Raw genomic sequence first — 63,807 nt, forward strand, 5'->3', positions numbered from 1 at the left:
CTGACAGCCCGTATCTCCAGTGGACCGTTAGAAATGATATCTCAAAGTGAACTCAAAATGACACACTCCACCCTCATGTGACACAAAACATACAGTCCTGCCTGAATGCAGCCACTACATCATATGCTTATATACATAGATACTGCAGATGTTGATACCCTGACACACAACAGTATGACGCAGCTCGTACTTTGTTGTGACCCGGATGTGAAAATGTTGCTGAGTGAGCCTGTTGAAGTTAAATTAAATCGAGGCCTACCACCTAGCTTCAGTATAAGTTGCTCTCGGAGGAGTTGTTGTTGATGCCATGCTGCTGCTTTAGTCCACACACACACACAGTTATAGTCATATATGTGGACTGTCATATAGAGTAGCGAATGCTGTTTCTGTTGTTGCACAGTCTCCATATAATGTACATCTTAATATCACTGTCATGTGCGATATGAAACAACGTTCAGCATCAGTCGGGTGTGTTTTGCTTCACCATGTGCAATTGAGAGATAAGCGCCCAGGGGTGATGATAGGGGGGGTCCCAACACTGGACTGGAGATGAACTGGAGAAGTGAAGTGGCTGACTGCATCAAATTCATTTTTGCCTTTATTTGATGGGAATAGTTAAAACAGACCGGATGTTTGGGAGAGCGAAGCAAGTGCCAAATGTAACAAAGGTCCGGATGTCCCATGAATGTTGCACTGATGAATTATAAATGAAAACTATAGATGATTATTAAACGTGATCCAACTAATCAATGTTCAGTAGAAGAGTAAAAAACCTCTGAAATGCAGGCCTCTCTGTTAATGACGTCCACTTTGATTCACCAACGGAAGACTTGAGACCTCCTGCTCATCGTTTATTGTTCTGGTTTCGATACAATATTCACTGTTTGTACCATCTGCATTTCAGAAATGGTTCTATAGCCACAACAAAATACTATTTCTCATTAGGAAACAACTGCATACTGAACTCAGAGATGGCACCTGTTCAGATGAATAAAAGTTGCTCATTTAGTAGCATCATGGGTTGGCTGCCCAATCTGCACGAGCGTTTCCCCTGCCGACCCCACGCACACCTTCAGTTACGTCTTTGAAGGCTTTTCTAGGCTCAGGTTATACAAATATCAATCATCCATGGATTCGAAATTCTTAAAAGGCAGAAATCTGATGTTAATTGTGTTTCTCTCTTCCTCCTCTCTGCTCGTCTCTCCTTCCTCATCAGATGGCCATGTTCCGCGGCCTCCTCTTCACCGGAGACGGAGAAGCTCCCTGCTGCATGGTGGACAACTACCGGCCTCCTCAGCCCCTGAAGAGCCGTCAGGTCCGGGCCTCCTTCAAATAGATCAACTTCACCTTCATAGCTTCTGCGCCGCTACGCTTCTCCCTCCTTTCAAGCTTTACTTGTTTCAGCCTTACTGACGCCTACTTAGAAACTGTCACAGCTACCAACAGAGAGACAAGAATTGTGGCCCCTGATCTCATGTTATCTCTAACATGTGGCCGTCTTCCTTGTTTTTAGACATGCTATAACTAATGATCTAAATTATTTTCTCTGTGATAGTGTCTATGGATGTGCACCAAGCCAGTCTGCTTTATTATAGACAATATTCTTCAAAATAGACTCTTGTCATGAATCTCAAATTCTAAAAGTCATATTGTTGTGTTTGAAGTGTTAATACATGAAAAAGTGGTCAGAAACAGCAATAACAGAATGTGGCACAACAGTTGCCATGGTGACAGTCACCACTCAGACAGTTCAGCGGTCAGGCAGCACTTCTATGCAAGTAGATTTTAATTATGATGATGAAGGAAAGATGAAATTGAATGCTACAGTCTGTTGTGAAAGTTTTAGCTATTTGTACAGGTCATATCCACACAAATGCATGTGAGAGTGTTGGCTTCCATTCACTCTGCATTACTGTGGACATGTCTTCAGCCTATCAGTGTCTCTGTAGTATTAGTGTCCCTTGATTGACAACTGAACTACCTATCACCTCTGTGCATTAATCATTGTCTTTTAGACTCATGTAACACACTGTTGTCTTATTGGCAAAAATAGGGTCCATTAATGACACTATTGCCATGTCATAGTTTTGTTTTGTTTTTTTAATGAGATTAATCATATTTTTGGGATATATTTGTAGTAAATTCAGCATTTAATTAAATTGAGATCTTTAGCAGGTATTAAAGGACAGAGCAATGCTGTAGTTTTTATATGAAATGTTTAGCTTTGAGGGTGTGGCTGTAGTAAACAAGTTGAACACCTTTAAGTGCATCACTTAAAACTGCTGTCACATTATGAATGAGTGTGAATCTGTCATGTCATACATGGAAATGAAGTTCATCAATAAAAGCTCATAACTTACAGATGTCTCGAGTGTTCTTTCAGTTTTCTACAGAAATCTGATCCCCTGACTTTTGTTCTCACTCTACCGGGATGTTGATGTTTCTGTTTTATTTATTTAATATTTTCTCTGCATGTTGCCCACAGGATAAATCCTCATCACTTTTCATCTAATTATTTCAACATCTACGTGTACTAAATAAATAAGTGCATCTTATTAGTGCAGTACACATATTAGTTGGTAATGAATTCTACTAACTTTTGTATTACTCTCATATTTCTGGTTGATGTTTATGGTTTTAATTGAAACATGCATGATTATCTTCATACTTTTTTTTTGTGTCATAATCAGGCTACATTTTTTATTTTGTGCAGTAATTTGGCCTCTGACCCAAATCCTTTAAAACTATCTCATCATTACCAGTCTCAAGGCCGCTCTTTGTCTTTAGTGCAAATATCAGCATGATGACACACTGAATTTATCTTAAAAACTCTTTATAAGATTCCTCAATCAGGCTGTAAGTTTTTTTTTTTTAAATCACTTTACGATGTTAAGTGCATTGTGGAATTGAATACTTCATATTTCTACCTTCAATATAATAATTCATTAATAAGATGATCATAATAGTCATTAGCCTTGTAACAAGTGTGTACTGCGACAAAAAAAACATGACGTCAAAACACCTGATATTCCGAACAAGGTGGTGAAAATTCAATTTACTGCTGCTGGTTTATTTAGTAAAGTAGCAGTCAAACAGGAGAACCAACCCGAGACCCGGCCAACCCCCAGAAATACCTCTGGCCAACAACCAGGTTTTTAATGAGGGGAGATTGGATGGTGTGTTGAAGACTTTGGGAAATAATACATTTCACATTCAGACTTTACATAATGTAAACTTTTTAAATGACTAGAAATACCATCAGAGATTAATATACTATTACATATCTGTTATAAAACAGTGAATCTGTAATAAAACAGTTTCATTTAGCGGGGCATTGATGGGTTGGCTGCTGATGGTCTTATGTAACACTGTTTGCTGTTTGTTGTCTCAACCAACGCTCCTTTGTTAGATTCCTCATCATCACAAACCATTAGCTCAATGGTCTTTGTTCCACATTTCACCATTAAATAGCACTCTGTCTCGAACTGTCTCTCTGAGTGTCTGAGAGGGGAATGATGGCTGACAGTTCAAAAAGACAAAATCAGACAACAAGCAGACAGAGAGAAAACTTTACTTTGTTTCACTGATTTACAGTATTTTTGTACAATATGATTATAAACTGAACTGTTCAAAATCACCATTTAAATAAATCAACACCTCTTTCAATCAGATTGAATAACAGAAACATTGGAAATATTTTTTTTATTTTTGATATAATTAAATTAATTTAACTTCACCTGTCAGTAGTTTTAATGTTATTTATTCTCAGTTTGACAATGAGTTTCTAAGGTGTTTAAGGATATATAGAAACCCTGTGTCTTAAAAATATGGACATAAAAACACAATGCAATTAAAACTGCAAGCAGTGATATACGGGCCCTCGCACTCCGGCGCGCCGCGTCCCCGAAGCCGTCTCCCCGAAGCCGTCTCCCCGATGTGCAGCGGGCGAGGGACCGCGTATACCCGCTTAAAGTTGCTATTTTTGTCTCGTTTCCTGTCTCCAGCAGGGGGCGCTGGCGAGCCGTTTGGCCACGCCCACTCGCAAAACACATCAGATGTATGGTCTCACCACGCCGGATGTATGTGACACGTTTCGTGAGGTTTCAAGCATCCGTTGACCTTAAACATCAACTTCCTGTCACGGCGAGACATCCAACTTTGCCGCATCGTCACGGCGACACCCATTGACAAAGTCAAACGAATGTCTCAATATATCATCAACTACATGTTTAGGTTGTTGTGACCCGACTTTACGTTCATGGGATCAACCAGCTCGACGTAGAATGTGAAAGTATGAAAAGTGTCATTTCCAGTGGCCAACAGGGGGCGCTATGACTATGAGCGAATATTCCCCCACAGGGGACTTCAGGGCGGGGCTGTTATCATACCTGTGATGTTTGGAGAAGGTCGGTCCATGTACGTAAGATTTAAAGCAACTCCTAGTTTCATGGTGAGACACTCAAAATGGCCGCCTCTCACAGGCACACACATCGACGAAAACGAATTATTTATTATTTTAATCCCAAACATGTTTTCTATCCAGAGAACCTAAATTCAAGTCGGTCGGACAAAATCCCTCAGAGGAGTTCGACAAACTACAACGTGTCAGAATCGCCCAAAATGGTGACTAAATTCAAAATGGTGGACTTCCTGTTGAGGTGACGTAACGGTGCGATGTAACTTTTTTGTGCGTCCAGGTGTGATACACGTGACCACCGGATTTGGTGAATTTAGGTAAATGTGGCCGCCCGGGCATCTCTGTAGGGGGCGCTCTCGAGCCGTTTGGCCACGCCCACTCACGACTCCACTAGAATACTAAATTTTTCACCGGGAGACAAATGTGTTTCTACTTTCATGAGTTTTAGAACATGATGAAGCCTCCAAAAAAGAAAATCACTTTACGTAAGAATAAGAACGTCGAACGTCCAAGAATAAAATTTTTACGAAAAACAACCAGCGCTTTCGCACCGATGCTCGGTGCTCGGGCCCGAATGATTTGCAAATCAACATATAGATTGATATAGAAACATGATCCAGAAACACCGCCGCCTTCTCTGGACCGAGATCATTGAAGATGGACTGAGGTGAAGTGGAAAACTGTCCTGAGGTCTGATGGATCACAATCTGAGATTCTGTTTGGAAATCATGGACACTGCATCCTCCAGGTTAAAGAGGAGAGGGACCATCCAGCTTGTTATCAGCTCAGTTCTAAAGCCAGCATCTGTGATGGTACAGGATGCATTAGTGCACATGGCATGGGTAGCTTGAACATCTGGAAGGAAGCATTAATGCTGAATGATATATTCAGGTTTTGGAGCAACATATGCTGCCATCCAGACAACGTCTCTTTCAGGGAAGGTCTTGTTTATTTCAGCAGGACAACGTCCAACCACCCAGAATCCAACGTGTTTTTGTGTCCTCTGTTTAACTCAATAAACACACTGATTCTTCTGTCCAGCAGCAGCAGTGGAAAAGAAACACGTTGTGTTCAGGAAGCTGCAACTTCCTCATACGCTTTAATTTGAAAATCCTTTATGTCAGTGGCCCCGCCCCCTTCCTCTACAGAGCCAAGATGGCGACCGTTTAGGGTGGAAAGTGTCCAGAGTTTCACACTTCTTGTTCTGGAGCGTTCTGAGTGATTCATCCTGGAACTGGTAGTGTTCTGATGGTTCTGTACTGACAGAACACACTGATGGACTCAGAGTAGAGAGTTAGTACACAAGTACAACATCTGGAATACAAGAACAACATCTGGAACACAAGAACAACATCTGGAACACAAGTACAACATCTGGAACACTAGTACAACATCTGGAACACATGTACAACATCTGGAACACTAGTACAACATCTGGAACACTAGTACAACATCTGGAACACATGTACAACATCTGGAACACTAGTACAACATCTGGAACACAAGAACAACATCTGGGACACAAGAACAACATCTGGAACACTAGTACATCATCTGCAACACTATTACAACATCTGGAACACTAGTACAACATCTGGAACACTAGTACAACATCTGGAACACATGTACAACATCTGGAACACTAGTACAACATCTGGAACACAAGAACAACATCTGGGACACAAGTACAACATCTGGAACACTAGTACCACATGTGGAACACATGTACAACATCTGGAACACTAGTACATCATCTGCAACACTATTACAACATCTGGAACACTAGTACAACATCTGGAACACAAGTACAACATCTGGAACACTAGTACAACATCTGGAACACTAGTACAACATCTGGAACACCAGTACATCATCTGCAACACTATTACAACATCTGGAACACTAGTACAACATCTGGAACACTAGTACAACATCTGGAACACAAGAACAACATCTGGAACACAAGTACAACATCTGGAACACTAGTACAACGTCTGGAACACAAGAACAACATCTGGAACACTAGTACAACATCTGGAACACAAGGACAACATCTGGAACACATGTACCACCTCTGGAACACAAGTACAACATCTGGAACACAAGAATAACATCTGGAACACAAGAACAACATCTGGAACACAAGAACAACATCTGGAACACGAGTACAACATCTGGAACACTAGTACAACATCTGGAACACAAGTACAATATATGGAACACATGTACAACATCTGGACCACAAGTACAACATCTGGAACACGAGAACAACATCTGGAACACTAGTGCAACATCTGGAACACTAGTACAACATCTGGAACACAAGAACAACATCTGGACCATGAGAACAACATCTGGAACACTAGTACAACATCTGGAACACAAGAACAACATCTGGAACACAAGTACAACATCTGGAACACTAGTACAACGTCTGGAACACAAGAACAACATCTGGAACACTAGTACAACATCTGGAACACAAGGACAACATCTGGAACACATGTACCACCTCTGGAACACAAGTACAACATCTGGAACACAAGAATAACATCTGGAACACAAGAACAACATCTGGAACACAAGAACAACATCTGGAACACTAGTACAACATCTGGAACACGAGTACAACATCTGGAACACTAGTACAACATCTGGAACACAAGTACAATATCTGGAACACATGTACAACATCTGGACCACAAGTACAACATCTGGAACACGAGAACAACATCTGGAACACTAGTGCAACATCTGGAACACTAGTACAACATCTGGAACACAAGAACAACATCTGGACCATGAGAACAACATCTGGAACACTAGTGCAACATCTGGAACACTAGTACAACATCTGGAACACAAGAACAACACCTGGACCACAAGTAGAACATCTGGAACACAGCAGAACCCAGTTTCCCAGTGTAGGTGAATGTCATACTTCATGTGCTCTGTCTTCTTCCTGTCTGCTTCACCTTTGAAGATGATTAAACGTGTCGAGAGTTAAAGTTCCAGTTGAAGTAGTTTTTCAGAGATGACCTTGTGCGACCTTTAAACATGAACCCTTCATGCTGTGATCTGAGGTTAACCAACATACTGCTGGTCTGCTCATGTGTCTCTGTGTCCGTCTTCGTCCACTGGTATGTGAGGTGATGTTCAGGCTGGCTGAGGTCCGCTCTCTGCTTTTATCTTCAGCTGCAGACTTTGTGAAGACAGACGACAGTTTTTCAGAACGTAAAATTGTTATCAGACACAAAGACTCAAACTGTAACATCCAAATCAAACAACCACACACATGCTGATGTGAACATTCAGGATCCATCTCTTCCTCTGACCACGACATGCTGAACCTTAACCAACAATGTGACTGTGTGAACATATTTATGCCACAACATAAGTAATACGCAAACACACACAGACATACACACAAACACAAACTCTCTCGCTTCACCTTGTGCAACAGTAGATTTAATAATAATGTCGTATGCACATGTAAACATTCATGACATTTGACAAGCATGAACACAGTCTAGTTCAAATATACTTTATAAAAACTCTTGACGGCTCTCAGCTCACTAACAGAAGCAAATCATCAACGTATCTCCTTGATACTCTAGAAGTTATGAAAGGATAACAATGGGAACCAAAAGATAAATAATACTATCAGTGAGGAGGAGTTTTAGCTTGGAGCTTCAGTGTGCACGTACTTTACCAAATTGTTGGAATAATTGTCTCATTAACGCTGATCTTCTGTGTGTGGTTTTACATATAATAACAATTAGTCAGAATCTGTTCCTGCACTGGATAACTGCATTAGAAATTGTGAGGTCTGAAAATGAAACCACCGTTGCCAATATGCACACCACCCTGTTGCCTGTCTGATTCCATCTATCCGTTACCCAGAGTCGTTCCTTCCACTTACTCGTGTGTTCCTGTAATTAGCCCTGAAAAACTTTCAACCATGCATTTTATCTTCCATGCCCCTTTAATTATCATGTCTGAACCTTTGTATGATAATATAATAAAAGCAGGGTGCTTCATTTACATATTCATTTAGATATCTTAATGGTTCCATCTGATGCCTCAAATAATCCTCCAAAATGATCTTTCCAACGCTTCAAAAACATATTAAAAAAAACACATTTTTTTATTTGAGTAAAATGTGTTATTGGGTTGGAGGAGGGGAGTTACAAACATCACACAAACACCCTCCAAAAATTATTTGAAGGACTTTTCCTTTAACTTGGTCGTTAACTGTCCATCTGCTCTCCGGTCGTCTTCGGTCTCCAGTCAGATAAATCTGGAAGCGTTGTAGCGAGAAGGCCGATGAGCTACACACAACTACACACAACTACACACACACACACACACATACACACACACACACACACACACACACACACCAACAATACCCTGTCCAGGTTCACTGTGTGTGTGTGTGTGTGTGTGTGTGTGTGTGTGTGTGTGTGTGTGTGTGTGTGTGTGTGTGTGTGTGTGTGTGTGTGTGTGTGTGTGTGTGTGTGTGTGTCTGACAGCATATGAAAGGGCCTTTGATGGATCTGAATGGCTCTCTGCTCCATAGATTCTTCCACGGTCTCAGACGGAGAGACAAACATGGACCGGGAGGAGAAAAGGGAAACAGAAGTGTCTCTGGAGAGGATCTGGAGTCCATGAATATGAAGGTTGTGTTGTGAGTGTAAATATGATTTCTGTTAATCTGCTGCTCTGTGCTGATGGAGAGATGCATGACTAATCTCCTGTGTTAACTCCAAATATTACATAATGAAAGGATTCCCTCATCAACTTCCTCTCTCTGGCACAACAACCGACCCCCCTGCCCCCTAGCTACCCTCCCCCCGCTCCACAGTAACATACAATGCTGCTTTCTCCACGGCTGAGTGACAACAGTAACCATGGCAACTGCATGTTCATATGATAAAATATAGAAAAGGGGGAGTAGAGACATCTTTTCATTGAAATATGTTGCTGTGAATCAGTGCATGGCAATTAGAGCCTTCATGTGCGTACAAATATGCATCAAAGTGACAATGTACTATAGTATACGTAGTATACAGCTGTGTATTAAATGGGATTATTGAAAGTGAAAGAAAACAGGCTGACAAGGTAAATATTTATTTGGGATAAACAAATCCATAAAGATTTGCACACTTGGACCACAGCTTTGCATTTGAAGATGAAGATCTGCTCAGACTGTTCAAAACTACATCGATTTAGGATGATAGATAACTAAAGATCACTATGGAGCAACAGGAGTGCCATAATAAAGAATAAATCTGTACAAGAATAAGAATAAGAACACCAGAAAAGCAATTTGTTATTTGTCTTCTATTTTTGTCTTTTCACCATTGTTTTATTTATTTGTTTATTTTTTCCCCTTTATATTTCCACATTCATTTCCTTATTCTTTTACAGATTTATTCTTTATTATGGCACTCCTATCGCTCCATAGATCACCAGGTCCCATCTGAGGTCTGATGTTTTATCACTCAATAATTCCCAGTTTGGCCATATAGTTAACAGAAGTAACAGAGGTGGAGCTGTGGACGATGTCAGCAACTAAATGTATTCTGGCCACCTAAAAAAAGGCCAACACAAAATATAATATACCAGCACAAGTGTGTATATTAAGAGTATTTTCAGTGCTTTACGTTGCTGTCAGAAGCCTTGTCTGATGGGGAAGCTGTCAATCATCTGTGCTCTCCTCAAAGTCGCCATACTCGCTCAACTAAAACAATAATTTAACCTGGCAGAACACAGGAGCTGAAGGTCCACCGCTAACTCAATCAGTTTGTGTTATTATGTGACTTTAGTGTCAGTTCGGATTCAAATTAACATGTTAAAAAGACCACTGAAGTCACTGAATGACAAAGACTAACCAATAGAAGCAGCAGCAGTCCAACGACTGGAAGAACAATCACCTTGTCTGTTCAGGGAGTGGTGGATCTGAGGAGAGCGATATCATGTTTAGTTCCCTGTTGAAGAGGGCTGTGAGGATATTCTAGTGTACAGTTAAACTGATTACCACTTTTTGTAGGTGGATTTGTTTTATGTGGCTAAAGTATTGTTTTGGTTCTGACAGCATTCACATCGTTTAGCTTCGGTGTCAGTAGAGCTGCCTACTTCTCCATATTCATATATCCATATAATATATTATGGATAAGTGTCTCACACCACCGCTCTTACAAAGACAAGAAGCATCATTTCAAGGTTGAAACTGGACAGTTTGTGAGTGTGGGTAAACAACGACAGACATGTTCAATGTGCTGTCTGACATGCTGGCTGATATTTGCTTTTTTATTGTCCTTTATTCTGGAAATTACACAACAATATAAATATAGCTGATGCACAATGACTGATTTGTTGACATATGAGTCATTTAATTTCGACAGTCACTGGAGTAGAAAGATGAGAAAAAGCCTTTTACCAGGATGAGCTGAAGGTCATTTAAAAATGGTTCCACATAAATATGTATTTTTTAACTTTCATGTTGTAACTTTTCTCTCGTTGTCTACGTATTAATACAACATGCCAGTTCTGTCTTGTCATCCCATGTAGGAAGAACCGGATGTTTGGCATTACATAGAAAAAGAAGGTCAAACGAAGCTAAAACCACAATAACATGCTGACAGTCAGGTGATTCCTGTGGGGAGATCTTCTTTTTAGGATTAATTTGGCTTCTATAAGATAATGAAAGATCCTTTTTATTGTTGGGACACCAAAAATGAATGACTTATTTCTGTGAGCTGCTAATAGCATCTGATTTTGATGGACTTTGGTAACAGTCTGCTACAAATTGCATTGCATGCGCATTCAAATGATTTAGCTCTGAGCACATCTGCTGAGAATGTCTCCTGAATCACTGAAGGATGGCTGCAGAGATTTTATGTTCCAACTCTTCTGCCTTTGGATCCCAAGAAAGAGAAAGCTGAGATGTAGCTGAGGATGACAGCAGCAAATGCACAGATAGAACTGCTGAAAAGATTTGCAGTTAGATCGAGAAGATTTCATTTCCATAAGCCTTTCGTACGTATATAAATGGGCTGGAGGCCTCACCCAGAGAACCCAGGTTGAGTTCATCCTCACTCTGAGCGATGTCTGACACTCGCTGGCTTCACTCAGGATGTAAAGAACTGGACACTGGTTTCAGGCTGAAGTAAACCAAAGTACTTCCAGGATGAGGATCATCATTCATTGTCCATCATGGTCACCTCATCAATCTCAAGCATCAATATCTCGACTGTCACTCCGTCGGTATGTTCTTACTACAGCCGGTGTGTGGATCATTAGTTCCCACTATACCCATCCATTGTTGTTATGTTGTGTCGGGCCTGTGCTGATTTAAATGTAAATAAAGGTCATATCTGACAAGGACCTTTTTATATTCATACAGTATAAGGTCCCACATTGTGCCTCCCTTATTCCTGAACTTCACAGCTTCTCCATCTAAATGTATGTGTTGGTACAAACTGCACTGCTTCACCAGTAGTGAAATAAGATTTGAGCTTCAACCTAAAGCGACACCTGTTTGGTTATATTCTTATATTTGATTACATCGCCAACTCTCTTGTTAACTATGAGCCTTCCAGAACATACAATAAACAATTGTAAACAATTACTTTAACCTTTAACTAGTTACTCTTGAAGCTCTCTTGTACTTCTACACTACCGCAATTTTAAAATGCATATTGCTTTATTTTATATTTCAACTATAATTGTGTTTAATTTGATCAATTTCATGTCTTTTCTATATTTTTAAACATCCCTTTATATGTGAAATACTGCATGGGATTTTCTTGCTATAAAGCACTTTGATCTGCATTTCTTGAATGAAAGGTGCTATATAAGTACATGTTATTAGGGTCCAAACCTACATCCCACTCCGCTCCTACTCCTCCTCCTCCTCCTCCTCTACATCCAGGACATGGTCCAACCCTACATCCCAGCCCACTCCCTCTGCTCCTCCTCCTCCTCCTCCTCTTCCTCCTTCTCTACATCCAGGACATGGTCCAACCCTACATCCCAGCCCCTCCCTCCACTCTGCTTCTACCAATCAGCTTGTTGCTCCTCACTGAGGACACATCATCACTAAACCAGGACTGTTTGCTGTCCTGGCTCCTAAATGGTAGAATGAGCTCCCCACCGACATCAGGACAGCAGAAACTCTGAACATCTTCCACCACAAACTAAAAACACACCTCCTCCTCCTCCTCCTTTATCTTGAACAGTAGAACTTTAGTATCTTCAAATAGAACTTACTGATAGAACTTTGTAGTTTGGCTTTCTGGAAGAAATTATATTTTCTTGATTCTTGTTGTTCTGGTTTTGTACCCTCATGGTTGAAATGAACTTATTGTAAGTCGCTTTGGATAAAAGAGTCAGATAAATGAAATGTAATGTAATGTAATGTGTTATTATTTTTTATCATTATTATATTCTAGTGGAAAAGCTGAGACAAAAAAGAAATCGTAAGTTACTGGGTGCCTAATTCCATTCAAAGTGAGGTTTTTATTATTTGTAGGGGGGTTTGATCATCAGGATGTTTCAGCAGCGCTGCACTGTGAAAGCCATGTGTTTTAATGTTAATGAATGGAATAAATGAGCGCACATTGACCTGTCAGGGCCCCAGAGGGCTGCATGGGTCCATTCATTATGTATCTGCTGGCTTTCCTCAGCCATCATGTCAGTGTGGTATTTGACATTTTATCAACATGCCATGGCCACTTGGTCCCGCTCTGAGAAAGATGTGAAGGTTGAACAAGAGCAGCAGCACACTGTGAGAATCAGTTGGAGAAACATCACTTTGTTTCTTTTCTTTTTTTTCATTGGTTTGGAGGTGCTTGCAGATTATAATCATAACGGTGAAATCCTGGCAACAGTTAATCGATGTTAGAGACCAGTGTGCAAAAGGATATTTAACTGCAGGTAACCATAACAACAATACCTACGCTTCATACCACAAGACTAATCTGAGATTTGTCCATCTGCTCTTGATTTCTTCAAGAGGAAAAGGAGTCACCAGAATTATTAGGTTCATCCTCATTTAAAAGATCCACAACAAAACCCATGAACAGTGTCATACGTTTTTTTTTATATATATATTGTTTGACATCAAACACATTTTGTTCTGATGGCGTCACTCTGGACCAGCTGTTATTCAGATTACTCGACCAAAGGCTTGGACCAACAAATTAACTCTCATCTTTATTTCAGAACGTTTAGCTTCACTGTTCTTTCTGTCTTCTCTTTTTGGTTTCTTATTGTTGTGATTGTGACTCCCTGTTATCTGTTAATGTCTTATTTTATCAATATATAATTCTGAAATAAAGTCAGAGAACCAGTCAGTCCCATATTGGGCAAGATCAATAATGATGTTAGTTAGCTCTGCTTGTCTCCAAATAAGAACCTTTAGTTTGCCTCCCACTTCTACAAATTTAAAGGATCTGAGCTGTCAGCCGAGTTAGTAAATGTGTTATTATGGCATCAAATTAGGCCAATATTGTTTTATTTCAATTGACTGCTACTCGCACGATATAAATTTTCCCACACAAAGGTGACGAGAATTTTACAGGCAGCTGTGAGCAAGAAACAAAATGTCGGGACAACCTGCATGTGTAGAAATCAGCAGCAAGCCACCAAGCAGTCACCAAATATGGAAGACTTTCTGCTGGAGGGAACACATGCTCTCACAGCTTCGCTCTGCTCTCAAAGGTAAGTTCTGCTCACAGGAATCCACCTGATCTTTGACAATTTGGGGGTGAAAAGCAAGAGAGACACTGACCCTCTTATGATTGGTCGCTTTCTACGCACTTCCTTGAACCTTGATTGACAGCTACCATTAGTTGGCTGGTTCGCGACCTTCCCAAAGGTGAGGTCCAGCTGCACCAGCAGAGAGGAGTTAACCTCAGAGTGTGAGCCCTGCAGTGATCGTCAGTTCTCTCATGTTTGTTGGCTGCTTTGTGTTCTTCCTGCTAGTTCTGTACACACAGGTCACATTATTTTCCTCTGAACTCAAGTATAATGCATGTTACAGTCGAAAAGCAAAAATAAGAAAATGAGCCTGAATAACTTGGTTGTTAAATTTATGGCAGTTAATATCGAGCCCGCCTGCAGCGACCGTCGCTCACAGCTCTAGTTTTCTTACAGTCTGGAACCTCAGCTCGTATCAGCGTTGGTACAGACGCTCTGAAGGGTGGACGAGCGCAGCGTTAACATTTTTCAACTCATGCTGACTGGAAAGAATCGCTCACCGTTAAGCGTTCAGTGCAGAATGAACACTCAGCACCTCGTCAAGCTGCTGGCAGCCATTAAAACATTAAAAAGGAGACGTAGTCGCCCTTTGTGGATTGTACTCAGAACAGCAGTGGTGTGGTGCAGCTTCTCTCTGGACATCAACTCGTTATGATAAAGCCACAGAGGATCGAAGAAGACTTTACACAAGATGATTTTACAAACTTTTGTGAGGATATTTATTCTTTGGGCGTTTTTGAGTTGCGGTTGGTGCTTCAGGAGCGGGAGTACTACCTCAGCTGGTGGTGACCATGTGGACTGAGCTGTTTTTTTGTGTGTGAGTAGCACTCAAGGAATTAATTGATCATTTTTCAAGCAAAAACGTTCTAAACATTTGCTGGTTTCAGCTCCTAAAATGTAAAAAAACAAAAACACTTTCAAATTGTCACATTTTGACAGTTTCATAAGCTGAGGTTCATCTTCAATAAACTGATGGGAAAACCCTTTGGTGGACACAGTAGGTTTTGTCAGCAGTGGCAGAGGGTTGACCGGATCCACACGAGCTGATTGGTTAAAATGGTTTACACCCAGTAGGAAGGAAGGACTGCACGCAATTCCCTATGGAGGATGACCAGACCATATTCATGCAGTGAAACTGGTTCTGGGTTGCATCAGGCTGATTAATATGTGCCCATGTGAAATTATGTAATTTGCACATGTTGCTGTACTCGCCGCATATGACTAAATCTGACAGCATGTTGTCATTGTGTTTTCAGTTGACCGACCTCACATGATGGACTACAGAAACAATCCCAGTACCTCTCAAAGCCATAAAGAAATTCTGTGTAAAGAATATGATTTTAAACTTCAACCATGTCTCATTCATTAGGAACACGTTAATCAGCAGAGACCATAGAAACTGTATGATGAGATGCCATCACACATAACTCTCTGACAAAGCTAGAGATTTGTTGTTTTAATGTGATGAAAATGTCACACCTCCATGACATACTTCCAGCTGCACATTCCCAAAGGTCAGACTGAAGCTATGGTTTTTCTTTTTTTACCCTTGTGAATATGTTTACAGTGACAATATTGACACCTAGATAATAAAACAGAAACAAACATGCGAGAGCTCACAAGACTCCTGGACTACTGTAAATGTGAGATCTGCACATGAGATATTCTGAATTACAGTTCATCTTGTGTGGACAACATAAAATAAGAAAGATGACTTTCTGATGCATGAGTAATCCTATTTCAAGGATAAAAGTTTATAATCCATATCTTGTGTGAAAGGTCCTGTCAATACGTGGTTTTAAATTGTTAATGAAAGATTATACAACCAGTAGTTCTGACCCAGAGATCTGATTGGTCAAATCATCATGACATCACACCCTGCTCATCACTAGAAATATAATTCTGCCTATTTAATAAGAATATAGAATTAGAATAGAGTTTCATATAATATGTAATATAATGTAGTTTCTACTTGTTATAGGTCTATTAAATGACCCATTTGGTGAAGTCGGGTCTCTTTTGGTCCTTTTTGGTCGCTCCGAGCACCCGTACCGTAACACCACGGATAGTCACGCACTTACAATCCTAGAGGAGGCTAGCTGGACCGGTTTGGTTTGAACACATGACACGGAGCTAAAATGTTAAAAACACATGAGAACATGGATATCTTTGTTCATCAGATATCTTTGTTCATCAGATATCTTAGTTCATCAGATATCTTTGTTCCTCAGATATCTTTGTTCATCAGATATCTCTGTTCATCAGATATCTCTTCATCAGATATCTCTGTTCATCAGATATCTCTGTTCATCAGATATCTTTGTTCATCAGATATCTTTGTTCCAACCAGACTGAACTAGCTGATCAGTTTAGTGTTTCTATGTTCTATATTTATTCAGTTGGAGACTAGAAATCCTCTCTGTTGCTAGGTGGTTGCTAAGGGTCGCACTACTTCCTGGAGTGGTAAACATTGCATATGTAATTCTTTAGACTAAATTCTTCTTTTTTTTGTTTTATTTATGTGATTACAAAATAATCTATCTCTTCTGATTGTGTTCAGTTAAATATAAAACAATATTCTGACTGCAGAGCACTTCATCCCGATATTCTCCTGTGAGTTTGGTTCCCCCTAAAGTTTGCTCTATTAAAAATCCTTTGGCACGTGGGAGAGGGGCGGTGGGTGAGGGGTGGGGGGGGGAACAGGTGAGTTCACTGACCCTATAATGCTGAAAACCCATTGGACCGTTTTGTCTGACGGGAGTTTGGCTCCATCTAGTGTTATGGTGGCACAAGGACATCCAGTGCTGCTCTGATTGGCTCTCGATGCCCAAATCAGCTGATCCGACACACACCTGTCTGATCAGCAGCTACTTAAACTCAGGTGTGTTTCCCGGGCTTTAAGCCACTTTTCTTTGTTGCTCTGTGATTACTTTTTTTTTTAATATCCAAGTTCTCAACAAGGTAAAGTGATTTTTATACTTTCATCACAATTTACAACATAGAACATACATATAAATTAAAGAAGTATGATTTTGAGGTGAAAAATCTCAGTGATTCAGGGATTGTGTTGAATCATATCATGTAATGTTATTCCTCAATGTAATGTTTCACCACCTCTCCAACTCAAAGTCAGTCTGAACTACTTCCACACTTTGATTACAGAAGTTTTAAATGATATTTTACAATAAAATACCACATTTATCTTGTGAGGAAATGACCTGAGTATTTCTAATATCATGACTGTGTCCTTCTGTGGTTTAATGTGATGATGTTTGTATATGTTTCTGGTAATATTAACATGTTTTTTTTTATCTTGGTAATGTTGTGTAGAGCCAGCGGAGGCTGCAGTTAACATTTTTACTAAACGGTTTAAACTCTGTCATGGAAATGTTTATGATGTGCTTCTGTTTAACATGGTGATCTTGATGTGCAGTATGTTTTTGTACTTTCAGTATTTTATTGTCTTTGCTGTGATGTAAACAAAAGGAAGTGTTGGATATAAAATGATTTCTTCAATGAGAAAACTTCAGCAGATTTCCAGCTGCACTAAAGGTTTCTTTAGTCTGCTCCATCCCCACAACATCGATACCACACTGTTTCTCCTCCTCCTCTGTGTAGGTTGAATATGGCAGCCAGAGCAGCTGTTCACAGAAGTCCACTTCCTGATCCGAGACCAAATGCAGCCAACCAGAACCACCATGCCAACAGTGATGTCCCAAACCCTGTGCAGCCGGATCCAGGACTGCAGCGCACCAGCCAGGACCCGGGACCTGCGGCCCATCCCCAACATCCGGTCTTTACCCGGCCTGTCTTCTATGTTCATGCTGTAAATCCTCCCCCTTTCCTCCACTACCAGATGCCCATGCCCTTCTCTTATAACCAGTTTGCTGGCTTCCCTGGCATGGGTGAGCGATGAATTTTTTTTTATTTTTATAACCATTCAAATAGTGAAATGGCTAAAACAATGTTTCCTGTTGCACAGATTGTCTTTAGTGTTATATAAGGAGTGCATTACACCAAATATCTGTCATCAATACACGGCCTATAAAACATCGATATTAACTCGGGTGTTGAAATTGTACGGTGGCACTAAGGTGGTTGTTGTTGTTGTTGTCATCATCCAAATTATCATCAGTTAATTTGTTGAATATTTTTCCTCCCTCTCAGGCTACAGTATGGTCATGCCCCCTTACCCCCCTCCCTCCTACATGGAGGCTCCAGCCTATCTCCTACCACACCCTTACCTCCAACCAGTGGACTACAGGCGTCTGGTCCACCCCCAGGTCCCCCCCCCAGGTCCCCCCCCCAGGTCCCCCCCCAGGTCCCCCCCCAGGTCCACGTTACCGGTGCAGCCCACCAGAGCTTAAACCCGGCTCTGGGAGTCCGCCTGCCTCACACCATCCCCATCAGAGAAACTGTGAACTCCGAAGTACAAACCGAACCCTCACAGAGGGGCATGGTAGGCTATGGCGATGGATGCCCACTCGCCAGCTCAGATTCTGGACAAGGAACCACCTCAGACTCTCCGGCCTCGTCAAGTTCCAGCTCCGAGAAACGAGGCTCGGCCATGGTGGAGAACTATACGTTACCCTGCAGTCACGCAAAGGGCTCTGAGGTCGACAGTACCTGCACAAGCACTACAGACAAACATGTATTTAATGTCCTGCTTCCTGCTGGGACGAACGCTGTCCAATCAGCGAAGACGCGTAAGGATGGTGTCGGTCAGGAGCTCCCCTTTATCCCCCCTCACAGCAGCGTGTGGTCGGCGAGCTCTCCGGATTGTTTGTTTCCGGTGCGCAGCTCGTCTCAAAGAGAGGACGAGGACGAGGGCGTCACGGAGAGACGCTCTTCTGTTCCGGACATCTTGAGTTGGGGAGGCAACGCGCCACAGATGATGAAGCTGGCAGACAATGAGGTGCTGCTTCACAAGGATCACCAGCAACAAACTGAAGTAGAGCATCAAAGGTCCGTTCAGCAGAGTCCAGCCGAGTCCAGTAATGGTTCGGTGTTGGCTGATGATGATGATGATGATGATGATGGTGATGATGATGATGGTGCTGGTGATGATGATGATGATGATGATGCTGCTGATGATGATGGTGCTGGTGAAATCCACTTTAAGGTGCCAGAGCTACCGTCTGCTGATCTCCAACAGTTCTCGGAGTCGGTCGGGGACGGTGAGCTGCTGGAGTGGGTCGGTGTTGTACGGTACCAAGAGGAACTGCTTCATTCATTTAATGCGTCCCCGAAGCTCCCTGACGAGCAAGAAAATGAGACGAATCTGCATGAGGTCACCCCAGAAATCACTCCTTATCGAATGTCTGTGAGCAGCTGTCAGAGGAAGAGAAGCATGAACGAGTCGGTCTGGTCGGTGGAGTCTCTTGCCCCGTTCATCCCGACTGAAGAGTGGCTGCTACAGAACAACCTGTTTCAGCCCGAGATCACCAAGGAGCCTGAACACGGTGGACAGTCGACCCAAACCGACAACGTCATCGTCAAGTCTAGTGAAGAAAGGAGTCAAACGTGCCGGCTTTCCTCCTCTGACTCCGTTACAATGTCAGAAAGTTGTCTTATTTTCAGCACCCCAACTAGGAAGCAAAGTCCTCCAGAGGAGCCAGAAATGGAGAATGAAAATGTTTTAGAAAACTGGAGACCAGCAAGAAGCCAGTCCACGGATCCTTCAGAAAAGGTTCCCCTAGTTTCCCCTCCTTCCCTGCAGAGTCACATTTTATCCAGCACTGTTGAAGAGAACATTGAAGGAAACGGGTCTTCTGAACCTGAGGCTTCTCAAAGCCCAAACCAGGACTGTCCTATTGCTGATGAGCAGCAGGAGAAAAGCTGTTGCTCTCCTGAGAAGGAGTCGCCGCTCCTTTTGAAGTCTGCAGCAGAGAAAGTCTCCTCCAAACGCCGGCTAATTCTCCAAAAAGAAACGGACATGGAGACGGTGGGGACGGTCGGTCAGCTGAGAAAGGAGGAGCTCTGTGTTCCCGTGGCCGACCAGAAGACGGCTGGACTGTCGGCGTCGAAGGGACATTTAGTGGACTGTGGCGTCCAGTGTACCGAGTTACAGGACTTAAAGTGTTTGTGTGGGAAGTTGAAGGGCAACATGGGACCGAACAGAAGGCGTCCCTCTAAATATCCAGGTAATCCATTTCTTTTTATTCAACCATTTTAATTCTAGTGTCGTGTTGAGCTTTAACTGTAACTTGTGTCATAGACTTCAGGAAGGCAAACGGTGGCAAGGCTGATGTGTTCGTTGTGAACGGCCACGTCCAGAAACAGTCAAAGAGGAACGGTCAGTGGAGGAGCAGAGGTCAAGGTAACACAGACGATACACAACAGCAAACCTTCTTCACGTCGAAAGATATGTTTGGTTTGTGACCAAATACCTGTAAAAACAAGAGTCTGCATGCTGGTGCAAACTTGTGTGTGTGTGTATATATATATATATATTTATTTATTTTATTTTTTTAAACTGAAATACCAGCGAGTGCCACTAGAGGTCGGCTCCAAAAAGCCTCCGGCTCCATAGACTCCCATTCAACTTCTCTCATCAAATCCAAAGTGAATAAAATGTGTCCATCAGTTATCTCGGTGTTGTTAGCTAAAGTCACTCCTTCTTATTAGTTTTCTGGAGGTCCATCTGAAAATAATCCCTCATTCATTAGAAAAGAAGATTCAAGAAGACCTGTTTTTGGGGGCGTGTCTGTTTGATTGACAGGCCTGTGGTGCAGTCAGGTTACAGCTATCGGTGGGCGGGACGTAGTATTGTCAGGTTTCTGATCAGATCGGTCAGATCCACCGCTGGCTCCTCCCCCAGCTCGTCCAAATATGGTCACTTCCTGCTCCAAACCGCTCCGAACTAACAAGATGGTGACGGACAGAATCTGAACTGGAGGATTCATAATGTTCACAAACTAACTGCTTGGTAGTAACACTATTAGGGAAGGGAGGGGCAAAATATGAGGAACCCATCTTAGTGTCGACCTGTGCAGTTACACAGTACCTCATATTGGTTTCCAAAAGGATCAGTGAAGTAAATTAACATCTTTCTAAATCACTGTAACTAGTAGACAAATGAAATCCTCATGAACAAAGTGTTTATTGCTGGGCTGTTGTATTGTTCTTAATACTTCACCTGTCAGTGGCTGATCAGTGTTGCTCATGTCGGAACAAAGTTGACAAAATATTTTAATACCAATTTCTTGTAATTCATCCTCACAGAAAATGTTAACATTTTTGAAAACATCTGCTTTTTGACAAGATGAGCAGATGTGAACGGGAAAGGGCAATTATGTGTGACCTTATCATTCATAGTAAGGGGAGGATAATTGTTCATGGTGTTTTAACAACATCGCCTGTTTGTCTGCAGGAAAACACAGCCAGCAGGAAGACAATGGACATGGTGGGAAACCTGGGAAATAAAAAGGTGAGATCACAGCTTCATGCTATGAGGATGCTGAACATTGATGAAGATTGGTAATGAAACTGCAGTTAGCTGAAGACTTGAGTTGAATCTGTTGATTCATCTTGTGCAGTTTAACAATGATTTTGGCCCAACAGCAAAAAATGATCCAAACTAAACTGGTACTGGAGACATTTGAATTATTGCTTCTTTTGTTTTGTTCATGACCACATTTTGCTACCTGAATGTACCACCAGAGGGCATCACACACTGTCATATCCTAAATGATGTCTTTTATTAAAGTCCGAGAGACATTATGACATTTTTCCAACATTTCTACTGTTCAACACATGGGCATACATAAGATATTGGTGATTGAACAGATGAAAGTAGACTTACTTTGCTGCTTCTTCCAGGTGGAGATGGAGAGACCACAGTACCGAACACTGTCCAAACTCTACGAGCCAACACTAAGTTTTAAATAATCAATTTAATATTAAGACTAAATTAAAATGTCTTTTTTTTTTTTTTTTAATAAATTCTTATTGTCAATAAATTGTTGAGATTTTTGGTTTAAAAACATCTTTATAACAAATTGTGGAGAACAAACTTTTGGTTTTCTAGGTTCCCTTTCTGCCCCTTTTTGCTGAGAACCTGCTTTTGTCATTTGATTAGTTGAATGCAACAGAACCGGCCTCGACTTTGAGTTCTTTGACTTTTCTCTTGCTACTGGAACTTTTATATTACTCTGTGGAAATGTGGTGATTTATTTTGTCCTGAAGCCAGTGTTGGTCGCAGGTTAAAAGTTCAGTATTAAAAGATGTACTTTTTGTCAAAGTCAGTGACGTTCCTCCTCACGGTCTGCTAGCTGTCGGTTCTGAGTGTTGATTTAAAAAAAAAGAAAACCTGCCCGCAAACAAGATGGCTTGGACTGCACTTATAGGAGAAATTAAATTTAGGAGCTGCATGTTATTTATATTTTTATATTAGGTTGGGTTGCTGCTATATTAATGTAGTGCATTTAATATATTGTGTTTGGTTGAGGTCTGTGCATGATCAAGAATACATTTTCAGTTTGTAATATTTGTACGGCTGCAGACGCATAAAAAAAACCTTAACATTAACTTATGGGATGGTTAGTGAGACAAAGTGGAGTTGGATGTTGAGTACGAGCAATGTTTACTGGAAGCACGCAGCACAAAGTTTGAGCTGACAACACAAGATGTTGTCACATTACTTACTGAGAAAAGGAAACTGGGATGCCAACTTTGCATCATCTCTGTTCCGTCCATAGTGTGACACGTTGTTAGGTTCAGAACTATAACATAGCGCTGATAGAATAAGAATCAAACCCACAGTCAGACAAACACAAGGCTTGAGTTTTACTTGCAGCAAGGGAAGTCCGTGCAGGTCTTAGAGTTGTAAGCTCTTCACCTGGCATCAGCCAACTCCAAATCAGACTTCCCTCTTTGCACCTTTTATTGTATGTATGGGGTTACATAACAGCACGTGATTACAGTCATATATAAGCATGTTCACATGTTGTGCAACGTGAGTGTGTAAGAGTTAAATGTTCTTTGCACCCTATATGGGTATGTTTGCTTTTAATTTATGTGCGTGCTAAACTAGATAAGCCAGTTCCTCCTCCTCCGAGGGGATATGTGTTGCAGGAGAGGAATTTGTGATTTGTGCATGCAGTAGTGACCTTTCAACTACAGTTTTATGCATAGACTAACGGAAACTTTACACACATAGCAGTAACTTAATTTACACACTGACAGTGAGTTACTATTTTTCCTAACACGTGGATATGTAAAGTGTTATATTGGGAATACTGTGGAAGCGAGAGCATGATTTAAACACTGAGGAGGAACAAATGATGCAGTTTGTTACTAAAAACAAGTGAAAATGACACGATTGTGGTGGATCAATGAAGTAAACCAGCCCAGCCAAGTATTAAAATGAGGGAGAACAATTTAAGGACAATAATACTGATGTTTGTGGTGTAATTCAAATACTGAGGGTTCATGGTTAATGAGTTGGTAGGTAGGTAGGTAGTTACTTTATTAATCCCCGAGGGGAATTTTTTTTCGCTACAGCAGCATACAGAAGCAATAAGATAATAATAGAAATAACAGAATAAAATAACAGAATAGAATAGAATAGAATAGAATAATAGAAAAGCAATAAAATAAAATAGCAGTAAATAGCAGTAAAAAATATATATATAAAATATAAAATGCACAGTATATACAGTGCATTATATATCTATATATATTATATACAAACAAACCAAGAAACACAGTCAACAGTGTTATTGTTGTGTGATGGATTTTGCCAGAGGTGAGTTATTGTACAGTCTTATTGCAGTGGGCAGGAATGATCTCCCGTATCTGGAAGGATCTCCTGTATCAGGAATGATCTCCTGTATCAGGAAAGATCTCCTGTATCTGGAATGATCTCCCGTATCAGGAATGATCTCCTGTATCTGGAATGATCTCCTGTATCTGGAATGATCTCCTGTATTTGGAATGATCTCCCGTATCAGGAATGATCTCCTGTATCAGGAATGATCTCCCGTATCAGGAATGATCTCCTGTATCTGGAATGATCTCCCGTATCAGGAATGATCTCCTGTATCTGGAATGATCTCCCGTATCAGGAATGATCTCCTGTATCAGGAATGATCTCCTGTATCTGGAATGATCTCCTGTATCTGGAATGATCTCCTGTATTTGGAACGATCTCCTGTATCAGGAATGATCTCCTGTATCAGGAATGATCTCCCGTATCAGGAATGATCTCCCGTATCTGGAATGATCTCCTGTATCTGGAATGATCTCCTGTATCTGTCCTTGTGACAGCAGCTGGAGGAGTCTTTTGGAGAACGTCCTCCTCTGTCCCTGCAGCAGGTGGAGAGGGTGGTCAGGATTATCCAATATGGACAATAGTTTGTTCAGCGTCCTCCTCTCCACCACCTTTTCCAGACTATCCAGATTGTAGCCGATGATGGAGCTGGCCTTCTTCACCAGTTTGTTAAGTCTGTTGGTGTCACCGGCTCCAATGCTGCTCCCCCAGCAGACCACAGTGAAGTACAGTTCACTGGCCACAACAGATGGTAGAACATCTCCAACATCTCGCTGCACACATTGAAGGATCGAAGTTTCCTCAAGAAAAAGAGTCGACTCATCACCTTCTTGTAGACAGCGTTGATGTTGGTCTTCCAGTTCAGTCTGTTGTCATGGAGACACCCAACACACATAAGTTGGAGAGCATTTAGAGAGAAAAATGATTCTCTGAAACGGTTAATGACTGATGAGGAATTTACCAGCTTGATTGATGAGCTTGAAGCACATGAGGCTGCACTGATGCTGATAAATGAAAAATGGATGCAGCTGGCTGAGACGTACGATGCATGAAAAGCTAAGTGATGAAGTCGAGCCTTCAGATATCATCCACGTGATTATCTGATGTCAGTTGGAGTGAAAATGTGAAAGTGAGATTGGAGTCCTGTATCCTCCGAGGTCGTTGGTGTGCTTTTAGGTAGAAGTGTGTAGAGCTGCATTAAACAGGAACAAGTTATAACAGCAGGAAGCTGAATTAGAGGATGAAAGAGATGAGTTGAACAAGCCAGCAGATGCTGAATTAAAATCCTGGAAACCTTTGATAAATAGACTTTACATATCACCTTTTTGACCTTGAAGGTTTCCATTAGTCTCTATAAGTCCCCCTCCCCCTCCTCCCTTCCCGTGTCCCCCTGAAAATCAGAGCGTGGCATTTCCTATTGAAATACTTATGTTTGATTTTGTACGAGGGGAAAGTAAATTATTTAGATCTATAAGAGGAGTCGATGAGCGTGAGGTTTGTGGATATTAAGTAATAAACACGTGTTGATGTAAAGCTTGCACACTGCACCGAGTTTAGAAACCTACAACCCTGTTCAAGACAATCAGAAACAGGAGGTGTTTGTGCTTATATTCGTATTTAAGGCGACCCTTCAATGTTCAATATGAGCTGTAAATTGGAAGAAGACAAAAACAGTTGTCTAAATGAAAACGAGTCCACACTGGCTGTTCATTTTGTACTCCTTTATAGTCGGACAGCGATGCGATAAAAAATATCAAACGTCGTAAAGTAAAGAAAAAGCAGAGAAAAAATAAAAATCATGCAACATTAGAACATACAGTTTACACAGGCTGCATACGATGTACTATAATAGCATAATAAAACAATGATCTCATAATCAGGTTCACTTAAAATATCAGAGGTCATAAGTCGTGACCCAGCCGGGTGATCTCGTCCAGCAGGAAGTCGACGTCCTCCTGCTGTGTGGCAGGATTGGAGAACACACACCTGAAGAAATTCACTTTGGCCCCCAGAGGCTGGTAACCAATCAGAACAGAGCCCTCCTCCATCATCCTGCCTTTGATCCGGGGAGCCACCTGCAGAGATACGAAGACTATGAACCTATGAATCTTCAAACATGTATCTATAGTGTCTGACCATGACTGAACCGCGGTGACGTTGTCCACTGACCTGATGGAGTCGTGTGTCTCTGTCAGGTCCAGGCGGCAGGACGCTCACACTGGGAGGGAGGTACCAGAAACACACGTTACTGTGCTCCGGCTGGGTGGGACAGGATACAGGACACAGGACACAGGACACAGGACCAATGCCCAGAGACAAAACATTTCCAAAGATGAAAAACATCATTTTTACATGTAGTGAGATCACAGAATAAACATCCTCAGATGAGTAAACCAGCCTCACTTTGTTTTTGAAGACCAGTTGGAAGTCCGTCCTCCTCTGCAGCTGATCGTACAGATACTCAGCGTTCTCCAAGCATTTGTTGACCTGCGATCCAAAACCCTCGGAGCCCTGACAGAGTGAAGGACACACGGAGAGACACGGTTAGACTCCAACAGGCCGACAGACATCTCACCTCACAGGAGGGTTTAGACTGAGACTACAATAAAGGAATACCTTCGCCTTCCACATGAGCCACAGTTTAAAGACGTCCACGTGTCGGCCACACTGAATGCTCTTATCTCCGGTGTCATAGCTCACATCGTAGGGTTTGTCTCTCTGGAACAGGTACTCAGCCCCCAACTCATTACAGTCCTGCAGGAGACCCTGCAGACGAGAGAGGCACGAAACATTCACACAGGACACAGCTGGAGATTATTCACCATGAAAACATTCTAAACATCTGCTCGCACACTGTTTGGACCTTTGCATGCTGCGACAACGTCAACTAACAGAAGTCAGGACTCTATAAGAGGTCTAAAGTTGGACTGTGTATCAGGCACCAAGACGTTGGCAGTAGATCCTTTAAGTCCTTTAAGCTGCAGCCGCTGGACCCTGCAGCCTCGTCGTTTCAGAGGCGCTCCCACGTTAAAGATCTTTACTGCTCACGCACTGTCTAACAATGAATATCCCAGAACTTAACATGTGCAATTCTCACGAGACCATTTGTTATTCACCTCATCGGGGAGTGCTCACAATGTTTTGGCTCGTTGTACATGTACAACATTAGAAACAACCTGCAGTGAATTCTAAAGTGGAAAACCCTCTTTTTTCTGCAGTGTGATCCCTGCCTCTGAAAATAAAATTGAAATAATTAACATCTTTGAAATTTGCACATGTAGTTTCCAGGATGTCCAGGTCACTTTGTACAGTGAGCGACAGTCATTAGGAATTATTTTAAAATATTGTGCATTCATTCAGACCTCCAAATAACAGCTCTGTTATGTGGGTATAGGTTGTTAAAAAGTCTGAGTGTCTACTGGACTCATTCTAGATCATGTGACAATTAGACCCAAGTTCTTTCCACACAAGTTGTATCCTCTTCGCAGACATAGGAAGTGTTAGGATGAAAAATCCAGAATCAAAATTTATAAGATAATCTTTAGTTTTCGAAGTTACAACCTCGCTTTTTGTTTTTGTCTATGATAAACAGTGTTCTTGTCATGTAATGCAAATCTAAAGGTACTGAGATTAAGTACCATAAATACAAATGTTTTTAACTTCAGTTTAAACTCGAATGCTCCATTGCAGCTCAAAGCTCTCGGTTCAATTTAGCTAAAAAACATTTAATGTTCACCGCTTTGTTAAGTTTGGAGAAAGATGGTTTAATATAAAGATAAAACCTGAATGACGAATGAGAAACCAATGTTGACTTTTACTTACCGGTAACCTAAACCAAACTGTATGAGTTAACTTTATATGCTAACCAGAAAGTACATTCACTCCAAAATCTATTTTACAAAATCTGTATAAAGCATGTAGTTTATATGATATATATTTTAAAGAAGAAAGGCTTTCAAAAATATTTTGCAAACGTTGGCCATCTGATATTTTGTCTTCAATGATTAACCAACTCACTGCAACACCGAGGAAAAAACTGAATTTTACAGACATAAACACTGTAACTGTTTGTACATATTAAGATTTTAGATGAAAAGTCCGGGGATTACTAAAGTTCCCAAAAACCACAAATATCTCTACAAGATTTCATGACAATCCAACCAACACATGCAGCAACAGTTTCCTCTGAAGAACTCACATGAACGTCACAGTGGTGCTGAAACATTTGGTGAACAGCTGTTAAAGATATAGTCGTGTATTATAATGCACATTTAAAGATCCGTTCTTACTCTGTTCTTGACCAGTATGGCGGAGCACTGCAGAGGGACACCCATCATCTTGTGAGGATTCCAGGTGACAGAACAGGCTCTGAAAAACAAAAATATATAAACATACAGATACATCTAATGGGAATCTCTTCAAGAGTGATCGGACGACTGAGTCATCTCACAGGCTGGGTTTAAAATAAAGTCCTTTCATTAGTTTCACCTACAGATGTGGCAAATCTGTTGTGTTGAACTGCATTAAATTGTAGAGGTGTGCCAGAAAATGGAGAAGGAGTGTCTGCTGAAAGATTTTGACACTGAACAGTGTTTTTGAAAGTAATAAGCATAATGACAATCATTTATTTGATTATATATGATTACTGTCATTTTTCAGTTTCTCTTTTTTTGCAAGACACATGTAGAGTTAGAGGCTCTCTGCACAGCTTCATGCTCAGCTCTTTAAAGATCCCTTCCAGGCATGATCAAAGACATTTAATATGTTGCATTGATTAGAGTCGAGTATGGTTTTTCCATAAAGAACAGTTCAATTACATAGTTATGAAGTCTTGTATGTCTTTTTCATTGTAAAAAAAAATACCAAATATAAATTTATTTTGCATATCATAAGTTTAACTACTGAATTTTAGATGTGGCTTATGTTACTGAAAGTCTATTCTTAGTGTTTGTACAATGTCCGCTTCAAGTAATCACACTAGTGTAAATGACTTATTGGACCAGAACTGGGTCCAAACTAGTTGTGATGCGGGTTAATTTACTAAGTGAGTCTAAGTTAAGGTTTTAAATCAATTTAAGTTACGGTTGACTTTGAGCTTATTTACTGGCACATATTCTGTTGAATATGTTTACTTATAAGGCATCAGCATCACTGATGTGAGTGGATGTGAATAAATACCATGATGAAATATCTTTTGAGAATCCTGCTTTCCTGCTAAGTTATTCAATTTAATTTACTATTTAGTCTGCAATTTTAAGATATTCAGCAATTACTATTATCAATTCAATAATTATCAGGTTGTTCCTGATTCATTTCTCACTAGTAAATACTCTTATTTTTGTGTAAATATTGTAATTATTTCAGTTTCAGCAGTTTCATATTGACTGACGGCTGCTAACATGACAACAAGTAACTGACCAGGACCTTGAACAAAGGACACTTTTCTTTTCTTTCTTGTGTAATGAAAGATGATGTAACACAACCACCCAGAAGTATCACACGGTAAAAAACACACATCATAAGTTTGTTGTATGTTACCTTCTATTCATAAACCAAACAATAGATTCAGTGTTTGCTCGCAGCATCAGCTGAAGCTGCTTCTCTTTATGATTCAAACTGGATTCAGAGTCTTTGAAGTCGTGTCACACTGGAAAATTTCCCAGAGAAGACAAACACATGCTGTGTGAAGTGGTTGTATAGCATGTTGAGACAGTTACCGTTCGACGCCCTGCAGTTTCATCCTGTGTCTGTCTGACATCAGCAGGCCGCCGCCCCACGCTGCCTGCAGCCACACAAAACACACAACACACACAACACACACAAAACACACACAACACACACAACACACACACAACAAACTGGTTTGTTCTATAAAGTACTGCACATTGCCGCTGTATCAGCATATATACCAGATTTACTTCACCTTAGAGCACTTTAAATGCAAATAAAAGAAATGCCTAGAAAACAATGTATGCAATCTATGTATGTAATGATGTATCCAAATGACTTTGAAGAGTTTCTGTATGTCTTCAAGAACAACAAAACAAAATCCTGCGGATGACTGAGATTTTAGAGTTAAAGATTGATCAAATTGTTTTTATTTCTTACAACTATTATTATCAATTCAGCCATTATTATAAAAAAATAATAGTACTTGTAGCAACAGCAGTACGGTCTCAGACGGAGGGAGCGTATAAGTATGCCTTAAGAGTGTTGGCACTTTTTGAAAGGGCTATATGTAAGATATTTAGTTTCAAACATTGTTATTAGTTATTACTCATATTGTGGGGACATGAATTTGATTATTCAGTCACATTATGGTGATTAGAGATTATACTGAAGACAAAAAACAAATCCTTAAAGTTTAGGGTGAAGACTTAGTTCAAGGTTAGTGTAAGGTCAGCTTCAGGCTGTAAATACGTAACGTTCTTTGAATTGATGGAAGGAGTGTGTGTGTGTGTGTGTGTGTGTGTGTGTGTGTGTGTGTGTGTGTGTGTGTGTGTGTGTGTGTGTGTGTGTGTGTGTGTGTGTGTGTCATGGGGCACCTTACATCAACATGCATCCACAGTTTGTGTCTGTGGCAGACGTCTGCGATGGCATTGAGCGGATCGAAGGCTCCGTACACTGTAGTGCCGGCCGTGGCGTTCACATAGAAAGGAACCAAACCCTGGAGAGAGAACAGAGGTTGGCAACATCTGTACATTATGATCCAGCTGCCTGCACACATCTCTGTGTCTGTATCATACATGACAAAACATTTTAATGAAATGTGGTGATTAGCAGCCCTTGTTTAAAAAAAACAATGTGATTATTTACAGATCATGCAAATCAATAATTAATTGAAAATAGAGCAAAGACAACATATCAAATATTGAAACTGAAAATATTTATTGTTTTATAAAAAATTATATGCTAATTTTGAATTTATGGCAGCTACACTTTTCAAAAGAGTTGAGATAGAGGCAACAATAGACTGGAAAAGTTGTGAAAACTAAAAGAAACACCTGGTGGAACATCTGACAACTAATTAGGTTACCATGGCAACAGATCAGTAACATGATTGGGTATAAAAGATGATTTCAGAGAGGCAGAGTCTCTCAACAGTGAAGATGAGGAGAGGTTCACCACTCTGAAAGACTGTGTTGGAAAATAGTTCAACAATCTAAGAATAATGTTCCTCAACGTAAAACTCCAAAGAATTAGTGGATTTCATCGTCTACGGTTCATAATATCATTAAAAGATTCAGAGAATCTGGAGAAATCTCTGAACACAAGGGACAAGGCTGGAAACCAATATTGGATGGTGGTGATCTTCGGGCCCTCAGGCAGCACTGCATTAAAAACACACTATTCTGGAGTGGAAATCACTGCATGGGCTCAGGAACACTTGTGAAAACCATCGTCTGTGAACACAGTTCATCGCTGCGTCCACAAATGATGTTAAAACTCTCCAAAGAAGAAACCAGATAGAAACATGATCCAGAAACACCGCCGCCTTCTCTGGACCGAGATCATTGAAGATGGACTGAGGTGAAGTAGACAACTGTCCTGAGGTCTGATGGATCACAATCTGAGATTCTGTTTGGAAATCATGGACGCTGCATCCTCCAGGTTAAAGAGGAGAGGGACCATCCAGCTTGTTATCAGTGCACAGTTCAAAAGCCAACATCTGTTATAGTATAGAGATGCATTAGTGCACATGGCATGGGTAGCTGACCCATCTAGCAAGGGCCATTAAATGCTGACTGATATAAGACAATGTCTTCTTCAGCAAAGCCCTGCTTATTTCTGAAAAAACAAACTGCATTAATTTTACAACAGCATGGCTCCGTAGTAGAAATGTCCAGGTACTACACTAGCCTACCGGCAATTGAAATATTTTGGTACATTATGAAACAAAAAATATAACAAAGGAGACCCTGAACTGTTGAGCAGCTGAAATCCTCTATCAGGCAAGAATGGGACCACATTTCACTTTCAAAACTCCAGCAATTGGTCTCCTCAGTTCCCAAACATACAGAGGTGATGCAACACAGTGGTAAACATGATCCTATCCCAACTTTTTTGAAACATCAACTTTAAAGTGAGCACATACTTTTCATAGAATAATAACATTTCTCAGTCTCAACATTTAAGATTTTGTCTTGGGTCTGATTTGTTTTCAACTTTTTTTCCTTTTATTCATACCTTTTCTTCAGCTGTAACAATGGAAGACTCAAGTTCTGCAGGAATCATCTTCCCTCTTTAAGAATCAAAGTATACAAAGGTTCAGTCAACAACCCTCTTTTTATAAAGCATATTGTACAAAAGGCAAATCCACTTGACATATTTCTCCTAGACAGAAATTTGCAATTCAACATGTATGTAAGTATGTAAACTTGTAATATACATTGTGTTCAGTGACCCTCTGGAAAAATGTACCCAAAACATGAAAGCTGTGACAGGTGAGCAAATGTTTCTTTTGTCATGCGTGCTGACATGAATATGTGTGCTTAGTGTCTGACTTACCCACCTTTCATCACATTTCACCACCAGCACATTCTCACTCCCCATCCCCAGCACTCCTGCAGATTTCTTCACTGAATAGTGACTCTGAATGGGTGAAAAGACGGCCTTTCATCTTCACTGTCCAACTTCAATCACTTGAAAAACAGGTAGACCTTTCATTCAGCTGAAAGAAAGTGGCTGTGAAAACACTCCCAGGTGCGTATGTCGAGTGAAACTCAATACAGAGAGCACCAGAGCACAATGCACCAGCAGTAGAAGTCATTTATTGATCCCTCAGGGGAAACTGATCCTCTCCATCCTTTTCATATACCCACAATGTAGTGCCAGTTCTTCTGCCACTGCCTTTTGTCAGGGGTACTGACATGAGTAGGATATTATGGTGGGAGATAACAGGAACACCCAGAGTAAACCCATGAAATCATGGGAGATAATACAGACTACACACAGGAAGTACATGGGACAGTCAACAGAGCGAACCGCTCAGTCACCATACTGCTGATGAGTCAGGGTGCAACTTTGAAGAAAAGTGGACCTTGACTGTGCTATTTAAGCATTATGTACAAGTTCAATAACCATTTACAAACCAAAAATCATAACATTGGTATTGATGAAATCATCAACATGTGACATGTTGCACAGGGCACATTTCTGTTCAAAAATCCTTCTTTTTAGTCATTTTGGTTTTAATTACAATGGTTTAGTAACATTATTGAAATTGGATCGACATTTTAGACTAGAAACAGGTGATGTGGAATGACATGTAGAAGAGTTTTCTTTAAAGAATATGCTGTCATTTGCACGGGTGCCACTTACTGACACCACAGATGTCCTCTGTTTCATCCTCGATAAGCAATTAAGATGTTTAGGACAAAGGAGATGACCATTTCCATCATGATCCCCCACAAAGTGTAGTAAATAGTGTGTGATTACATGTTCTGAAGTGAAGAGGGCCAGCCGGGGCAGAGCTCCCATCCCTCTGGTCTTCACCTCTGGGTAGAAGTGATATCTGGCCACCAGGATGCTGTAAAGGTTGGATATCGTGCCTCCTTTAGAGACCAGAACAAACACTTAATGGACTGCATCTCTGTTCATTCATCACTCATTCATCTCTCAGTCACATACTAAAACCTAAAGATACTTTAAAATACACACTCCTGTATGTTAACAATGTACAGTTTTGGAAGTATTAAAATTTTGTGTTAGTATTGTGTTTGTGCAGCACAGACTCTGCTCTGTACTGAAAGATTTCCACAGCTCTATCTAACTCAGACTTTAGACTCCTCAGCCATGCACTGACAATAAAAGTTGTTTTATAAGTGAAACTGTCCTCCTGTAAAAAAACAACACCACAGATCATTTGTGCAAAAAGCTTTTTAAAACCCATCGTTGTTTTTTTTTATGCCAGGTGATGTCTAGCATCGTGTGAGGCGTCTCAGCAAATGTTCCAAAATAACACATTCAAGTGACAGTGCTCTCTATTGGCTGTAGTAATAATGACGGCATCAAAGGAGGAAGTCAGGAGATGTCGTCATGGAGGAGGTCGGAGGTCGGAGTGGAGGGGTCAATAAAACACGGACTTTAACACGGTCGTCAGCTATTCATTGTCTGTTTCAGTGGTGTTTGTTTTAACCATGATCTGAATGCATAACCAAATACTTATTATAGTAACCATGACAACGACTGTCTTTTAACCTTCTAACCTTACCTGGACAGAAGATCCCATCCCCCTCATCGTCACACCATCCCACAATCCTTTGCATTTTCCTCAGCAGAACTTCCTCCATGAGTATGAAAACAGGAGACACTTCATATGTAAACCTGGTCAAGAAATGTATTTTATTAGTTTCATATTGTATAATACAACAGATGTAACATTATAACTATTAGCTATCTCCTATTTCTTTGTTGATCTGCTGAAATTAAAATGAAGGGAGTTAGTTTCTGTCAGTTTTGATAGAAGTCAGCAGCTCTGGATGAATTCCCTGCTCTTCCCGTTTGCCCCTTGGACTGACTTCTTCTCCATCCAGCACCGGAGGATCATGGGTATTTTAGTTCCTCTGCACTGTCCCACACACTTTGTTATCTCCCAGTGTACCTTTAATCTTATACCCTACTACGATGTGCTGACCTGTCTCAGGGACATCCTGTCTGATGTTAGAACTGCTTCTATGGATCTGGTGCTGAGGACCTGTTGTTGTTCTGCCATGATCAGAGTCTGTTCACTTTGTTCACTTTGACATGTAATTAACGATGAAATCTCAAATGAAGTTTTGAGTTAAATTATGCACATTTTGTAGATCAAGATGAAGAGTTTACATGTTGGTGTTGGCTGTAGAGGTCAGCCACTCGCCTGCCACACCAATCACATCCAGACCTGAAGAGAGCTGATTGAAGAAACGGGGATGGCCTGGAAATACAAACAAGTCAGAGGTTGAGAAATCAATAATTTATCACTAACATGCACAGTGATGTTTAAAATGAAATGATATGAAGGAGCTTACAGGTTTAGTTAATAATCTGCCTGCTGAATTCTGGATAAATTGCAGTTTAAGAGTGAATGTGAATTTTAACAGTGAATTACAGTAGTCCAGGTGTAATGAGTTAAAACATTGTCACCTGTCATTAAAATTAAGCATGTGTTTATTCCTGGAAATGTTTGTGGTTTGAAAAAACATTCTTGGATTTATTGATATGCTGCCCAACGGATAAATGACTATGAAATTACTCCATGGTTTTTGGGGTAATTGCTGACTGCTGATTTATCATTGTTGGTAAGTAATCCAAGAGTAGAGTCTATCTGTATGGTGTGATCTTCTAGACCAATGATTAAGACCGCTGTTTTATTGCTATCAAATATATATACAAAATGTCATGAATCCTTAGTGCTTAAACAAGTTGTGTCAAAATGATGTGTAAGTGGTAAATATAATAAACAGCAAAGTAGACATTGGCCAAAAGTTTCGTATGTTTGGTTGTTCTGGCTGGATCGCGGGCCCTTCAGTGACTTGGCACATGCTGTCTTAAAAACTCTCTGTTACACATCCTAAAGAAGGGGAACTATTCAAGTGTTTGAATATAACCATTTCAATAGATTCGAAAGTAACTTTCTTGTCTGCCAACAATAAAAGTCACTTGAAAAAAAGAGGTCAAAGAAAATTTTCATTATTGCATAAAGGTGTAAAGTCTAAGATGTGTGCATCTTGAAAGCAGAGCAAACACTTAGGGCCTGATTTACTGAAGGTCTGCATGTGTAAAATCAGGTGCAAACTTCACATCACCTGCAAAAAAATGTCCAAGATTTACTAAGATCTCAAATAACGGTACTAAATTGCTTGTTTTTTCCAAAAGTTTGCACATTTATTTTGCACCTGTTTTGCGGGTGATTTACTGAGTAATTGCATCATTGAAATCAGGTGCAAATCTCTGTATTTAAATGAGGGTTTGAGTGTTAAAGTGATTCCAGCAATGGAAAAACACAGAACAACCGCAAAAGGAAAAAGAAAATCTGATCCCATTGAAATTAAGAAATATAAATATAACAAGAACAAAACACTTTATAGGAGATCATCAGCAAGAAAGTCAATGTGGGAAAAACAAAAAGGAGAAAAAAAGGCTTCATAATATAACGTCGGCAAATAAACGCGGTTGTTCTGTGTTTTTCCATTGCTGGAATCACTTTAACACTCAAACCCTCATTTAAATACAGAGATTTGCACCTGATTTCAATGATGCAATTACTCAGTAAATCACCCGCAAAATGGGTGCAAAATAAATGGAGTACCTTTATTTAAGATCTTAGTAAATCAGGCCCTCACAGTATAGTGGACCATGACTTAACTGTTTAACTGCCCTCCTTTTACATAAATGCAGAAGTTTGCCAAAATGTTTGAATTTCTTTTTGATTTGACTAAACTGTGTGAAAGAAAAAGAGTGACACACTGAGCACATTTGAATTGCAGGTATAAATGAAGGGTTAGATAGATCAGATACTTCTTCATACCTGCAGCTGTAAAGTTTTGAAAAGGCAAAGCATAAATGTTAATATCTGCATTCTTATAAGTCAATCATGTACAGAATTGGGAAGATTTCAGGAGTTCACACACACACACACACACACACACACACACACACACACACACACACACACACACCTGTATTGACCCCATACTTGAGTGTGTCTCGACAGTCCACCAGAATCTGCTCCAGAGTTTCTGGTTGGTCTGGCAGGTCCAGACTGAAGCCCTCTAGGCCCTCCATCAACTGGTGAGGATGGTGGAAGTCCAGCACCTCAAACACAGGCAGCATTTTTTATATACTTATATTACACATATTATATATACATCTACATGCATTTCATAACATACATAACATTTCAATTACATGAAGCTGGCAGATGTCTGAGATCATTCCTATTTGATAGTTTTAAAGCTTTCTGTTCGGTCCAACTCCTCTGCAGATTAAAAAAAAAACACTGATTTCATGTCGTTAACTTTCCCTGATTTTTCTTGCCCCAAGAGATACACGGCAAAATGTTTTGAAACTTCTTATCCACAATTTTATCTGATTGCTAGTTTAAAAAAATGTGGGACAAAACAAAGTCGAGTTTTAATAAACATATGACAATGTATTAGGTATGCATCTTCATAGTTTTTGAGCTTTTTCTTTCCTTTTTTCTTTTTTTACACCTTTAGAATTGCCTGTGGCGGTATTTTGTGTTTATTATTTCCTATCCAGCAGATTTGCATTGAGCAGAGTATTGAGTTCCTGTAGAGGATTCAGACACATCAGACATCCAGTACAGAAACATGTGAGTACCTTAGAGGTCCTCTGACCCGACTTGCAGATAAAACTCAACAAGATTTTCACCAGCTCCTGCAGAAAGGCTTGGGTCATCTCCTCTCCACCTGAGGCCGGGAGCAGGTCTGTACACACACACACACACACACACACACACACACACACACACACACACACACACACACACACACACACACACATACATACAGACACACACACACACACACACACATACAGACACACACACACACACACACACACACACACACACACACACACACATACACACAACACACACACACACACGCACATACAGACACACACACACACACACACACACACACATACACACAACACACACACACACACACACACACACACATACAGACACACACACACACACACACACACACACACACATACATACAGACACACACACACACACACACACATACAGACACACACACACACACACACACACATACACACAACACACACACACACACACACACACACACACACACACATACAGACACACACACACACACACACACACACACACACACACACACACACACACACACACATACACACACACACACACATACAGACACACACACACACACACACACACACACACACGCACATACAGACACACACACACACACACACACACACACATACACACAACACACACACACACACACACACACACACATACAGACACACACACACACACACACACACACACACACACATACATACAGACACACACACACACACACACACATACAGACACACACACACACACACACACACATACACACAACACACACACACACACACACACACACACACACACACATACAGACACACACACACACACACACACACACACACACACACACACACACACACACACACACACATACACACACACACACACATACAGACACACACACACACACACACACACACACACACACACACACACACACACACACATACAGACACACACACACACACACACACACACACACACACACACACACACACACACACACACATACACACACAAATACAGACAGACACACACACACACACACACACACACACACACACACACGAGTCATCTTACTGACACACTCCAGGAACAGATCAAATAAAGTAACAATTCAAACTTTTGGTTTTAAATAGACCGACTGTGGATTGTTGACAAGTTTCTGACTACAAAGTTTCGAGTGCAAATCTACTTTGTCAGCAGCTCCGTGCCAGCCGGACTGTGTTTTGGTTGGGAAGGTGTGGTCTGTGTAAAATTGTATTGCAACCATCTGCATCTATTTGTAACCTTATCCAACTAAATAAATACCAATTTACAATACAATACAAATCAAAGACTTGTAGTACAAAGTCAGGTACCTGTTGCTGACAGGAATACAGTTCATCAAAGAGGAACAGATTTAAATCACATCTCGTCTTTAACTTTATTCAGTTTCCCATTTAATTATTTTGAATTGCATTATGCCATTCACGTATTTATTGCTGTTTCTATTGTTCTTGTGTAACAGTACAGTTAAATAAACAGATACCAAAAATAAAAATCCACTTTATGTGAATGTTTTCTTCTGCAATGAAGGAACCTTTATGTGGTATGTAGCCTGTGGTCGTTGTATGTTGAGTGCATGTTGTACACAGTGCAGGTTAGAAACTACATTCAACATACTAATTAATATTAATCAATGGCATACAGCAATCTTTATTTAAATGTAATAACAATAGAAACTGTAATATGGTCCTGACTGTCACCTTTCACAGAAGAAGGAGCTCCTGAATCTCTTTCCTACCGTTCTTACATTATACTGTGTAATATGTGTAAACTCACACATGACTGAAGTGGGAACTGAATGTCTGACGCTTACTAAACTTTCACATTTTGTTCTATGTGATAATAGACATGTTTTATCTGTGACTTGTTGAGCCTTAAAGTGCTTTGACTATGGACAGAAATCATAACTTTCACACAGCTGGGGGCCGACGTGCTGCCCATCCAGGGACAGAGGCCTCCTTCCTGACTGATGAACACACCTGCAGGGACCTCACCTGTGCTGTAGATGCTGCTGAAGTCATCAGGTATGGGTCGCCTGTCTTTGGCTGATGCTGAGTCCTGCTGCTGTTTCTCCTTCCCAGCTGATTTATCAATGATTCTGTCTGAGAGTACAAATCACAATAACATGGATCAGGAGGATGATCACCTCTTCACCTTTCAAGCAGCAGGTCATAGGTGGAGTTTCCATGTTCACCCTGTGCCGGTGGGTTTTCTTTGGGGACTCTGGCTTCCTCCCGCAGTCCAAAAACCTTCCTGTTAGATTGACTGGTGATGGTGTGAATATGATTGCGACCTGCAGAGTACTCCACCATCACCCAACGTCACCTGATCAGAGCACACTTCACTGTGTCTGTGGGACACAGTAGGATTCACAAAAATGGAGTCCTTGAACTTTATTCAAGCTCATGCTAAGTAAATAAAGAGATTTGCTTCTAATAGCGTTAAAAATGTTAGAAATCATTTGGTAAAAATATGTAAAAAGAGTGAAACTAATATTGAACTGAATTGTGGAGTTGAACTGTTTCTCATCAGTTTTTGGTTGAGGATTTTTGGGCGGGGCTGAAACGGCAGCTCCATGACGCCACGGAGACACTCCACACGCTGGGTATAAAACCCTGCACGTTAAAATCAGTGGTTTATTTTCATTGAATTATTCATTTGGCCCACGTATAGACAACAGGGAGCTGAGTGAGAATAATAGAAGTTATCAAGTCAGAAAAAGGATAAATTGTCTAAATTGCTGAATGGTTTAATACATGGCTGTCTAACAAATATTATAATAGAGAGTTGAAGCTGAACCAGACCATCCTGGTTCTGTTATAGGAGATTGATATTTATATAAATATCTAAATTCAGCTTTGGAACAACACACTGACAAATATCCCCTTTTACAAACAGTGAAATTTAAACATTTCAAGGAAAAGAAAATGCTTTTAAGTTTTCTTAAACTAAAATCCGGCCACTACCACAAATAAAATGGTCTAACCTTTTTATTTTATCATCTAGTAAAATTACATGAGATTTATACTTGTTTAGCTTCATATAAGAAAATAAATTAAGTTAAATATATTTTAAACTTAATTTTGTCTTTAAAGTCACCGTAGTTTGTGAGTTAATGTTTTGAAACAGGACAATAAGAACGTTGAATGATGATGTATTATGATATAATATGAAACTATTGGATCACAAGATAAGATATTTTGAGTATCCATCCATCCATCATCCATCCATCCATCCATCCATCCATCCATCCATCCATCCATCCATCCATCCATCCATCCATCCATCATCCATCCATCCATCCATCCATCCATCCATCCATCCATCCATCCATCCATCCATCTATCCATCCATCCATCATCCATCCATCCATCCATCATCCATCCATCCATCCATCCATCCATCCATCATCCATCCATCCATCCATCATCCATCCATCCATCCATCCATCCATCCATCCATCCATCCATCCATCCATCCATCCATCCATCCATCCATCCATCATCCATCCATCCATCATCCATCCATCCATCCATCCATCCATCCATCCATCCATCCATCCATCCATCCATCATCCATCTATCCATCCATCCATCCATCCATCCATCCATCCATCATCCATCTATCCATCCATCCATCCATCCATCCATCCATCCATCCATCCATCATCCATCCATCCATCCATCCATCATCCATCTATCCACCTATCTATCCGTCCATTCATCTATCTATCTATCTATCTATCTATCTATCTATCTATCTATCTATCTATCTATCCATCTATTATCTATCTATCTATCTATCTATCTATCTATCTATCTATCTATCTATCTATCTATCTATCTATCTATCTATCTATCTATCTATTATCTATCTATCTATCTATCTATTATCTATCTATCTATCTATCTATCTATCTATCTATCTATCTATCTATCTATCTATTATCTATCTATCTATCTATTATCTATCTATCTATCCATCTATCTATCTATCTTTCTTTCTATCAAGGGCACAACAAGGGCATCAGTGGTCAGGAGATTATCTCTTTAATAGTTTTGCATATTATTCAAATAAACAGAAGTACAGTGATTTAATGAACCCGTGCTGCTAACAGCAACAGATTAAAGTTGAAGGTCATTTGAAAGCAAAATCTTGTGTGGTCCTTAACTGATATTTCAGCTGTAAACTAATTATTCAATAATATATTATGATTTTTCCTATAATGTCTCTTTAGATTGGATTAAATGACAGATTATTTCTTTAGCGTGTGAATTTCTCTCATCTGACGTGGTCTGTTTGACTGGAGGTTTACTCAGAGGGTCTCCCAGCTGCTTTCATCACCTGATGAATAACTGCTTTCAGCACTTTAACATTGTTTGACATTTCAGCCATTCCCAAAATGTACGCTTCAAGTGACAGTTCTATTCATCTCACATTTTAAATGAGAATACAACTTCCTTTCATCGCTAACATTCAGCTGAATGCTTCAGTGCTTCAGCTCAAACTTCACCAGTTCTTAAAGAAACTCAAACAACTTAATTTAAAGTCTTTGCAACTTTCATTTATGTTGTTGAAGGCAGGATCATTAAACAGAGAGACAACAGTTGCCTACACTATAGTTTTAGTTAATTTACATTTATGACATACAGAATGTGATCAAATGACTCTTACCTGGCAGGTTTAAGAAATCCATATTTAATTCGATGTCGATTCCTCAAAAAGGAAATGTTTCAGAGTAACTTCAGTCTGACTGTGAGCCTCTCGTTCAGGAGGTGGATGAAATATTCCCAGGAAACATTCTTCACTCCAGCTTCTCCTCTTGATAATGGGAATTAAACTTGATGAACCGGCCTTATAGCTGCTCAGAGGTCTGTGATAATAATTCATACAACCTGAAGCACACAAACATTGTGGTGTCACACTGCTGCATTTAAAAAGCTGCAGCTACAGGAAGGTGTGGTCTGCAACCACATGGTGTTTGGCTTTAACTAAAAAGATTCAAACAAAGAAACCTGCCTGGTGCTTTGGTTGTTCATTGCAGCCCAGCCTTCAGGTACCCTTACCTCCACCTGGGCCATCAGCTTTTTGATCTAAAAGACTGTCTTTATGAGCAGTTTTCAGCATTTTCATTACTTGTATGCACTTCTGAAATCTCTGATACCATCGCACAATTCAAAAAAAAAAATTCAAAAAAACGACTGCAGATGAAAATCACTCAAGTTGACTGTCCTGCAGGGTCTTTTAAACTTTCTTTATGGATCCTCATGATCGTTTTTAGTTCTTACGGTGGATCTTTTAAATGTTGAAGATCAGGAATATTTCACCTTTCATGAATGCTGAGAAATGAGGTCATACATTTGTGATCTCACAGCTAGATTATTGTAACTCAGTATTATTCTGTTTCAACCAAAGAGCTGTAGGTTTACTGATGGTGGAAAATGTCACAGAACAACTTCTAACAGGGACAAAGCTCAGAAAGCACATTAGTCCAGAATTGGCTTCCCTCCATTAACTGTCTGCAGACTTTGAAATTCAATAAACTCATGACCACAGCTGAGGGTGAGAACGTACAGTGCATCCAGAAAGTATTCAGTGCTTCACTTTTTCCGCATTTTGTTGTGACAGCTTTATTCCAAAATGGATTAAATTCATTCTTTTCCTCAACATTCGACACACACTACAGCTGCTTCATACTCTGCTGTTATCGCCCCCACGCAGGGAGCAGGCAGCAGCACCACATCATCAGGAAATAGCAGAAAAGCCATCCTGTGACCTCCAAACCAGACACCATCCTGTCACATGTTGACAAGGGACAACTCCTCTTCCTCATCAGATGACATATTAGTCAGGTTCAGGGGTTCCTCAGTGTCCCTTCCACTGCCCCACAACATCTCCAGTCAGTCAACAGTGTTCTTCTCCTGCTGAGAGGAAACAGCTGGAGGTAAACCCTGCTACCACTTCCACAGATCGAGTGTTTGCATCTGCGACAGCCGCAGCTGCAGCCTCATCCTTACCTCATCCTTACCTCATCCTTACCTCAGATGTTTTCAGAGGTCCTTTGGCCAGCCTGACTCAAAAGCAGCGGGGGGCGTATCGAGTCTGCGGGATCGATACTTAGAAGCTACTCATTTGGTATCAGATTTTTTTTTTTTTTTAAATATCGATAAATACAAAACGTGGGTGGCTGCATCATTTCCAAATGTTTTTATTTTTCGTAAGTTTGTCATATTTATGCTAAAAGTTGTTGTCCCGTGTCACATGACCGTGGGAACCAATGAGACACGAGAATAGAGTGAGCGAGCGCCGCACTGCGCAGGTGCGAACTGCACGCCTCTCTTCCGAATATAGAATTTCCTCGACATGAGAATGAAGAGAGGAAACGTAACGTGGTGCAGGTGGTGGTGGTGCAGGTGGTGCAGCTGTTCACCAGCAGACAAAAACACAGCAAGATGCAACGATCTGTGGTCGAAGGGTTCCTCACAGCTGCAACACTAGTCACCTTTTTAAGCATTTAGAAACGAGCCTTCCTGAAAGCTTCAGGACGCCCTAACGTCCAAGTCCTCAGCGCCACCTGTCCTCTGTGCCACCTGTCCTCAGCGCCACCTGTCCTCAGTGCCACCTGTCCTCTGTGCCACCTGTCCTCAGCGCCACCTGTCCTCAGTGCCACCTGTCCTCAGCGCCACCTGCACCTGTCCAAAGCGCCACCTGTCCTCAGTGCCACCTGTCCTCAGCGCCACCTGCACCTGTCCAAAGCGCCACCTGTCCTCAGTGCCACCTGTCCTCAGCGCCACCTGCACCTGTCCAAAGTGCCACCTGTCCTCAGCGCCACCTGTCCTCAGCACCACCTGTCCTCAGCGCCACCTGTCCGACACAAGACGGCGCAGGATAGTTTTCAGAGAGGAAAAGCACATCTAATAACAGATGTGTTAATAACAGATGGTGGTTTTAGATCCAGACCAGGACCAATGTGGTCTGGATGTGTACAATGCAGTGAAATGTCCCTCTGCTGCATTCTGACAAACAGATGAAAGGTTTAAAAGATCTAAAACATTTTAAATAATCTGTAGCCTCTATTATAATGTAGTCCAGATCAGACCTGCCTAAATATAGTAGTTATAAATCTGGACCAGGTCCAATGTGGTCTAATGTAAAACATAAAACACAGTGAAATGTCCCTCTGCAGCATTTTCCCAAACAGACTTCGGGTTCAACTTGACATACAGCTCTGCGTGATTGAACCACTGTTTCTGTTGCACGTCTTACTGCTAAAGTATAGAAAAGTATTGCGAGGGAACGCAAAAGCAGTCCTGAAAAAAGGGCTCTGCAGGGTTCACATTGGCGTGTACATCCTCTTTGCCTTGCACTTGGTTTGTTGGGATCCGGTGAAACTGCCGTGGCACCTGACATCCTGAGAACAGCAGGACGGATCGTCAACGCTCGGTGTGTCTTTCACCCTGAGTTGGACTCGAGCTGGACCTTCAGGCTCCGCAGGGAGAAACCGCTGGAGAAATGTGCGGACTTTCACCCCGGAGCAGAAGATGGCGCTATTTCACCCACACTGGTTTACCGACTACCGTTAAAAGAAGAGACGAAGAAGAGTGAAGCCGCTGGTGGTGGGCGGAGCTCAAAGCAGGAAGTGGAACCACAACAACACAAGTTCGTTTGAAATTGAAATATTAATATTTGTAGATATGCATTTCATCTTCTCTACGTTTGTCCCTTGAGTGTCTGAGGTCAGAAAGCGTGCTGGTTCGTATCGTGAACTTATTTCACTCGTGCTGAGACACTGAGCCTTTTCCCGTCCGTTGCTAGCATAGCTTAAGCTCCTAAACATGATATTAATGTGGAGGAATAACTGTCTGTTTTTATTTGACATCTTCGGTATCGCCGTGAGTAGTGAGTTCTTCTGCTCCACTTTAGCTGTGAAGATGAAGATGAAGATGACGCTCCGTAAACTGACCTAGATAACGTGACGTCACGTGCTCCATTAAACCACCGTGAAACCAAACAGCTGGAGAAGTCCAGCTGACTGAGGAGAGTGACAGGATCACACATGCTCACATCCACACGTCTGACCGTTTACAGACCGGTTCTGACCATTCAGCAAACCTGCCTGTTCTGTGATTCATGTCCAGTTATTGGCTCACAGCTGGTTCTTCATGACGTCAGGATGTTTTCTGTTCAGCACATTGTTTATTGTAGGACTTGTTTACACTGATGTTTCTCTCTCATCTCTCAGAGTGTTTGCGTAAAGTGGATGAACAAACCTGCCACCTCACACCGCTGAGCATCGGGATGGAGGAGACGAGTCGGGAGGCGGTTGCCACGGCGGTGCAGCGCGTGGCGGGGATGCTGCAGAGGTCGGACCAGCTGGATAAGGTGGAGCAGTACAGAAGAAGAGAGGCCCGCAAAAAGGCCTCTGTGGAAGCTCGGCTGAAGGTAACATGTCAAAGCATGGAGGACATAGCATCGTCTGGTGGTCTCGTGAATCTATGGTGAAACTCACACGGGGGGGGGGGGGGGGGGGGGTGAGAGCTACTGTAAAAACAGAACATAAAGAGGACCTGCTCCCTCTGTCAACATGAACCAAACACAAACATTCTTAGTTTGAGGTGTTAATTCACTAATCAAAACAAAATGATAGATATTTGATCCCATTTCATACAACAGATCCCATATTTGATATATTGTACACGCTGAATCTTCAACAGACCGTTAACTCATCGTTATATTCTGCAACAGCTGATTTATCAGTGAAATCTGAGACCGTTGAGAAAAATCACAAGGACTCTTCAAAAGTCATCCAGAACACAGAGATAAGCAGTCACAAAGGATGAGGTCATACAAATATAATTCAACACCACAGTTCAGAAACTGGAATCACAGAATTGTTGTTGTTTTCTCTTGATAAATTATTAATAATGATAATTAACTGCTGATTAAATCGTGGTGGAAAGAAAACGAGATCGACTCCCCTGATGTCCTTCAGGCAGCCATCCAGTCTCAGTTGGATGGCGTTCGCACCGGACTGTCCCAGCTGCACAGCGCTCTGCTGGATGTCAAAGACATCCAGAGCTCTCTGGGTGACGTGAGTAAAGACTGGCGGCAGAGCATCAACACCATAGAGAGCCTGAAGGATGTCAAGGATGCTGTAGTTCAACACAGTCAGCTGGCTTCTGCTGTGGAAAACCTGAAAAACATTTTCTCTGGTAAGTAGAGTCGAACCGCACCGAGAAGATGTCGGTGATTATGTGTCACTTATCTGACATTATATCGTTACTCTTGAAAGCTCTCTTTTGTTCTGAGTACTCTGTATTTGTGTCTCGGGTGTGTGCAGTCCCGGAGATAGTGGCGGAGACGCAGCAGCTGATCGAGCAGGGGGAGCTGCTGCAGGCCCACAGGAAGCTGATGGAGCTGGAGTGTTCGCGGGATGACCTCATGTACGAGCAGTACCGTATGGACAGCAAGAACACCAGCGACATGAACCTCATCTCCATCTACTTCGAAGATGTGAGTCCGAGTGACAGAGTCACTGTGAACCATACCAACACTTTAACGTCAAACATCTCCTCCGGTACTGATGATACAGGTCACTAAACTCAAGAAAGAAAACATATCCGATGCTAGTTCTATATATTTTAATGTGATTTACAATTTTATTTAATTTCTATAAATTCTGAAATTTATAGATTTGCCTTTTTTCTGACATATATATAAAACATGCAGGTCTTTGTTCTTAATTTTCCTGTCAGCACTTCCTCCACCTGTCGTCTTGTATTTACAGAAATACTTCTGTCGGTCACTGAGTGGTTCAACTCTTCGCATATTTTGGATCAAGACTAAACTACCATGAACAATTTATGAAGAAGACTTTTAATAGGAAACCTTTGCAGGAAAAAAGGAAATCTGATCCCATTAAACTTAAGAAATATAACAACAAATGGACATATGGATCAACTCAAACAAAAAGGACACCTCTAAATATCTCATGTTCAACATGAAAAAAGTACTCAGTATAGTTTTCGACGAGCCAATAAATAATATAGAAAAAAATACATCTACATATTCTATACTTCAGTCATTAATAGGGCTCTGTACTGTTAAAGAGTTATTGATAACGGTTCTGGTACCAATACCTTGAATTACTGGTTCCTGAACGTCGTTCGATAATGATTTCATATAATCCATACAAACACTACAAACCCACATTTGCCCTCCAAAAATAAATCTTGATGTTGTGTATGTTTGAACAGTTCCTGAATCAGTTTCCTGTCCGTGTTCTCCTCCAGGTTCAGGGTTTGTCAGATGAGCTGGCCAAGCAGCTGTGGATGGTGCTGCAGAGGTCCATGGTGACGGTCCGTCGTGACCCCACCATGCTGGTGTCGGTCGTTCGCATCATCGAGCGCGAGGAGAAGATCGATCGGCGTATGGTCGACCGAAAGAAGCAGAGCGGGTTCATCCCACCAGGGCGACCCAAACGGTGGAAGGACAAGATGTTCGAGGTCAGACGGGGATGAAGCATCACAATTATACTTTTGTCGTTCTGTGTGTCTGTATGTTGGACATGTATGTATGTATGTATGTATGTGTGTATATATATATATATATGTATATATATATATATATATATATATATGGATATGGATATCCGTCTGTCCACCCATCTATCTGTCTACTGCTGCTCTTTTTGTTTTATCACCGGAGAAGAGGAGAGAACTCTCTTATCATTTTAGAAACTAACGTTGTGATATTTTGCGCTACAGATGCTCAATTTTTACATTGATTCACACACGTTTGCATACAAACACCAAACTATTTGTTTACCTACTAATGACACCACAACAAGTGTCACAACAAGTACTGGGTAGATGTCAACAGTGATCATTTATCAGGATTATTATTCTCCAAGTGGTTGTAGGTCATCCAACTTCATTTGATAGGAATACATAAGGAAACACATCTGTCATATAAACAACATCTGGAAGATACAGATTGTAGATATTAACATGCACTGATTGTTTTTTGAGCTGTCAGTCTCAAAGAAAACAAACAGATTCTCTCAGAGATGTTGTTACATAATATTTGGAGCAAATTCCCTTAAAGAAACATCATAAATGTAAATTAGTTAATTATAGAAGATGTCTTTACATTTAAGTAGATTAACAATGTTTAAATAATATGTGTTGTATGCAAGTTTATTCTGGGAAAAAGGACAGTTAAGAAGGAAGAGTCAGAGTCAGTTTGCTAGCAGTTAGCTAACATCAGGTGGATAAGAAGGATCACCCAGTGGGTGATGTGGCTCAAACTAAAACTAACAGCTGGTTAGTCAAATCACATGTTTGAATTTTCAGATTATTCTGTGTATAGATGGTTGTTGGTATATATTTCTCGCCAGGTGAGGCATACAAACATGAGGCGGCAATTCTAGTTTTGTAAAGAACATAATCAAAAACAAGGTGTCGAATTCACAGAATCCCAAAACTCTTCAAAAGGCTTCAATTGGAGATTAAAATCAATCAAATTTTCTTGTGGTGGAAAATGCCTCCAAACACTTGAAGGGATTTTTGTTGAGTCTGTTCAGCTTTTTCTCCGTCCACTTCTTCTTATTCTGTATCTTCTAACAGACCTTTCATTTGACTGTTTTTACAATTGGTCTAGTTTGTAATTATTTATGCTCAAACACGGAGACCATGTGGAGGCTACTAATTCCAACAGATCTCTGAATGGCTGCACAGGCTCCGCCCCCTGGGCCCACTGACCTCCTGAAGCCTTTGTTCTGTTGGTGCAGGTGTTGGAGGGGACCGTCAGCACCCGCATCGAGGGAACCCAGTCGGTCACCAGAGAGGCTGATAAAATGTGGCTGGTCCGTCTTCTAGAAATAACCAGGAAATATGTTCTGGACGACCTCATCGTGGTCAAGAACCTCATGGTGCAGTGCTTTCCCCCCCACTACAACACGTTCAACAGGTAACGAGTGCAAAACAAAATGAGCGTGTTTTATATTGGCGTATGGAACACTTTACATTCAGAATATAAATACAGCGGTGCTTGCCTTCAAAAGCTTCCACATTTCTGCTTAAATGTGACTTAAAACATTGAGATTTTCACACGAGTCCTTCAAGTAATCAAAGAAAACCCAGATAAACAAGAGATAAAAATATCATGCACAATTTTTATTTATTACGAAAAATGAACCAATATTTCATATCTGTGTGTGGAAAATGTCTGTAAACCTCAATAACTTGTGTAACAGTTTATGGTTTCCAGTAACTGTTGATCGGTCCGTCTCATCAGCCTGCAGGTGTTTGATCTCCTCCACCAGAGCAGCTTCAGCTCTGAGATGCTGGAGTTCCTCCCATGAACCCCATCATGGGGGAGCAGTGATCCTGAATTCCCTCCATTTGTATAGAGTCTCCCTGACTGGATTGGTGGCGTTTAAACTCTTTACACATGGTTTTCTAACCTTATAAACATCAAAAAGTGTTTTTCCGAGGACCTCATTCATTTCCATGATACACTTCCACAAACATGTTGTGAAGCTCAGACTTTGATAGATCCCTATTCTTTAAATACAGCAGGGCACCCAATTAAATCTGATTATAATCCCATTGATTGAAAACGCGTAATTCTAATTTACATTCAATTTACCTGCTAATCCCAGAGATTCACATATGTTTTGCCAAGAAATCTTTAATATTGGTTAATTTTCTTCACTAGATAAATCACCAAGCATAATATTTGGATGTCATTTCTTTAATTAGCTTCTCTTTACCTACTTCTAGGATTTGTGTGCTAATCTGATGATATTTTATGTCATATTTATGGAGAAATATAAAATTTTTGTCCCTCTCCTTCCATTACTTTCGGTAGTACATTTGTACAGCTGAAATTTAGGTAAATTAAAAATGGAAATTGACACCAAGTTTTTATCAACAACAAACTGTTTCCCCAGAAGAATGTATTAAACTAAATGATGAAAACCTTGAAAAGGTCAACGTATGGAGTTATACAGTATAAATGATTATATCATATGTTTCCTTGTGTGTGTGTGTGTGTGTGTGTGTGTCAGGTTTTTCGGTCTCTACCACAACGCTGTGTCCACTCGTGTCAAAGAACTGGCCTTCGAGGACCTGGAGGCCAATGAGATCGTGTCCATGTTAACATGGGTCCTCAACACATACAAGAGGTACACACACACAACAACACACTCCATGTTATCTAACTTTATGGGCACAGAGTCCACGAGGCACCTGGAGGGAGGTGTGTGTGTGTGTGTGTGTGTGTGTGTGTGTGTGTGTGTGTGTGTGTGTGTGTGTGTGTGTGTGTGTGTGTGTGTGTGTGTGTGTGTGTGTGAGAGAATGAAGAATAGTTAAATAATCTGTGTGTGTGTGTTTCAGTGTGGAGATGATGGGCCACCCAGAGCTCACCTCAGAGTGTGACATCAACCTGCTGGAGTCTCTGCTGCCTCAGGACGTGGTGAACGACCTGCTCAGCAAATATGTCCAGACCTTTACAGTGAGCACCCACACACACACACACACACACACACACACACACACACACACACACACACACACACACACACACACACACACACTCACCACACACTCACCACACACTAACATGAACTGTAATGGATGCAGTCTTTATATATTCATGTATAATATGTTGTTCTTTATATATTCATGTATAATATGTTGTTCTTTATATATTCATGTATAATATGTTGTTCTTTATATATTCATGTATAATATGTTGTTCTTTATATATTCATGTATAATATGTTGTTCTTTATATATTCATGTATAATATGTTGTTCTCTATATATTCATGTATAATATGTTGTTCTCTATATATTCATGTATAATATGTTGTTCTCTATATATTCATGTATAATATGTTGTTCTTTATATATTCATGTATAATATGTTGTTCTTTATATATTCATGTATAATATGTTGTTCTCTATATATTCATGTATAATATGTTGTTCTCTATATATTCATGTATAATATGTCTCAAACTAAAGTGTTGTCTTCGTTGTGTGTTTCAGTCTAACATCACCGGCTGGCTGAGAAAGGCTCTGGAGACGGACAAGAAGGACTGGCAGAAAGAAACGGAGCCGGAGGCGGACCAGGACGGATACTACCAGACCACACTGCCCGCCATCGTCTTCCAGGTAACACACACACACACACACACACACACACACACACACACCCTGCACACAGCCTACACACATACACATAAACACACACATACACACACACATACACACACACACACACACACACACACACACACACACACACACATACGTACACACACACACACACACACACACACACACACACACACACACACACACACACACACACACACATACACACACACACACACATACACACACACATACACACACACACACACACACACACTGCTGCGTATCAATAGGAATCAGCATATGAAGATTTTTAGTTTGTTGGACTTTGTGTTTTTTTACTTTTAATTTCAGTTTGAGGATATTTAGCCATCATGATTTGTGGTGTTTTAAAGAGAAGCCAGCTGACGTTCACCCTCTGATCACAGAAGTCCTCATTTTATCTTCCTGATCTTAATCCATCCTCCCTCAACTCTTTCTCAGATGTTTGAACAGAATCTACAAGTCGCTGCTCAGATCAATGGAGATTTCAAAGAACAGGTCCTGAAGCTCTGCCTGAAACAAATGAACACCTTCCTCCTCAGGTACTCTGTTTCATACTTTCTGTCTTTCTGACATGTTACAGATGTCTTAAACCTATAAAGTTAACGTCACCATATTCACCACAGTTTGAATAATATCACCACGGTGTTGAAACGTTTCCGACACTGTCCAACAGACACAAGGAGTGTGTGCTGCTTTTTGATCTTCATATGGAGACACGGTGCACTGACCTTATTTCCTGCACCGGTTGGTATCTTTGTGACTTTAACCTCAGTGTGGAAGAGAGTGACGTCCCAGCTGAGGACGTCCCAGCTGAGGACAGGACTGAGTGCGTCTTCCAGGACTCTCCTGCTCGGAGCGGGACGACAGCTCGGCACAAGTTTTTACTCAGACAGAAGAGTTGTTTTGTGATTCCAGTATTAATCGGCCTGCTGCGAACCAGACCCAGTTTCAGAGTGTGAATGTGGGTCTGGGTTAGTTCGTCAGGGTTGTGCGCTCCATAGAGCCGACGCTCTGCCAGCGCAGCAGCGACACGCCGTGTCCACCGAAGAGATTTTTCCTGAGAAGAGCATATTTTTAAAATAGTTTTAATGGACGCGAGCAGCTTGACGAGGTGCCGGCCGTTTATTCTGCGCTGAACGTCCGGCGGTTGTTTTTTTGTGGGGGTCACTGAGAGTTGAAAATATATTAAGATATAAAAAAGATATAAAAATATTCTTAAGAAAGTGTGTGTGTGTGTGTGTGTGTGTGTGTGTGTGTGTGTGTGTGTGTGTGTGTGTGTGTGTGTGTGTGTGTGTGTGTGAGTGTGTGTGTGTGTGTGTGTGTGTGTGTGTGTGTGTGTAGGTACAGGGAGGAGGTGGTGACCTACAAAGAGGAGCACCTGAGGGACCGACAGCTGCCTCAGTGTTACGTTCAGTACATGGTGGCCATCATTAACAACTGCCAAACATTCAGGTACGTCTTTATTCTTCTACATGAACAACTGTTTACACTTCCAGTTATGAATCTGAGAGCTAAATGTGAAGATGGCGTGTCCCCGACTTTGAACCTTCTCCACAGTCATTAACACCTTGAGACAAGTTGAGTGGCGTCTCGCTGCTGGTGGACAGAAGTGTGATAAACAGTTTATATGTTCAGATATAGGTTCTCTCAAGATGGTTACAACCGGAGTCAAATTCCTTGTATGTGTTAACATAGCTGGCTAATAAAGCTGATTGTGATTCTGATGTCACACACAGTATGAGAATATTAGAATCATCAGTGTGTCATATGTTGATGAGAATCGTTGCATGTTGATGCCAAGTGGAAAAAAAAGTGTCTCCGGAATAAAAATAAATCCTTTTTAAAAAAAGGTGAAAGTTCTGTGATGAGGTCACATGAAACTCAAAGGAACTATCATGAACACCAGAGACTGGATGATGTCTCGTGTTTGTTTGAGGTTGTCCTTGTGTTGCTCAGGGAGTCCATCAACAGCCTGAAGGGGAAGTACTCTCAGTCCTCGGAGCCCACCGACAGTGACTCTGCCATCGAGAGGACCCTGAACGAGGTGGCCAAGGAGGGCTGTCAGTTCCTGCTGGACGAAGTCTTCTTAGACCTCGAAGTAAGAAATGCTGAAACACCTTTATATTTAAAGCTCTTTGGTGGATTTGTTTTGTGCGACTTAAAATATTATTTTTTTATACAAATCAGTTGGGTTTTTTATGTTAAATATACACACAGATATGTAATCAGCTAATGTAAAATATGACAACGGGTTGTTTTTTTAATTATTATTCCTTTGATACACATACTGAAGTTCAGTAATTGTCTTTTTTTTACTGTTCATTTGTTTATCAAGTGTGGATCACTCCAGCTATAAGATCATGTTAAAGGAACAGTCTACCAAAAACAGATTTCCATGCTGGATAACATGAGCAGCTCTGTGATCTGTGAGGACTTCAGGTTTCTGGGACTTTGGTCACCTTCCTAATGAGGCTATTAGAGTGAATTTCATTTGATTTGTGCTGCACAATAGTCAACATTGTATTTGATTTGATTTGATTATTTTAAAAAAAAAAGATGTGCAGACAGCAGGGAGGAAGTCAGGACAAGTTTAGGATGAAATGTGGATATGATGTGTTTTCAAGTTCTACAAACGATATACTTCTACTCTTACTGGATTTTTCATTCAATGAAACGAGTTGCATCCTAGCATGACCTCCGCGCCCTCCGATTCGCTCAACTCAACAGCAGTTACTGGCAACGAGGCAGGAAGCAAGAAAACTAGAATAATTTTGCATCCAAAATAAAAGCTCAAAGAATAACAATTACGATGACATCATTGTGAACAGACCCCACGAAGAGATCAAAACCCCCCCAAAAAATACAACAATTCTTTTATTTTTAATTGCAAGTTACACGTCTTTGCTATATAATAAAAGAGCTTAAAATTCAAAGGGGACCTGCTGTGAAGAATGCGACAATGACAAGATGTGTTAAGTAAATATTATATGTAGATTTAACCACAGAAAACAATGTCTGTAATGATCATAAGATTCTTGCGAACCTTCGCTACAAATACAAACACATTTTCTTTAAAGCTACAAATGCTGCAATGTTTTAAATTGATGCTCCTTTGTTTTTCAAAGACAGTATGTTAACATAATTTAACAAATACTACAGTAGTTAGCATACACATCAATGTCCTTAAGGTCATGTGCTTTACGCTTTTCATTTATATTGACACAAAATTGATGTCATATACTGATTAAAAATGTTGCGGTGCGTTTTAATTGCTTTTATTTTGGCGTTGCATCGACCAGCATCACCTGAACGAGTTGCTGACCAGGAAGTGGCTGACGGGCTCGCATGCCGTGGACACCATCTGTGTGACAGTGGAGGACTACTTCAATGACTTCAACAAAATCAAGAAACCCTTCAATCAGGTGGGAGAGGAGCTCATTAAAGGCTGTTTCCAAAAGTTCCCAAGGAGTTCCCATGACACGTTTGTGCCATCCTCAACATTTCCCAGTTGTGGTTGACCTTTGACCCCTCCCTCGCCGGGTGCTGTGTGTGCAGGAGATGACGAGCGAGGCGCTGCGCCGGGTGGTGGTGGAGTACATCAAAGCTGTGATGCAGAAGAGAGTCACCTTTAAGAACGCCGATGAGAGGAGGGAGGGAGCTGAACGCATGATCAAAGAGGCCGATCAGTTCAAGTTCCTCTTCAGGAAACTGGCTGCGGTGAGTTCACGTCTTTATAGGATTCATTCTCAACTGTAACATCGCTTTCAGGTAAAGTGTCACAGACTGTGTCTGGAGGGGTCTCTGATTTAATACTTCCATGAAATGAAATAAAACAACGGACACTCCACTGAAGTGTACTTTTAATTTGAGTGTGTTTAAATGTCTGTGTGTTTTAAAGCCCTTTTTAATGCAGAGTGACCAAATTGTAAGGCTTTAAAAGTAACTGCACTCTTGGTAACTGAATGTTTTGGAGCAAGAAGTGTGAGAGTTGAGAGCCTTTCAGACTGATGGGGAGTTTTACTGTATGTCAATATGAGACTCAGCTCCAGGTCTAGAAGGATTTCCAGGACGGAGCTGAACATGGTTCCTCGTCAACGATCAAGAGACGACCGAGCTGCCGTTCAGAAAAACATCTGAAGTAACCTCGTAGAGTTGTTGAACAAAGTAGTCCAGATAAAAATCAACGCGTATCTAAATGAGAGAAAACTCTTCTGTTATGGTTTGGTCGTGTGGCTGCACATTGAACTGTTATTTATTGATGACTGGTCAGAAGCAGCAGGATGGATGTATACAGAATATGAGCTTGTGTGTGCTCACATTCAGCCAAATGCATCAAAACACACTGATCCCTGAAAACCTTGAATGTTGAAGTTAATCAAAAGTAATCTTAGTTCCAGTCTGTGTGCCGCTCCACATCCATGACTCATGTTCGAAGTGTTCATGAACTCTTCATTTAATAGATATGGAACATATCAGTAAACAGAGCAGCATCAGAGCTTTGACAGCTTATCAATAATTAATAGCACAACTCACTGATCATACTGGCTGCTTTGCTGTGACACAGAATTGAATTATCCATTTTCAAAATCACAGCAAATTTTCCCTTTTTCTATGAAACATCATGTATTTGTGTGAGGACCTGATGTCTGAGTGGTTATCATGCAGACTACATGGGTGCAGTTTCCCTGAGCAGCGACTCACAGGCTCAAGGCCACAGATGGTGTTTGATTTTCACTGCAAATGTTCAAACGTTGTCGAAAAAGACATTTAAGACCTCACTGAATAAAACATTTATTTCCGTTTGGCACCAAATACATGTGTTTTCAAATTGTGAAGTCTTTCCCAGACGAGTTGGAGCGGCTCTGTTTCCTACACAGTTCTTCTTATGTTGTCATAAATCAACTCAAATTAAAGGTGGAACTTGTCCTTTAATGTTGTGTTCATAATTGTTTTTACATTTCATGTGCTGAATCACAGAGCCTGATGACCACAAGCTGTTGAACCACATAGGGTCTGATCCATAACTAATAATCAACTACTGTGGGAAGTTTAACAAATCTGTCAACCAACAGAAATCAGTCGCGGTCATGAAAGAAACCACGAACTGATGTCGATCATTTATTTTCAGAGCGAAGACACCGACCGGCTCTGCGGCGCCATCACTGCCATCGCTGAAGTGTTCAAGCTGACCGACCCCACACTGCTGTTCCTGGAGGTCACCACGCTGGTGTCCAAGTACCCGGATATCAGGTACACACTCACACACACACACACACACACACACACACACACACACACTCTCTCTCTCACACACACACACACACTCACACACACACACACACACTCTCTCTCTCACACACACACACTCACTCTCACACACACTCTCACACACTTTCAGCTGGCATCAGATGGAAGACCAGGAAAAAAATACAAGTTTCCATAATGTCCTTTGTGGGCATGTTTTCCCCTCAGATTTCTGTTTGCTACTCAAGTCTCTTTTTTACTTCCTGTCGAGATCCAAACTTTTCAGACTTTCTGCCACTTGTTTCAAACCAAATTCTCCAATTACAACTTCTGCAGACCAACAAGGTTTATTTCTCTCAAACTTTGTTCACAAATGTGTTCAAATCTGTGTTAGTGAGCACTTCAACTTTGGATAAACTGCACATTTTAGAGTGGACTTCTATTGTAATCAGCACACCTGTGCAATAATCATACGGTTGAATCCGCATCTTTATGTGTCACATGTCAGGTGGATGGATTATCCTGACAAAGGTGAAGTGTTCATTAACACAGATAAAAAAAAAAAAAAAATTGTGAACAAAATTTGAGAGGAACAAATAGGAGTTGGTATGAAAATGTGTCTTTCAGCTGCAGCGTGCAGCTCCTCAGACACTCACCTGCTCTGACAGCGGAGAGAATAAACGTTAAAAGCATCGTTGATCTTTACTACAGACGATGCTGACAATCGCTCTTGTGGCAACGAGTCTTTTGCATCTGCGGCTGAAACACAAACAATTAAAAAAACAAATTATGGAGAAGAATTGATAAGTACCGGTATGGATAAAATCCTAACAATGCCCATCCCTAGAAATAAAGCTTGTGTGTGTTTGTTGTGTTTGTATTTTTGTTGTGCGGTTTGGTTTGGCTGGTTCCAGGCTCACACTGTGAGGAATGTGCGATCAATGGAAGCAGTCAGCAATCTATAGGACATGTTGACAGGCTGAAGGGCTGCTCTCTGTTGTTTAGTTGAAGTGTAAATAACAACTGCAACATCATCCTGATGCTTTCTCTTTAACTCACTCACACACACACCTGGAGGATGATCTGTTATCAAGCCTGGCACTTACACACCTTTTTACATTTAACATGGGATTGTGGCTGTTTTTTTTTTTTAACTAATCCTAGGAAACAATTACTGAGAGCCTCTTTGTGTTGGATTGAAACAGGGATGTTGGACTCCCAGTGGTTCTATCAACAGCCTGGTGCAGACAGCAGTGTTTGCTGTTACTGGGTCTGAAGCCTGACATCAACTTCTGTGACAGCAGCAGAGCCTGCACGGTTGCAGGACCCTTAATTAGCACACCGAAGTGGGATGATGCCATAAACTACACCAGTCTCTGCCTGATGAGCTCGTACATCCATGTTGCTCATGTCTTTTGTCCTTCCTGCTCTCCGTAGGGAGGAGCACATCCAGGCGTTGCTGGCGGTGCGTGGCGACGCCAGCAGGGAGATGCGGCAGATGATCATCGGGACTCTGAGCGAGAACAAAGTGTCCTACGGTGGCGTCACACAGCCCATCTTCAAAGACATCCCCGTCCCCACCATCACAATGACCACCATGACGACTATGACCTCCATGGCAACCGCAAAACTGCTCAAATAAAGCCAGTCACCATGACACCATTTCCACCTTCAGAACCTTCAGTCACAGTAGAATAACAAAGCATCTCTTTCCAGATGCTCTGTTTGCTTTTCATTGTTTGATGCAGTCTCTTGTGTTTTCTGTTCCCACCATTTATTTTCAGTTTTTATTGTAATAATGATCACATGCTTCAACAAAAGAATAAAACTAGAGTTGTAAAAATGGACTTCAGTATTGTTACTAATTAGAGACTGAAGCGTCTCCTCTCCTCCCACTCATCCTTCTTCTGCTTCTCTTCCTGCTGTTACAACACCTCTTCTGTATCCCAGTGTCCTCCCTCTCAGTCTCTGTCTCTCAGATTCTCTGTCTCTCAGTCTCAGTATCTCAGACTCTCAGTCTCTGTCTCTCTGTGTCTCTGTTTCTCTGTCTCTCAGTCTTAGTCTCAGTCTCTCAGACTCCCGGTCTCTCAGTCTCTCAGACTCTCAGTCTCTCAGTCTCTCAGACTCTCAGACGTTGAGGTGCGTCCCCAGTACGTCCTCCAGGCTGCAGGACTGTCCCACTGTCAGATCATCGTTCCATGAGGGCTCTGTGACATTTGGAGCCCTTCCAGCACCCTTTCTGTAAGTCCGCATGTCTGCAGACTTTGCTGAAGGAAACAACAAACAGTTCATAGCAAAATTGGTGATATATTAAACAAGGTTGTCCCGCCGCCCACAAAATGTAAACAAACCAAACATGGATGTTTTTTTATCTGGAAGTGAAGGAACCTGCTGCTGCTGTGGTTATTTATCACGTTTATCAAGTTATTTGCATTTTAAGTCAACCGTCTGCATTGGATCTGCTCATGTTGATGTCTTTACTGAGTTTTGGTAATTTGTTAAAATGTATAAACATGAAACGCAAACACACACATACAGCTGCTGGAAACATTCCTCAGAGGTTTCGCTCCATATTCACATGATGACATCACAGTTGCTGCAGATTTGTCGGCTGCACATCCGTGATGTGAATCTCCCGTTCCTCCACATCCCAAAGCTTCTATTGGATGGAGATGTGGTCACCGTGGAGGCCGTTGGAGTCCAGTGAACTCATCGTCATGTTCCAGAAACCAGTTTGAGATGATTTGATCTTTGTGACGTGGTGCGTTGTCCTGCTGGAAGCAGCCATCAGAAGACGGTCCACTGAGGACATAAAGGGACGGACACGGTCAGCAGCAATACTCAGGTAGGCTGTGGTGTTTACATGATGCTCAGCTGGTACGAAGGACCCAAAGTGGGACAAGAAAATATCAAACCACCACCATCACACCACCACCACCACCACCACCATCACCACCAGCCTGAACCGCTGATACCAGGCAGGATGGATCCACACTTTCATGTTGTTGACACCAAACTCTGCCGACCATCTGAATGTGGCAGCAGAAATCCAGACTCATCAGACGGAGACGTTACTCCGATCTTCTCCTGTCCAATGAGCCGGTGTGAATCCAGCCTCAGTTTGCTGTTGTTAGCTGACAGGAGGACCCGGTGGTCTTCTGCTGCTGGAGTCCGTCTGCTTCAAGCTTCCAGGTGTAGTTCAGATCTTTTCGGTTGGAACGAGTGCTTATTGGAGTTACTGTTTCCTTTCTATCATCTCCAACCAGTCTGACCGTTCTCCTCTGACCTCTGACCTCTGGCATCAACGAGGCATTTATACCCAGAGAACTAAAATAATATAAATAAATAAATTGAATTGAACTGCGGCTCACTATTTGTTGGACCGTTCTCTGTAAACCTAGAGATGGTTGTTGGTGAAAATCCCAGTAGATCATCAGTTAGTTAGTTAGTTAGTTAGTTAGTTAGTTACTCAGACCAGCCCGTCTGGCTCCAACAACCTGCCACGTTCAAAGTCACTGAAATCACATTTCTTCCTCGTTCTGATGCTCCGTTTGATCTTCATCAGCTCGTCTTCACCGTGTCTACATGCCTCAATGCATTGAGCTGCTGCCATGTGATTGGCTGATCAGATATTTGCATTAATGAGCAGTTGAACAGGTGGGAGGCTGTGGTTCAGACGGTAGAGTGGATTGCACACTAATCAGAAGGTTGGTAGTTCGATCCCCAGCTCCTCCTGTCCACATGTCTAAGTGTCCTTGAGCAAGACACTGAATCCTAAGTTGCTCCTGATGGTGAACCATCGGTGTGTGAATGTTCTCCTGATGGTGAACCATCGGTGTGTGAATGTTCTCCTGATGTGTACCATGGGTGTGTGAATGTTCTCCTGATGGTGAACCATGGGTGTGTGAATGTTCTCCTGATGGTGAACCATCGGTGTGTGAATGTTCTCCTGATGGTGAACCATCGGTGTGTGAATGTTCTCCTGATGGTGAACCATCGGTGTGTGAATGTTCTCCTGATGTGTACCATGGGTGTGTGAATGTTCTCCTGATGGTGAACCATCGGTGTGTGAATGTTCTCCTGATGTTGTACCATCGGTGTGTGAATGTTCTCCTGATGGTGAACCATCGGTGTGTGAATGTTCTCCTGATGGCAGCACCTTGCATGGTGATCTGTGTCATTAGTGTGTGAATGGGAAAACCATGTTAAAGCGCTTTGAGACCGAAAGGTGATAAAACTATACAAGTACCAGGTCCCAGGTCATCTGGTAGCTCATTCCACCAAGTGGAGCCACTTCCTGGGCTGCTTTAAAAGGCATCCCCTCCTTCAAAGATCTGTGCAGCAGCAACATGGCTTGCTCTCTATTCATGTTCAATAGAGTCGATGTAGCATCCCCTGCACCACGGGGGTCTGCCGATCTGCCGTCAGCTGCTGACCGAGGATGTCAGAGGGTGGAGGTCTTTGCTCCTCACAATGCTGATGGTCCATCAAAGATAAAAACCCTGATTGTCACCATTTCTTCCTGCTCAGACCAGGCAAGAGGAGGGGTGCTCACCTGAGGCCTCTCATACACGGCGAGCAGCCATGCCTTATATGGTCAGTCACATGACTTTGTTGATATGGTCTCGAGGACAGGTAGATGTTGTCATATAAAGGAGAAGACCAAGCAGATGCTGTGGAACAATAACTTAACTGCAGCTTTCAAACTGTCATTGTGAAATCTCACCTGTCTGATGTAAATGAAAGTATTGATCTGCTCACCATGAGAAAGAGAGAGAGTCAGTCATGATCAGGATCTAACGTGGCTACATGACAATGTGCTGCATGCTTCCTCTCACTTCAAACAGGTTAGATGTCACACAGAAGCACAGTTTGAAGGCTGCAGTTAGATTATTGTTCCACAGTCTGTGTCCTCAGATTGAGTCTCAGCACTGTTAGCAAACATTTGATCTGTTTACTGAAGTAAAACACATTTTCCTGTGATTGTCAAGTGTTTTATTAGAGAGAGATTTCTGTTTCAGAGTCTTACTGCAGGATATTTGCAGTGTTTTATTGTGCATTCAGATGTACTACCATAACTAACGAACTACCAAAATGTGGAAATAAGTGTTTTTGAGTTGCTGCATAAATTAGCAACAAAAACACATAAACAGAAAGGTAATTGTTTAGAAAATCATTAATAAAAAGATTTAATCAGCCACACATTGAGCAGATTTGAGTTGATTAGAATAATGTATTTATTTGGGGCCTATTATTGTGTTTTGGGACTTTATGGGGGAAGTTTTCCACAACAACACACAGGAAGGTAAGAACGTACAGAAGTGTCTAAGATGCACTATGTGTTGTCAATCTTCTTAAAATTGTTTTATAAGGCCGATCTGCTTCATCATCGTTGCATAATTATGTTGCCTAATGTCCGTGGAGTCGGATTTGGCCTGCGATTCGTAGGCACACATCCATGATACATTCCTGTCCAGCTTTGAGCCCGACTTGCTCTGAAGTCATTTAACGTGATGACATCACGAGATCAAGGCGGCTGCAGTTTTTTGGATCGAGGTGCCACAGTTGTTCTCCACCGACTGCACGGCCTCAGGGCATGATGGGAAATGCCTGGATCTCACCTGATCTAACAGCTGATTGGTGTAAATGTTGGCTTAACAATATGACATTTTAAAGAAACTTTTTTGTCGAATTGGAGAGGTTTTGATCGTATTTGTCAGATTTTTAAAGGTTTATTGTGTTATCAGAATGAATGTTGTTGGTTGTTGTAAGAGGCTGAATACATTCCGATTACAGCTCAATATATTATAGTTCATTCTGATGTATATTTAATTCATTGAAGTATTTAACAACATAAAAACTTCTGGTAAATCGGATGTGGGGATTATAAAAAAAAATCCTCTGAATTATAGTAAAAAAAAAAAGTAAAAATAGTGTTTTCTTTTGCTTTTTAGGCTACCATTCATTATGTTTTAAGTTTATTTATATGGTTTGAGTGGAACAGGTCTACTGTTGATTTACATGAGAATTCAACTGGAGTTTGAACCATAAACAGAGATCACAGATCTCCTGTACATCATTTTATTAGGATCCCATGTCATAATTAAAACAATTGTGGATAGCATACAAACTGATTTCTGGGTCTGAGAACATTTTATTAGTTTGGGATCAGATCTAACAGGCTGTGAGTGTTTCTGTGAATTCGTCCTTCTGAACTTTCCTTCACATCTTTCCTTGACCTCATGACATCTTCCATCGAGGTCAAAGAAAAGAGGTTAGGAAAGGACATCCAGAGCCTCGTAATGAATTTGACTTGTAACTTATTTATTTTCTGTTCTTTGCCTTTTAATGTATGTTTATTTTTTTGTGTTTTCCTTTTTCTTTCCACAGCCGTTGTATTTGTGAATTTGTACATACATTTTTATTTAAAACAAATAAATAAGAAAGGACAATAGACTAAGGATTTGGAATAATTTCTTTGACTGTTCTCCATCGCGACCCCGGATTCTGTTGCTGTAGCCTCGTGTGTCCGGTAGATGGCGCTGTTAACACCCTCCGAGAAACAAAGAGAAGAAGAAGAAGAAGAAACACAAGCAGGATGTTGCGTCTAATCTGACAATCTCCAGCCTGCTGAACATGAATCAACCTTTGTAGTTGTTGCAGCAGCCTGAATTAAAGCCTGTGTCTGCTGTCGGCTGCTATCTGCTGAGACCCCGGACAGCTGGACTCGAGTCGGGTAAGACTTCCGTCGTTTCCGCGTTGTGTCGGATGATGTTTACGGCTGAGCTAAGCTAAGCTAACACCAGCCAGTTCCGTGGGGTTGGTTGAGGTGAACACGAACACCATCACCTCAGCACCACCAGCACCTCAGCACCACCAGCACCTCAGTGACGACATCTTTCACTGGAGGAAGGTGGAGGTGACACACAGTCACCGAGGCAAACACATTTCCTGTAAACACGTCCGTCTTTGTCTCTTTAAGAGCC

The 63,807-nt window shown here is 41.2% G+C and overlaps 4 protein-coding genes across 6 annotated transcripts in view; 3 read left to right on the plus strand and 1 right to left on the minus strand.

Moving 5' to 3' along the window:
- The window catches only part of cahz (carbonic anhydrase), a 9,508-nt gene extending 7,149 nt beyond the window's left edge, over positions 1-2,359 (plus strand). Inside the window, exon 7 of the mRNA XM_069173263.1 lies at positions 1,217-2,359. Coding sequence (XP_069029364.1) covers positions 1,217-1,336 — 120 coding nt within the window. The 3' untranslated portion in view covers positions 1,337-2,359. The remainder of the gene's footprint in view (positions 1-1,216) is intronic.
- Positions 2,360-25,663: 23,304 nt separating this feature from the next.
- Positions 25,664-43,564, minus strand: gad3 (glutamate decarboxylase 3). Of its 2 annotated transcripts, none has more exons than XM_069173286.1 (17): positions 43,408-43,564; positions 42,043-42,263; positions 39,363-39,470; positions 37,281-37,387; positions 36,617-36,752; positions 34,782-34,872; positions 34,171-34,283; positions 33,396-33,511; positions 32,470-32,549; positions 32,145-32,199; positions 30,508-30,624; positions 29,675-29,739; positions 28,247-28,325; positions 26,574-26,723; positions 26,361-26,468; positions 26,127-26,216; positions 25,664-26,032 (listed from the first exon to the last, which is right to left on the minus strand). In XM_069173286.1, exons 2-17 carry the CDS (start codon positions 42,062-42,064, stop codon positions 25,859-25,861), a joined length of 1,611 nt encoding a protein of 536 aa, XP_069029387.1. In that variant the 5' UTR covers positions 42,065-42,263; positions 43,408-43,564; the 3' UTR covers positions 25,664-25,858. The 2 variants fall into 2 exon arrangements, with proteins under 2 accessions (XP_069029387.1, XP_069029388.1); XM_069173287.1 differs by having other exon boundaries at positions 42,043-43,289.
- A 1,405-nt stretch (positions 43,565-44,969) lies between these two features.
- Positions 44,970-58,668, plus strand: exoc3 (exocyst complex component 3). Of its 2 annotated transcripts, none has more exons than XM_069173264.1 (16): positions 44,970-45,027; positions 45,611-45,810; positions 46,361-46,580; positions 46,709-46,881; positions 47,661-47,873; positions 49,160-49,338; positions 50,441-50,557; positions 50,769-50,886; positions 51,425-51,550; positions 52,016-52,116; positions 52,919-53,029; positions 53,534-53,675; positions 54,877-54,999; positions 55,133-55,294; positions 56,706-56,827; positions 58,259-58,668. In XM_069173264.1, exons 2-16 carry the CDS (start codon positions 45,667-45,669, stop codon positions 58,461-58,463), a joined length of 2,256 nt encoding a protein of 751 aa, XP_069029365.1. In that variant the 5' UTR covers positions 44,970-45,027; positions 45,611-45,666; the 3' UTR covers positions 58,464-58,668. The 2 variants fall into 2 exon arrangements, with proteins under 2 accessions (XP_069029365.1, XP_069029366.1); XM_069173265.1 differs by lacking the exon at positions 44,970-45,027 and adding an exon at positions 45,098-45,120.
- A 4,725-nt stretch (positions 58,669-63,393) lies between these two features.
- Positions 63,394-63,807, plus strand: part of LOC138212755 (dnaJ homolog subfamily B member 6-like) — a 13,991-nt gene continuing 13,577 nt past the window's right edge. Inside the window, exon 1 of the mRNA XM_069173282.1 lies at positions 63,394-63,557. The gene's annotated coding sequence lies outside the window, so the exon portion shown is untranslated. The remainder of the gene's footprint in view (positions 63,558-63,807) is intronic.

Source organism: Embiotoca jacksoni, unplaced genomic scaffold (assembly GCF_022577435.1).
Source record: "Embiotoca jacksoni isolate LCO1_2020_lvr unplaced genomic scaffold, fEmbJac1.0.p SCAF_59, whole genome shotgun sequence".
NCBI classification, from domain to species: Eukaryota; Metazoa; Chordata; class Actinopteri; family Embiotocidae; genus Embiotoca; species Embiotoca jacksoni.

What these genes read in the sequence shown, in the direction of transcription:
- gad3 (XM_069173286.1), bottom strand. Translation starts at nt 42,064, where the DNA reads ATGGATTTCTTAAACCTGCCAG. An exon ending in CAAGTATGGGGTCAATACAG is followed by an intron (nt 34,873 to 36,616) that starts GTGTGTGTGTGT and finishes TTGTATTTCCAG; the next exon opens with GCCATCCCCGTTTCTTCAAT. An exon ending in AACTGGTCTTCAAAAACAAA is followed by an intron (nt 26,217 to 26,360) that starts GTGAGGCTGGTT and finishes TGTCCCACCCAG; the next exon opens with CCGGAGCACAGTAACGTGTG.
- exoc3 (XM_069173264.1), top strand. Translation starts at nt 45,667, where the DNA reads ATGGAGGAGACGAGTCGGGAGGCGGTTGCCACGGCGGTGCAGCGCGTG. An exon ending in GGAAGGACAAGATGTTCGAG is followed by an intron (nt 47,874 to 49,159) that starts GTCAGACGGGGA and finishes CTGTTGGTGCAG; the next exon opens with GTGTTGGAGGGGACCGTCAG. An exon ending in TGCCCGCCATCGTCTTCCAG is followed by an intron (nt 51,551 to 52,015) that starts GTAACACACACA and finishes ACTCTTTCTCAG; the next exon opens with ATGTTTGAACAGAATCTACA.